Source organism: Populus alba, chromosome 5 (assembly GCF_005239225.2).
Source record: "Populus alba chromosome 5, ASM523922v2, whole genome shotgun sequence".
Classification (NCBI taxonomy): Eukaryota; Viridiplantae; Streptophyta; class Magnoliopsida; order Malpighiales; family Salicaceae; genus Populus; species Populus alba.
Genome location: NC_133288.1, coordinates 19,033,970 through 19,099,638, shown reverse-complemented (window position 1 = coordinate 19,099,638; position 65,669 = coordinate 19,033,970). Strand labels below are relative to the sequence as shown.

Sequence of the window (65,669 nt, the reverse complement as noted above, 5' to 3'; positions counted from 1 at the left end):
ACCATATCGAGTTGCTCCTTCGATTGAATTGGAAGAAAATTCAAATTTTCGAGTTCTCGATGATAGTCTTGTTGATATTGACGGAGAGGAGTTGAATGTTGTTCTCAGCTCTAGCGGACAAGCAAATGTCGATCAAGAAGATGATATCCATATTGAAGATTGCGATGAAGATGATGACAATTCAATTGACGAGGAAGAAGAAGAAAATTCCGACTAATTATGAAAATGAAGCCCTATGTAAAAACATTTGTCTCATGTAATTTAGATTATTGATGATGTATTTTGTAAAACAAAATATTTACTGTTTAAGCAATGTGGTTATTGTGTTTATGTGATGGACAGTTTATCAGTTAAGTTTCTGCAGGAAGGTAAACAGGCAATACAAAGACAACCTTTCTTGCATCATGCAATCTTACCGACGGATAGTGATCCGTCGGTATCTCACAGAGAGTTCGAAATTAATTACGCGAAATGCCACCACCACCGACGACATTACCGACGGCTTCATCGACACATACACCGACGGATTCTAGTCCGTCGGTATCTCACAGAGAGTTCGAAAATATTTACAACAAAATGCCACAATCACCGACGTTCATACCGACGGATAATTATCCGTCGGTATCTCACAGAGAGTTCGAAAATATTTACAACAAAATGCCACAATCACCGACGTCCATACCGACGGATAATCATCCGTCGGTATCTCACAGAGAGTTCGAAAATATTTACAACAAAATGCCACAATCACCGACGTCCATACCGACGGATAATCATCCGTCGGTATCTCACAGAGAGTTCGAAAATATTTACAACAAAATGCCACAATCACCGACGTCCATACCGACGGATGATGATTATCCGTCGGTATCTCACAGAGAGTTCGAAAATATTTACAACAAAATGCCACAATCACCGACGTCCATACCGACAGATAATCATCCGTCGGTACCTCACAGAGAGTTCGAAAATATTTACGCGAAATGCCACCAACACCTAATTACCGACGGAGTAGGTCCGTCGGTAATTTGTCGGTTACACATATTACCGACAGAATTATCGACGGACCGCACGTTTTCCAAAGTGCGTTAATTGCGCCTCTGAACTTGTCAGATTACCGACGGAATCACCGACGGACTACGAAAAATTTGGAGGGCTTTTAAAAATTCGGAGCGAAATTCGAAAAATACCGACGGAATGTTTATCTGTTACCGACGGAATTTTGCCCTGTTACCGACGGAGGTGAATTCCGTCGGTGATTCCATCGGTAAAATTGACCTATAAGTTCCAGCCCCGCCGCTTCGCCTCATTTTTTCTTCTTCTCTCCGCCGCTTCGCTTCTCCTCCGTTTTTCACCTTAGATTTTTCATTTTTTTCACCTCAATCCTTAAACACTTTCACCTTTAATCTCTAGCAAGATTTGGTGTTGTAAATCTTCATTATATTAAAAGGTATGTGTTTTTTTTTCTATTTTATTTTATTTTATTTTATTTTTAGTTGTTTTTATTTTTGTTGTGTTGGTGTTTTTTGTTGCAATGTAGATAAAGTTTTGAATTTGACACATTATTAAGGTATGTATATTTCGTTCCTTTTTTTTGAATTTTTTGAATATTTTTTGAATTTGTTGAATATTTATGAATTTAATTGTTGAATAATTGAATTTAATTGTTGAATTTATTGAATATTTTTTGTTGTTTGTGTTGTTAGAATTGTTATTAGTTAATTTAACTTAGAATTAGTTAAAGTTGAATATTTGAATATTTTTTTAATATTTTTTGAATTTGTTGAATATTTGTGAATTTAATTGTTGAATAATTGAATTTAATTGTTGAATTTATTGAAAATTTTTTGTTGTTGTGTTGTTAGAAAATTGTTATTAGTTAATTTAACTTAGAATTAGTTAAAGTTGAATATTTGAATATTTTTTGAATAATTTTTGAATTTGTTGAATATTTGTGAATTTAATTGTTGAATTTATTGAATATTTTTTGTTGTTGTGTTGTTAGAAATTGTTATTAGTTAATTTAACTTAGAATTAGTTAAAGTTGAATATTTGAATATTTTTTTGAATTTTTTTGAATTATAATTGTTAATGTTGAATTGTAATGATTAATTTGTTGAATTATAATTTGTTGAATTTATTGAATATATTTTTTGTCATATTTTTTATTGTTTTGAATTTATTGAATTGTAAGGATTAATAGTTGAATATGTTGAATAATTAGTATAGATTGGTTCGATTGGTTGTGGCTATTGTTAATATTTGCAGGTTTGGGAATTTGGGTAGTATCCAGTATAGGGGAGGTGCTGCCGATTTTTTTTAAACTTTTGAATTTTATTATACAATTATTAATATAAAATTGTTTAGATGCGCAAAATGAAAACCAGAGCTGGTCTTCTAGTCGAATCAAGTTCGTTTAGCAGCGATGATGATGTTTCCTTAGGTGCCTCTCAAGAAGAGGCACCTACACCACCTGCGCCGTCAATCGATGCTGCCTCTTCCAGCGATGTTTCACATCGCAGACGCGGCATGCCTTCAAAGCGGAATCAATTTACCCGCCAGTTCGAGGCACAGTGGAAGGACGATCTTTCAATGTAAGTTTGTTAATGTTTTAGTTTTTTTTTTATATAAAAAAAACAAATTTAAAACATAATTTATGAAGTAATCACAAATTAATTTCATTTCTTTTCAGGTTCACAAACATTGAGGCCGCCCGATTAATATCATCGGTGTTTAAAGCGTCGATGGAGATTCCATTGTTTCAATGGAGTCAGATATCCAGACATCCTGAATGGATGCCTAAAATCAATGCATGGTTTCGTAGATTTGAGGTTCGTGTTAATATATAATTTTCAGCTTATTTCTAATAAATTCAAGTTATAATTGTAAATAATTTATTAACATTTTAAAAGATTATTTTTTTATATACAACATCGATTCTGCTGGGACGATGAACATGATAGTGTTGTGAGGAGGGTGTGGGAAAATCACGCGGCAATTAGGTAACATCGAAAACAATACAACTTTTTTTTACATAATTATTTATGTTTTGAAATGTAATTTTTTCGTGTGTGAATTAGGTTGCGTGATTTTTGGAATGACGCCCAGAAAAAAGCAAAAAAAACAGCGAAGGATAAGGGGTTACAAGGCTGGAACGATATTGTGGTTTGGAGGGATTTCAAACCAATATACATCCCGGAAGATATATGGCCGCACTATCTTCAGCACGTGACGTCTGAGCGGTTCACTCGACGCTCACAGTCCGGTGCCGGCAACCGGAATCGGCAAATTCATGGCTCGGTTACAACGCACACCGGCGGCTCCGTTCCGTTTGCTGCACATGCGAAACGGATGGTAAGATTAATTTAAATGAAATATATCGTTCAATTAATTTGTTGTTAATACATTTGTTTCATTATATATAGGCTACGTCTCTTGGACGTGAGCCGAGCCCTATGGAGCTGTTTGTGGAGACGCACGTGCGGAGTCATGACCGCCAAAAGGGGACGCAACAGTTCGTTGACAACCGTGCTCAACAGTTTGTGGTGTGTTTGTTCAACCATTTTATTTTATAAGTTATTATCATGTTTATTGAATTGAATATGATTTTTTTTTTCAGGAGACCTATAATAATCGGTTGAGGGAGAGATACGGGGATGATCCTTCGACCCATCCGGAATTCGATCCGGATTTGTGGATGGAGGCTGGATCGTCAGGTGGACCCGATAAAAATCGGGTTTACAGGCTCTCCAACACTACCGCTGCCAAGTTGCGGTCGACCGATATTGCTTCAACCGGTGGGAGCTCCCAATCTGTATCGAGCTCCCAATCTAAGGAGTTTGTGGCCTTGCAGCAAAGGTGCGACCACCTATCAGAGGCGTACACACAACTCAAAGAAGAGCAAAGATTGGCGAACGAACAACACAGATTGGCGGACGAACAACGCAGAGCAGAGTCTGAACAACAAAGAGCGGCCTATGAAGAGCTTCGTCAAATGGTCATGAACATGACACAAGGTGGAACATGTGCGCCTAATCCTTTTTGGCCGCCTAACCCCCACCCTCCTCCTCCTCCTCCTCCTCCTCCTCCACCTTTATATTAATTGTTTTTTTTTAAACACATTCATTTTGTAATGAATATTATTTAACTTTGAGTTTTTGTTGCTTAATATAAATTTTATTTGCATAATTGGTTTGTATTACTATTAATTTATATTATTTTTTCTAAATAATTAAAAAAATAAAATTACACAGGGATTTACCGACGGAAAAAATCCGTCGGCATTGGACACCCATCACCGACATATTCACCGACGGAAATAATCCGTCGGCGTTGGACAGTGTCTGCGGTATTCCATCCCATCACCGACGGAAATAATCCGTCGGTATAAAAATACCGATAAATTTACAGACGGATTTATTTGGTCGGTATGAAATATCACCGACACTTTTGCCGACGGATGTAGTCCGTCGGTATTTACATAACACCGACGGAACATATTCCGTCGGTATATTCCAAGCGGGAAACTTTTTTTTTTTTGGCGCGCACGGTCCATCGGTAAAACCGTCGGTAAATGTTTTTTTTGTATTACCGACCGATATAGCGACGGAATGTGGAATCACCGACAAAAGGTATTCCGACGGGAGTATTCCGTCGGTAATATAGTCGGTAAATACTTTACCGACGAACGTTCTATCACACACCGACGGAATATTTCCGTCGGTAAAACTGTGAAAATCTTGTAGTGCGTTAAGTAATTATTATGACATTTACCTATTGATCACTTTAACTATATGTAATAACCAATTATATAATTAAAGTATTTAAAGTAAATAGATTAGTAAAAAATTTTGCACAGTTATTTTTAACATGTTTCGTCAAGCCTATATCCACACCTCAAGTATTAAATTATACTTGAGTAATGTATTTATTCACTAGTCCAAGTTCAAGAGTATAATAGTCAATTAATGAATCTATACCAAGCTTTTTACACCACTTATAGAAATCCATACTTTAATATTTTTCCACTTGAAGATATGTCATCTTTAAGATTTTGCTTTTGGTGAATTTTGTTAGTTGTATTGGATGACTTTTTTTGTGAGGGTTCTTCTCGTTATATAACAATGTTTTAACTAATTACATGGTTGAATTTCATCAATTACATCAATTATGTCTAACTAAATAGAAAACTAAAATATACAATTGATCACAAAATATTTACCGTTATAATACATAAATCATACCATAAATAAATAGGCTAATTATACCTTGATATAATCTTACTAACAACCCCCCTTAAATTGATATGGGTCGATAAAAAAACATCAATTTGCCTATAAAAATTGATGGTGCTAATGAGTCATAGTTTTCATAAAGATATTAGCAATCTGAAGATCAATGGATATATGAGGAAGAGAAATGACACGAGTGTCAAGTGCTTCCCGAATAAAGTGACAACCCTCCTCAATATGCTTTGTGCGCTCATAATAAACTGGATTAACAGTAATCTAAATAGCATTAGTGTTATCAGCATGGAGAAAAGTGGGATTAGACTCAAAGAAACCCAACTTAGCAAGAAGCCCACGTAGCCAACTAATTTTGGAACAAGCAGTAGACATTATATAGTATTCATATTCAATAGAAAATTTCAAAACACGAGCATGCTTTTTACTCTTTCAAGAAATCAAAGAATATCTCAGGGAGCAACACCAGCCCGTGACAGAACAACGAGTATCAGGACAAGTGGCCCAATCATCATCACTATAAGTAATGATATGAAGAGGATAGCTAGTAGGGAAGAACAACCCATGACTAGGAGACCTTTGTAGATGATACGATGAACGAGAACTAAGTGTAAATGATGTGGAGTTTGTATAAATTGGCTAACATGCTAGACAACAAAGGAAATATCAGGCCAAGTAATAGTCAAATAGTTCAGGCTACCCACTAGCTAGTGTTATATAGTAAGATCTGAAAAAAAAAAAAAGGATCACCCTCCTCACAACGATACTTCGTGTTAACTTCCAAAGAAGTATCCACTTAAGAAGTATCTTGAAAACATATCAAAGTAATTAAATCTTGCGTATACTTATACTGATTTAGAATGATGCCCAAATGAGTAATGTGAACTTTCAATCCCAAGAAGTATGTAAGAGAACCAGGATCATTCATATGAAAAGAAGCGTAAAGATGTTGTTGGAGATGATTCATTAAAGAATAATCTGTCCTGATGATAACAATATCATCAATATAAACCGTAAGAAGAACAATACCAGCAAATATCTTACAAAGGAACAAATAATAGTCATATTGGCTTTGTTGAAAGGAAAACTGAAGCAATGTAGTTCGAGACTTGTCAAACCATGCTTGAGGAGCCTGTTTTAAACCATAGAGCACTTTAACTTACATACATCTAAAAAAGAGAAAGAGGAAAAACCAAGTGGAAGAGCAACGTAAATTTTCTCTTTGAGATCACCATAAAAAAAATGCATTTTTTAACGTCCATTTGATGAAGTGGTCAGCCTTATAAAGTTGTAATAGAGAGAACTATATGCAATGGCGGAACCAAGGGGAGGCAAGCAGGGACCCGAGCCCCTGCAAAACTTTTTTTTTTTAAATATAATAAATTATAGATTTTTTAATATTAAATTATTATTTTATTAGTTATATTTGATTTTAGTGTTGTATCTCCGTATATATCTCCGTATCTGCCTTTATTTTATTCCTTTCCTGTCGTGTCTCTTTTTCTTCTCTTCTCTGCAAGCCTGCCCCTAACCTAATAATACAAAGCAGTGAAGCACAAAAGTTAAAGCAAAGCTGCTGTCTGCTGCCAATTAATTCTTCATCAAGGTAATTAATAATTTTTATTTTTTTATTTTTTTTTATGTTTGTTAAGAATTTGATATGTATATATATAATTCTGCTATTTTAGATCTACTAGTTTTACAATTTTTTATTTCTTGTTATAGTGAATATTGTTTTTTCTAATTACTTGGATATATTTTATGGGTTTACTTGTTTCGATTATGCTTGGATTTTTTTATGTTTTGTTTTTAGCAGAGCCACCAAAATTATTAATTTTTTCTCACATGTACCTTACTATTACCAAGTCCAACATACAATTAGACACGATCTTTAGCCAAATTGAGTTCTTTGAAAAGCATCTACCCAGCTTTGATTCAGTGTAAGTTTTCTTATTTAGGAACTAGTAATTCCATTTTTTAATGTTAGATATGCTTTTATATATCAATTTCTTTTTTTAATATGTTAATTTTACTTTTATATGTCAATGTTGTTTACATGTAAAAATTTATTTTTGGTTCTGATTATTGCTTCAACACATCGTTATTTGTATTTATTTTTTAAATAGGAAACAATAAAAATTTATGATGTTTTGATTGTAGGTTGAACCATGAACAAAATAAGAAGAATTGATTCTTTTTTTGAGAAAAAGAGGAAAAATATTGATAACTCACAGTTTAGTGAACCAACTCCAATGTGTAATGTTGAAGTTATGGGTGAACAACCCCAATGTGATTCAGTTTATGAAGAACCTGCATTGATTAATGAGTAGCCTCCAACTAGAATCGACACTGCTCATCTGATTAGAGATCCAAGCAAGCGTCCTCAAATCTGGGAATACCCGGTTAATCAACAAGATGAAATTAGAAGGCATACATTAATTTGGGGCCATATCAACCTTTGATGTCTGAATATCCGCTGACTGGTAAAAAACATCCTCGTCGATTTCAGTCTCATTGGTTCAAAAGTTATCCATGGCTTGAATATTCAGAGAAAAATACTGCATTTTGTTTCCCTTGCTATCTATTTTCAAGTAAGTCATCTGGAAAGCCAGGATCAGACACATTTACTGTTAAAGGATTCAATTTATTGGAAGAAAGTTAATGATGGGGAACGATGTGCTTTTTTGACTCATATGGGAAAAGGTCCAAATTCAGCTCATAGATTTGCTACCAGGTGCTTGGAAAATTTGAAAAATCAGTCATGTCATATTGAAAGGTAGTTAAGAGGCAAACTACTCAAGAAGTTCAGAATAATCGATTGCGTATTAAAGCTTCAATAGATATTGTTCGTTGGCTCACATTTCAAGCATGTGCTTTTAGAGGGCATGATGAACGTCCAGAATCAAAAAACCGAGGTAATTTTCTTGAAATGATAGAACTTTTAGCATCATACAATGAACAAGTAGGTGCTCTTGTTTTGGGTAATGCTCCACAAAATGCTAAATACACCTCACATCAAATTCAAAAAGAAATTTTGCATGTCTTTGCTAGAAATGTTCAGTCTTCAATTCGTCATGAGATTGGTGATGCAAGATTTTGTTTACTTGTTGATGAAGCTCAAGATGAATCTAGAAGAGAGCAAATGGCCCTTGTTATTAGGTTTGTTGATAGAAGTGGATTTATACGAGAACGATTTTTGGATATAGTTCATGTCAAAAATACAACTGCTGCAACTCTTAAGGAAGAGATTTCCTTTGTTTTATCTCATCATAATCTTGATGTTCAAAATATTAGGGGTCAAGGATATGATGGTGCCAGTAATATGCGTGGAGAGTGGAATGGTTTGCAAGCTTTATTCATTAATGATTGCCCTTATGCATATTATGTATATTGCTTAGCTCATTAGTTACAATTGGCTCTTATTGCTGCAGCTAGAGAAATATCTGATGTTCACACTTTCTTTCAGAATTTGATCTTTATTATTAACATTGTTAGTGCTTCTTGCAAACGTAATGATGAGTTACGAGCTTTTCAAGCAGCTACAATTGAGCATCTAGTTGATATTGGTGAGATTGAAACGGGTAAAGAAGTTAATCAAGTAGGTGGTTTGCAACGACCTGGAGATAGCAGATGGAGTTCGCATTTCAAATCAATTTGCAATTTGATAAAAATGTATGGGGCAACTTGCTTGGTTCTTGAAAACATTGCTTTAGATGGATCTACTTATTCTCAACGTGGTGATGCGACCTTTTCATTTAAGTTGCTAATGTCATTTGATTTTGCATTCTTCTTACATATAATGAAGAATGTTATGGGAATTACTGATGTGCTTTGTCAAGCATTGCAACAAAAATCTCAAGACATTTTAAATGCTATGCATTTGGTGACTAGCACAAAGACTTTAATTCAGAAGTTAAGAGATGATGGTTGGGAAACTATTTTAGAAGAAGTGACATCATTTTGTAAGCATCAAGACATTGAAGTTCCTGATATGGATACTTGTTTTTCTAGTGTAAGACGATCTCGTCGTAAAACAAAATCAGTAACAGTTGAGCATCACTACCGAGTTGATATATTTACAGCTATCATTGATCAGGAATTACAAGAGCTAAATAACAGATTCAATGAGCAGGCGATCGAGCTTCTTAAATTGAGCACAACTTTAGATCCTAGAAATAGCTATAAATTATTCAATGTTGAAGATATATGCTTACTTGTTGACAAGTTCTATCCTGAAGATTTTTCTGACCAAGAAAAAATTCATTTGAGATTTCAGTTGCAACATTATGAGCTTGATGTACCCAATCATCCAAAGTTAAAGAATATGTCATCGATTGCAGATTTATGTCAAGGATTGGTTGAAACAGAAAAATCAACAATTTATCCACTCATTGACAGGTTGATTCGGCTTATCTTGACTCTTCCTGTTTCGACAGCAACTACTGAACGAGCTTTCTCAGCGATGAAGATTGTTAAAACAAGACTTCGCAATCGGATGGAGGATGATTTTCTTGCAAATTATTTGATTATCTATATAGATAAAGAAATTGCTGAAAGATTCACAATTGATATGATAATCGATGATTTCTATTCGATGAAAGAACGACGAGCACAATTAAAATAAATATGTAAGAATTATTATTTATTATTTTATTTCAAAGTTTATTAAACATAAATAATGTTTCGTTTTAGTTAATGCTTCTTATATATTTTGTATGTTTGTATTTAATAGGTACAAAGATTATTATATATTTTGCAATACGTTCTTTAAATAAAACTAAGTCAAGTAGTTTTTATTTTTATTTTTACTTTTTATATATAATAAATTTAAAATATATATTATATTTTCCTTCCCTAACAAATAATCCTAGTTCCGCCCCTGACTATATGCATTATAGTCATCTTGGCTACTAGAGCAAAAATCTTCTCATAGTTAACCCTATATTCTTGTTTATTTTCAAGTACAACTAATCATGTCTTATACCTATATAGATTTCCGTTAGAGTGGTGCTTGATAGAGTAAACCCATTTATAACTGATGGGTTTAATAATATATGAGCAAGAAACTACATTCCATGTAAGATTGTCTTTGAGAGCTTTGAGAGCCTTAAGTTCCTCATCCATTACTTTCCACCAACATTTATGCTTATCAACTTAAAAAAATATAGGAATTGAAATAAAAGTTAAAGTATCATTAAAACCATACTGATAAAAAAGATGTGATACTCGTGTAGAATGTTGAGGACCAGGTGCAAGAGCCATGTCAAGCTCAGAAGACGTAGATGATGTTAGATTAAGTGCGAATGAAGGATCAAGCTCAAGAAAGGGTAAAGTTAGTTGACATTGAGTATACAAGATTCCAAATTTGAACAATTTAGGAGGCAATTCATCATAACAAGGAAGAACACTATTCTTACCCATTTTTGGGTTCCCATACAAAAAATAAGAAAATACAAAAAAATATTCGGAAGGAATAAAAAAATAATAATAATAACAGGAGTGAGAAAAGGATGCTGGAACACCCATAAAATTACTAGGAATTGGTTGAGGAGGTTCAGAAATACAAGAATTGAAATTTGACGTTATATTTTCTACTGATGAGAGCCCTATTGACAAAGAAAATTCAAGTTGAGAAAGAAAAGTCCAAAATAAGATGTTTATGGACTCAATTAAATTTTATTAAAGGTTTAATTGAATTTATGAAGGGTTTAATTGCAAGAAAATTGATTTTTTAAGTCAATTTAGGCTTTTATTGGAAGTAATTAAAGTTATAGGGTCTAATTACAATTTTGAAGAGTTGATTTGGTCAAATCAGGGGTTTAATTGTATAATTATTGAAGTTTGATGGCCAATTAAGGACTTAATTGAAACAATCCAAAACCAAGGACTAAATCGGAAAAGGTGATAAAAGCAAGGGGTCTAATTATAATATTTCTGGGGGGCTTGATTATAAAATTGTAAAAAACATCCAAGGACCAAATCAGAAATATTCATTTTGAAATTTTGAAACGGCGCCTTTTCCACCATTAATGGTCTTCGAATAGCTGTGAATCAGTGACGATAATGGAAGGAGACATTAGTAATGGAGCCATCAAGGGGCGTGTTTCACGGCTATCATCCCCCTGCAAACTGTTCTCAAGCCAGCCGTTACCAGCACAAAGCCTTCTCTGACCTATAAAAGCAGCAGAAGAAGACTGAACCGGGGGAGGGGGAGAGTAGAGTGACAGTGAGGAAAAAGGAGAAAAAAAGGTGGCAGAAATACTGTGGGGAGAGAGTGAAGATAAGGGGGAAAACCAGAGTGGGGGGAAACCAGAAGGGGAATGACAGAGGAAAGAAAAAAAAGACAGCGGGAGAAGAAAAAAAGAAAGAAAGAAAATAACGAGACAGTGAGGAGATCGAGAGAGGATAAAGAAGAAGAGTAAGGGAGAGCAGGGGTAAAAAGAACACGGGGAGAACAGAGGAGGAGAGAACGTAAAAAAAACAGAGAGTAGCCGGGAGAAAGAAGGAAAAAGAACAGTGGGGGAGGGAGAAGACAGAGACGAAAGGGAAGAGACCGCAAGAAGAACTGCAAACAGAAACAGAAAAAAGGAAGAATCAGAGGAACCAAAAGAAAAACAAACGAAAGGAGAGGAGAGAGGTCCAAAGCATGTCGTTGCTTTCATCTTGCTTCCAGTTAAACGTCTTCAACTTTGCAGATAATGCACAAACACTGTGCACTTGAAGATTAATTACATTCGCACTGTAGCAGGCGCGCGTGAATCGTTCACGCATGCTTGCGGGTCTAAACTAGCTGGGCCAGCCTAAAATATATATATATATATATATATTAAAAAAAAAATTATTTAAAAAAATCTGTGATTTTCCGCTAATATTTTACTGAATTTTGATCAATATTGGTTTGTATTTTTATACTGTAAAGATACAAATCCGATATTAAAATACCTGGTTTTTGTCAAAACATAAAAAAATCAAAATTAAAAAAAAATTAAAAAATAAAATAAAATGTTTTTGTTTTCATACATACAACCAAGTCTGTCTAAAAAATATATATAAATAAAAAAATCATATTGTATCTTCATATATATATATATATATATATATATATATATATATATATATATATAAAGAAGTTTTAGCATGCATTTTGGCTTTAATAACCAGTTTATTAAAGTCACGATAATTGACCAGTCCCCGTACCCGATCTCTTCGACCAGTTAGGGTTCCTAGTGACCAAAATACTAGGTGGCGACTCCATTCCAATTTTTCTACTAATAAAAGATAAGAATTCATTGTCTGTCTACATTTGCCGTATTAGATAGAATTCGAAGGTGGATGTTTTCACCGCGATGCCGCTCACGTGCGACAAACACTAAGCTCAAGCAAGGACTCAACATGATTAGAAAAATAACATTGATTTTCAAAGAAAACAACATTACGAGAAATATGAAATTTATTAGAACTAGGACCATAACATACATATCCTTTGTGAGAAATACTATAACCTATAAAAACACATTTAACAAACCGAGTAGAAAGTTTAGGATAGATACCTTAGATATAACCATGCACAATATCAAAACATTTTGCAGCATGACTGCCATGAAAAGGAAATGAAAGAGTTTTACTCTTACCATGTTTGCATATCTAATAATCAAATGATACAGTTTTAGAAACATGTTTTTTTATTGCATAACAAACCAAAACTTAACATATATGATAAAACAATAGAGTTTGGATGGCCCGAATATTTATGCCATGTTTCATAATGAGAATTAATTGTCATTCGAGCCATAAATGAATTAGGAATGGAAAAGTGAAATGGAAAAGGCCTTTCAACTTTGAGCTCCTTTCATGATTGTCTTGCTCGACATCCGATCCTATGCAAGATAACCATTACGAGAAAAATAAACATCACAATTATCGTCAACTAACTGGCCTACTATGATGAGATTAGTAGAAAGTTCAGGAGATACATAAACATCTTTAAAAGAAGAATTAATATCCCCAACTTCATCAATAGCTAAGTGACTTTCATTAGCTATCTGAATTTGAGATGAACCATGATAAATGTAAACATTGCAAATGTCGAATAATCTAGCCATATGATTGGATGCGACAAAATCAATAAGCCAAAATTGAGATGTATTTGTACATTTGCCTTGGAGCCCTAAGGTAAAAAAGGTTGATGTAATCATCAGTGAAATCATATATGGGGTAAGAACAAATTGATTATTAACTACAAAAGGACCAACAAAAAAAGAATTAGCCATAGTCTAATAGGTATGAGCTTGATGGAATTTGGATAAATAGGACATTCTTTGATAATATGGTTTGACTTCTTGTAATAATTTCAAAATTTATTTGGACTGTGGGCAACAATGTGCCTATACTCCTTGTAACTAAAGCATTGAACCTTTCATATATCCCTTCCATTGCCTTTCCTATGAGTTGTATATATTATGACATTAGATGTCATTTTATCTTGCTAAAATTTGGCTTATGTTGTAAGATGTTGCTCTTCAAAGTAATTCTTCAAAACACATATCGAATGAAAAAGAAGGATCATAGTTCATCAAATTAGAGTGAGTCAGCTCAAATTCAACCTGTAATTTTAAAAAAAAATTGGTCTTTTCATTTTGTTCATAAACTTCCTGAATAGTTGAGAGAGATGCATCTAGCACCTTAACATAAACCACGTCAGCAAATTCACCCTATAAGCTTTGAAATCCAAAAGGATAATCTTGAATTGAGAAATTACCCTTAATGTAATTGGCAATCTCATATTCCAACTGAAAACATCGGGTTGTGCTGTTCTAATTGTCATAATCTATTTTTGGGTTCTTCCTAATTACATCTTCTTTTCTTAAAAAAAAAAAAAACATTGAAATAATGCTGTTTTGAACGACACTATTCTCCTTCTTCCCTGTGCATGCAAAGGCAAAGAAGAATAAGATTTTAAATCATTTTCCCACTCTCTCTCTCTCTACCACATTTGACTAAGAAACCCGGTATAACCCGTACGCACACATGCCCCGCATGCCCTGCCACCATGACAAAAAAGAGGAGGGTCATGCCTTGCAACGGCTTCATAGAAGCCATCCCACGCCACTATGCGCTGCACTTAGACAGGCTATGGTGAACCTCTCCCCTAGTTGCCTATAAATACAAGGGAGAACTGGACAAACAAAAAAAAAGGAGGGGAGAAATGAACGAGAGAATTTTTTGGTTAAAAAATGAAAGAAAATGAAAAGAAACAGAGGGGGAACGAGGGGGAGATTGTTGTTGAAACCAAAGAGAAGGAAATAAGGGACAAAAAAGACAAGGGAAAAGAGAAGAGATAATAGAGAAGAACAATAACCTCACCCTCTTTCTAGTCTCTCTCTCTCCGCCGTTTGAAACAGCACCACCGTCAACCTCTCTCCATCTTTTTTCCCTTGCTGGTTTCGCTGCAACACCTGTGAAGAAAAAGAAGAAACATGTGCCTCTGACAGATGGAAAAAACAACAACAATAAATTTTTTTACCGGCACTCCACCACTGATATTCTTCTCAGTCACCACATCTACTAGAGCCTTTTATTCCAAATAACTCTCTCCCCTTATCTACCAGAGCCTTTTATTCCAAGCAACTCTCCCCCCCTCATCTCTATTTTTTGGTTTATTTTCTTGCATGTAGAACGTGCATTGTGTATGTTTCTGCAAGCAAGAACATAATTACTCGGTTACTGTGCAAGAACATAGTAAACAACTAACTATAATTCAAGGTGGACCAATTAAAGCGATGCCGCACACATGCGACAAGCCCGTCGAGTTCGAGGTTGAGATCTAAACTTTTTAGTTTTTCTTCTTCATGATTGGATAAGCTTAGAATGCCTCATAAATCTTGATATGTTATTACTTTGGTTTCCAAGCCATTGAGCTCTGAATCTCAAAATATAGTTTTAGTATAAATAACTTGTTTTTAATAGGATTTAAAAGATGAACTTAGATTGATGTGTGAAAGTTAATCCAATGATAGTTTTATTTAAAAACACGAGCAAAATATTATTTCCTTTAAAAAAAAAAAAATCATTTCTATATTGCTATGCACCCATTTATGAAGTTTATTGTCATTAAAAAAAAAAATATAGCTAGTAAGCTATCCCAAACTGACTTTTTTAATGGCACTTAAACTACTTTTTTGTTTAAATGTATTTTTAAATAAAAATAATAAAATAATATTTATTTATATTTTACTGTTAATTCATTTATATAATTCCATCAAATTAATTACTCTTTATTTTTTTTATACAATCGTTTAATGATTTTGTTTTTATTTCTTGACTGAAATTTTCTTTTCAAATCATGATATCTTTTTTATTTAAAAAACTAATTTTTATAGAAATTTTTTTTTGAAAAATAAAAAAATTATATGGATAAGGAAATGAAAGTTTAATTAAAGAGATATACATATTGTTTCTCTTTAATTCAAATTATTGGAAGTGTTTACAATATTTAGTTTGATTGTTCCTAGCTTTTATTAAAAAATCATGTTGCCAATAAAAAAAGACATATTTTTATTAAAAATTTTTAAAATGAATAAAAAATATTTTTAGCTAAAAAATACCTTTTTTTGTGAATATGTATTTTAATTGTTGCACTTTAAATTAAAATAAATTTCGAAAAATCCTCACGAGGGAATCCACTGACTAGTTATATCTACATACCAGTTATATGCCCCGCGCGATGCCCAAGAGTTTTAGGTTTGCTTGCAATGCCTGATCTAAGAGTAATATTTATAATATTAATAATAACATTAAACTTGGGTTAACCCTTAGCATAAAAGTGTCTGGACTGCAATACCAGACGTAATAGCATTGGACGTGGGTCTGACTGTAAAGTCAAGTCATAAAAGTATGATAATTAAATAGATTAGTTAAAAAAAAAAAACAAAGAAAAAAAACCAACAGGAAGAAAAAAACTAATGAAGAAAAAGAAAAAAAAATGAATTAATTGGGTTAACCCGTTATACCTTGAATTCGTATTGTGAAAGTTTGATAATTAAAAATGAAAAAACAAATTAATGGGTTAACCCAAAATTAATTGAGCTAACTCGTTAAACCAGGTTAACTTGTCAAACCCGGAATCCGTGTCATAAAAGTTTGATAACTAAATAGAAAAAAAGTTAACATCAACAATTTAAATTAAACGAAAAAAATTAATTTAAAAGAAAAAAAAAAGCAAAAAAAAAAATTCAGGTTAACTCGTCAAACCAAGTTAACCAGTTAAACCCCAGATCCGTGTCATGAATGTCCGGTAACTAAATAAAAAAAAAATGAACATTAACAAATTGAACTAAACGAAAAAAATTAATTAAAAAGAAAAAGAAAATCCGGGTTAACTCATTAAACCATGTTAACAAACACCAGGATTTGTGTCATGAAAGTCTGATAACTAAATAAAACAAATTTAACATTACAAACTAAATTAAACAAAAAAATTTATGAAAATAAAAATAAATAAATAAATTGATGGGTCAACCCAGAATTAACTGGGTTCTCCCGTGAAACCAGGTTAACCCGTGAAACTCGGGATATATGTCATGAAAATCTAATAACTAAATAGAAAAAAATTTAACATTAACAACTAAACTAAACTAGAAAAAATTAATTAAAAAGAATAAAAAGAAAAAAAAATATTCTAGGTTAACTTGTCAAAACCAGGTTAACCCGTTAAATCCGGAAAACGTGTCATGAAAGTCTGATAACTAAATAAAAAAAATTAACATTAATAAAACATTAATAAACTAAATTAAAGAAAAAAATTTTGTTAAAAAAAAAAAAAAAGAAGCAAAAAATAATTTTCCAAAAGGCATAAAAAGCCAAAAGAAACAACTTAAAAAAAAAAAAAAAAACTGTAAAGCAGCAGGGATAAGAGATCAGTGTTTTACTGTGAACTGCACTGTGCAGTCCATAATAAAACACTGATCTCTTTTAGCTATTTACTAGTTACATGACCCGCGCGATGCCGCGGGTTAATTTATTTTTACTTAAAAAATATATATAAAAAAAACTAAGGTCTAAAAGTGTTACGTCTTTCTGTAAAGTTATACCCAAGAGTCTTGGGTTTGACTGCAACATCTGACCTAAGAGTAATATTTATAATATTAATAATAATATCAAGCTTGCATGACCCAAGTTTAAGTCGGTCTGACTGCAATACCGAACCCAATAGCCTTGGAATATGGGTCTGGCTGCAAGGTCGTGTCATAAAAGTATAATAATCAAATAGATTAATTAAAAAGAAAAAATAAAGAAAAAAAACCAACAGGAAGGAAAAAACTAACAAAGAAAAAAAAATATTTTTTTTGAATTAACTTAGTTAACCCTTCAAACTATGTTAACCCGTCAAATCTTGGATTCATGTCGTGAAAGTTTGATAACTAAATAGAAAAAAAAACAATCTTGGGCTAACCTGTGAAACCAGGTTAATCCATCAAACCCGGGATCCGTGTCATGAAAGTTTGATAACTAAATATAAAAAAATTTAACATTAACAAACTAAATTAAACGAAAAAAAATTAACTAAAAAGAAAAAAACAAAAAAACAAACAAAAAGCATCAACTTTTTCATTGTGGACTGCACTATGCAGTCCACAGTCAAAGGCATAAAAACAAAAAAAAGCAAAAAAAAAAAAAAAACTAAAGGCATCAAACGATAACAAAATAGAAAAAAATTTAATATTAATGAACTAAATTAAATAAAAAAATATTAATTAAAAATAAAAAAATAAAGAAAAAAACTAATGAAGAAAGAGAAAAAAAAAATTTAATTAATTATGAATCAATTGGGTTAATCCATCAAATCTGGGATCCGTGTCATAAAATTCTGATAATTAAATAGAAAAAAAAAATTAATATTAAAAAAGTAAATAAAAAATAATTAAAAAATAAAAAAAAAAAAAAAAAAAGAAAAAAGAAAAAAAAAAACTAAAGGCGTCAGCTTTTTCACTGTAAATTGCACTGTCCAGTCCACAATAAAATGTTGTGCAATCAAAGTATGATAATTAAATAGATTAACTAAAAAGAAAAAAAGCCAGCAGGAAGAAAAAAACTAATGAAGAAAAAGAAAAAAAATCTGAATTAACTGGGTTAACCTCAAACCATGTTAACCTGTCAAACCTGAGATTCGTGTTATGAAAGTTTGATAACTGTATAGAAAAAAAAATTGACGAGTTAACCCATAATTAATTTAACAAAATAAATTAAACGAAAAAATTAATTAAAAAGAAAAACCAGAAAAAAAAAATCTGAGTTAACCTGTTAAACCCATAATGCGTGTTATAAAAGTTTGAGATATAAAATAATTTAACATTAACAAAAAAAAAATTTAAAAATATCCACTAAAAAAAACAAAGAAAAAATGAAGAAAAAAACAACTTTAAAAAAAAAAATACAGCTCAACTTTTACTGTGGACTTCACTGTGCAGTCCACAGTAAAGAACTGAGTCTTTTTAGTTATAGTTTAATAATTTAATGGTGAAATAGGACCAAAAACGTGTGCCGACAGTGGTCTACGATTGATTGGGCAAGGCATTATAATGATGATGAACATAGGACTGCCAGGCTATATAACATTCATTATCTTTCATACTTCTTTTTTTTAAAGCAAAAAAGTAAAAGAAAAAAAAAAAAAAAAAAAAAAACAACTCAGCTTTTACTGTGGACTGCACTGTGCAGTCCACAGTAAAAAACTGATGCCTTTTAACTATATATTATTAATTTAATTTAATAATATTTGATGGGTCACATCACCCTTTTTGGGGAGTAAATGAGGCCAACAGCGATGGATGTCGGTTCTTTTGTGGGGGTAAATGGGCTTGCATTTAAAAGTGGGTAGTAATTATTTTTTAAAAAAAAATTAATTTTTTTATTTAAAATATATTAAAATAATATTTATTTTAAAAAATTAATTTTTTAACATAGTACATCAAAATAATATGAAAAATATAAAAAAAAATTTATTAATTTAAAAAAATATAAAAAAAATTTAATTTTTTAAAAATATTTTTAAAAATACAAAAAAAACAAATATTCTATTAATTTACACATGCCACAAAATAATTTCTTACACTAGTTTTTTGTTGGACTCCAAAAAATAATATTGTTTGGTAAAAGGTCACTTTCTTTTCTTGCTGGTTTTGGCCTCATGAATGAGATCGAAAGAGAGTATTCGGAGTGGGCAGATAGAAAAATATTCACTGAAAACTTTCCATTAATTTCCCCTTCTGGAATTAATTGGTAAAAGGTCACTTTCTTTTCTTGCCGGTTTGGTAAAACATTTTTTTGGAATTAATTGGAATTATTTCATAAACTAAAGTTTCACGTAAGAGCATATAAAGATGTTGCTTCTCCTGGTTAGTTCCTCTACATAATAAAATTATTTTTAAATATAATTTATTTTTTTCAATCAATTATTTTTAAATATTTCGTGATATCGGTGCGACAGCCGTGATGCATTTAATCTTCGTAATATATAGCAAGTCTGCTCTAACAGTAATCTATGAGAAGTCTGCTCTAACAGTAATCTATGAGATCATTACGTGCGGCATGGCTTAGAATTGAATGAGTCAAAAAAATTAAGTGCTAACATTGGAGGAGCTAGCTGGCTACAGCCTACGATGAGTTGCATGGCTTAGAATTGGTAAAACATTTTTTTAGGAATTAATTCATAAACTAAAGTTTCACGTAAGTGCATATAAAGATGTTGCTCCTCCTGGTTAGTTCCTCTACATAATAAAATTATCATTGGTATTTATGGCAATATTTTTTAATCGATGAAAATTTAATTCAAACTATGTTTTAAAAAAAATAATTATTTTTTTAAAAATATTTTTTATCATTTTAAAATATAGATATCAAAAATAATTTTTAAAACCAAAAAATCATCTTTGCTTTAGTAGATTTAATTAGAAGAAAAATTAATCATAGCGAAATACAGTCAACTTTATTTCGTGGAAGTAAGCTTGCATCATTCTTCAAGAAATCGTGCTGTTCCTTGACCAACATTGCCCAAAGAGAGATTCTTTGGTGTTAATCCACATACAAAGTAGCATCGCTTTCAAGATTTTGATAAGTATCCTTTTATCACACGATTGTTAGCTATATTCAAAACTTCTTCAGCTAAGGAAAAGTCAACAAAATTTTCGTTTTTTCACTAGCTTTTCAGGTGTATTTAAATCTTTTTTTAGTATTTTTGTACAGTATAAATATTCATTTATCCCGAAGTCAACATAATTTGTCCCTATTGACCGAAAACTTTTGACTTCTTATAAACTTTTAAACAATAAAAATATTTTTTTACTTATAATATCAAAAAAAATATTAGTTTGTTGAACAAGAGTTTTTTTTTTTTTTTTTTTTTTTTTTTTTTTTTTTATCTTTACTTCATGTAAAATTAAAACATGTATCTGACCTTAAAAAATACAAAAGATAAGGTTAGCATATAAGGGTACTTTTATACTTTCACACGAGTTTTTTGGATAATTACTAGGGTCATGGAGTATTTTGGTAGTTTTATGTTGAACTTTTTAATTTTTTAATCAAGAAAACTAGCGAATGAGTGACATCTATGCCATTTAAAAAGCGGATTTGACACCACTCGATAACCAAACCTAATCTTTTGTTGTCTCTTTGGATGCTCTATCATGCCTTTATTTATATTGTGTGGCATATGATGACATTATTTGATATTATTTTCTTTTTTTTCTCTCTAGCCAAAATAAAGTTCACAATTGTTTTTTTTGTTTTTGGTTATTTTCTAATGGCGCCTTAGACCATTTAATTGTGCCGATTAATGTGTAATTTTTAAATATGTTGTTCTTACTCTTTGTATCTCAATTTATTCCTCTTTGTTGAAAATCATTGCAAATTATTCTTGAGCAAGAATATTGTGAAATAAAGAATAGGATGGATGAGTCATGATTAAGATTGAATTTGGTGAAATGAATGAAGTTATTGAGAGCTTGGTGTGGTTCAAATACAAAAAAAACCTTTATATATATATATATATATATGATACTAGACCGAGATGAGATAAAGATACCCTGAAAAACTAGGGGTGTTATGTAAATATATTCTTAATTATTTTAATACATTTAATAAATTGATATATTTATAATATTTTAAATTAATTATTTTTTTTAAAAAATAAAATTTAAATTATAGAAAGATAAAAAGAATAAATGTTAGGCTCATGCACCTAGCTTTAATAAAAAAGCACAAGCATGCTTGATTTTTTTTTTTTTTTTTTTGTCTTTAGAAGTAAACAATATCATTATCTGTTTCTCTTTGTTTATCTTTTAATTATTAAATAGGTGATAGGTTTTGAACAAGGTAACTACCTAAAATCTGGTCACTATTATGGTAACTGAAATCAGGGGGGGAATGAATTGATTTAAAAATCTAATTTTCTAACAATTTTCATCCAAAAACACCTTAAAAAAACAATACAAACTTATATAAATCACCCAACAACCTCAAAACACCCTAAAAATCATATATATATATATATATATATATATATATGAAAATCAACTTAATAAAGAAAATCAAAACCAAGTCCTTTTTTTGCCATGTTTGAAGTGAAAAACCATCCCAAATAAACTTCTCTTGATAAGAAGAGCAACACATTAATATAAAAATCCACTTTTTTGACGGCTAAATTATGGCCAACCGATATTTTTACTATTTTTTTTTCACAAGTTTCTATCTTGTCTTTTTAATTTAAGGAATAAAAAATAAATAAAATAATTTTTTTAGCCAAAATAAAAATTCTAAAAACTTTAAAATTGATTATGCATTTTCTCTGTCTTTTACTTGTCCTTTCACTTTAGATTTTATCTTTCTAATTCAACTAAAATTTTTATCCTATGAAATTAATTAGGGCACAAAAAAAAAAAAAAAAGAAAAACATCCGATGATGAATTTTTTTTTAAATAGCTAGGATGAGAAAAAAGGAAAAGAAAAAAGGGAGGTGCTTCAGTCTTAGTAGTTTTTGTTGATGTTAATTTGCATTATATCAATCTTAGTAGAGAAATGCAAAAAGTCAGAGTCTTGGTTTCCAGATTATATATTGGATCCCTTTTCATTACGTACTTGTGCATAGGCCCACTGACCTAGATTCAAGGCTACTAATACCACTTTTGTGGAGAACTTATTAAATTCTTTCAACTAAATTAATTAACTAATTGTTTAATTCTTCACTGATCTCTATAATTAAGTTTATAAATCATTTGGAGTGCAAGCAAGTACTACAGGGGATGGTAGAAGATTTGTTTTTAATTAGGAGAGTAAAAAAAATGTTATTCTGCAAGAAAACTTTAGTCTTCAAGATTTTATGGGTTCTACTTTTTGCCAGCGTCCATTGCTTGGCTGCAACTCATTATCATTTCAAGGTAAGCATGCACATATCCAACATGAAAAATTATTTTAAGTTCTATTCAAATAACTTTGATGCATTTAATCTGCATAATATTAATCCTTGCGCCATGTTTTAATTCACTCGTCTTCATCCTTAGTTTTAACCATTATATATATATATATATATATATATATATATATATATATATAAGTCGAGAATTTTATTAATATCTGTCATAGCGAGTAAGATAATGGCTATACAGAGAAGAAGAAAAACAAAAAATAGTTGTAACCACTTATACTGGGAGCTAAATTTTCTGCATATAAAGGTTATGGAAGCTCCATATACAAGACTATGCAGCAAAAAGAAGATCTTGACTGTGAATGGACAATTTCCAGGACCAGCTTTACACGTTCATCATGGAGACACAATCTATGTTACGGTCCATAACAAGGGCAGATATAACATCACCATCCACTGGTATATATAAATTTCTTCAGAAAGAAGGTGATCGACATTTAAATGGCGATCCATATAAAAACAGAATATTCTTTATGTTTTCTGTCATTTCCATTGCAGGCACGGCGTAAAACTGACTCGATATCCTTGGTCAGATGGTCCGGAATATATCACACAGTGTCCAATCCAACCTGGAGGGAAGTTCAAGCAAAAGGTCATATTTTCCTCGGAGGAAGGCACCCTTTGGTGGCATGCTCACAGTGACTGGTCGCGAGCGACGGTCCACGGGCCTATCATTGTGTATCCAAAGATCAATGGAACTGGCTATCCTTTTCCCAAACCTCATGTGGAGGTCCCTATCATTTTAGGTATGACAAGGTCTTGCCCGAAAAATTAACCATTAAACATACAACTAGCTTTTTGTTTGCTCATTGATGTTTGATTTGTGGTTTTTCATTTTGATACCTTCAAAGCGAAAATATTATTAGTTTTGCAATTAATTATACATATATTAATTACTTTTGTTCTTGGCAATGTAGGAGAATGGTGGAAGAGAGATGTGATGGATGTTCTTCAGGAAGCGGTAATAACAGGAGGAGACCCCGCCGACTCTGATGCTTTCACCATTAATGGCCAGCCTGGTGACCTGTACCCTTGTTCAAAGTCAGGTGCATGTCTCGTTTTTACAGTTGAAATTGTTCTTCATATATGACCCTAGGAGAAGCAGATGATTAACAGTTTAATTCTACCACTGTAATTGCAGAAACAATCAAGATAAATGTGGATCAAGGCAACAGTTACCTACTCCGGCTAGTAAACGCTGCTGTAAACACCATTCTATTCTTCTCAGTCGCGAAGCATAATCTTACAGTTGTCGGAATAGATGGCAGCTACGCCAAGCCATTGACAAGCGGCTACATAACTATAGCTACTGGGCAAACCATTGATGCTCTATTACATGCCAACCAAGATCCCAATCACTACTACATGGCTGCTAGGGCCTTCACTAGCAGCCCTTCTGTTCCTTTTGGTAACACCACCACCACCGCTATAGTTCAATACAATGGAAACTACACCCTTTCTTCATCTCCTTCCTTACCCCAACTCCCTTATTATGATGACACAAACGCAGCCTATAGCTTTCTTAGTAGCCTTAGGAGCTTAGCTGACGAAGACCATCCTATTCGTGTTCCTTTAAATATTACCACTCGTGTAGTTTCCACTCTCTCTGTCAACGCCTTACCTTGCCACAGAAACCGTTCATGTGAGGGTCCAAATGGAACCATTCTTGCTGCTAGCATGAACAATATAACCTTTGTGAACCCTTCAATTGATATACTAGAAGCTTATTACAAGCACATCCATGGGGTGTATGGAGCTGATTTTCCTAGCTTTCCACCTTTGGTGTTTAATTTTACAGCTGAATATCTGCCATTGATACTAGAAGTATCGAAAACAGGGACAGAAGTGAAGATATTGCCTTTTAATTCCTCGGTGGAAATTATTTTCCAGGGAACCAATGTGGTAGCTGGTATCGATCATCCTATGCATCTCCATGGCTATAGCTTCTACATCGTTGGGTGGGGATATGGGAATTTTGACAAAGACAAGGACCCTCAAAACTACAATCTCATTGATCCTCCTTTTCGAAACACAGTAACTGTGCCTAGAAATGGCTGGACCACCATCAGATTTGAGGCTACCAATCCTGGTAATTAATTCTTACTGCTGCTACATGCTACATTTATTTATTTTTCTGTTTCATGATTTTCAATTTTATGCTACAGGAGTTTGGTTCATGCACTGTCATTTTGACCGTCATCTAGTTTGGGGCATGGAGACTGTTTTCATCGTTCAGGATGGGACTGAAGCACGTTTATTACCTCCCCCGCCGGACATGCCTCCTTGCTAATTTAAAGCTCATGGTCAGCTAAATTTATCCTAGAATATATATATATATATATATCGCTTGGCTATCTAACGCCAAATAATAAATAATATCATATACCGTTCATCCTTATAGAATTCCTCTCTATATTTTTTTTTTATGCGGTTCAGATTCTTCATTTTGTTTAGGATGGGAAGAAACTATAATTTTTGAAATGGTCAGACTCAATAAAATTTGATCAAATTTTTTGATGGTTAAAGTGAAGAATTGACTCTAAACCATCTCCATCATCACAAACTCATTTTATATATTATTAATAGCATTTATTATAACAAGTCAAGTCACACACTTATATTTAAAAAATTAAGAGAAAAAATAATTCTATGATCAAACTACCAAAATAAAATAACATAAATTGAATGAAAAAAAAAAGTACCAAAATGCTTCACTTCATAATGAAAAGCTAGACTTTAATGATTATTGAACATCTAATTCATTGAAATTTCATCTAGCAAGAATTATAAATCTCTAAAATAATAGATAAAAATACTGTAAATAGAGCCATTACTACACCCATTAAAGCAGTCAATATCAAAAGAAATGAATAAATTGATGCTTTCATAAACTAAATAATAGTTTACAATTACAGCTCCCATGACTGTTTAATTAGAGCATTCCTGGATTAAAAAAGAAAAGAAAAGAAAATATAAGAAATCAAAGCAAAGAGAAGTCAACTATTCAAATCATTATGCCTCGAGTACTGTATGTCAAATTAAAAAATTAGAGATAAAAAATCATAAATTAATGTTGTAAAAACTACTTGTTTCTTGGATCTTCAAGTTTTTGAAATTCTCCAAATTCCACGAAGCACCTAAATATGAATCAATACCACAAAAACATCTATGAAGAATATTTGAACATTATATATACCATATGTGTCCAAATAACAGAATTAAGACCATTGGGAGTTGGTTCAAGTGGTAAGTAGCTTGTTTTGCTTAAGCGAGGTCTCGGTTTCGAGTCCCCATATACGTAGCAATACCTATTGGTAGCCTTACCTATCACTACCAGGCATGCGACCCGAGGCGACCACCAGATTAGTTGGGGCAACCCGGATAATAGGAGCTGGCAACCTAAAGAAATAACAGAAGTAAGGAAAATGAAGAATGTCTAAAAGTAAACCAACCACTTGGAATGCTAAAAACACATCATTGAATTTCAAACTAATTTAAAATTTTCATCCAATTATGTATGTCTAATATATTTATTTCATAGTATTATGATTACTTTAATTGAATCCATTTAGTTCACAACAATAGAACTCTACAATTATATTACTTCAACATTATACTTTGATTTTGTTATTTGAAAAACAACATTGTCTTTAACAATTCTATCAACACTACCACGACAATCAAAAAAGGTTTTTTTTTAAATAACCATACAATTTACTAAAAACTCACTCTCTTCTTTATCTCTAAATATAGTATTTCTTAACCACCTAATAGTGATTTCATACTTAATATCCATCTAACATGTTATGAACAATCCATATTTTATTAGATTATTTTCAATGTAATCATATAAAAAGTTAATTTTCAAGAATTTTATATCAAGTTTCAGATAAGTTTTGATATTCAGTCAGCCTATTAATAACTTTTTGATATATTTTTTTATTAAAAGTATCATTGATCTTATTGATAATGAGTTGGACCAAATAACTCGATTGGAATAGTTATTGAGTAATACCACATAGTTCTAACAACAACAAAAATTGAAAAAAAAAAAGCAATATTACAGGAAAACACGATTTCAATATTTCAAATATGTAATCATCCTTTGTATAAACATTAAGCCTGACAAACACTAAAATGGAATAGGCACACAAATATGCCTAATATCCTTGCTATAACATGATGAGAAGTTATTTGTTCTGGAATAAAAAGATCAAAACCTTTCACACCCTATTCTTGAATTTACATGTTGTACTTTTTTTGTTAGTCCATAAGATCAAAAACCAATGTTCCATGACCATGCAATCCCATTACATGAAAAGTCTCCTAAAAGAAATAAATTAATTCTGAAGATCTTAAACCAATCTAAAAAAGGTTTTTCTATATGTTTTTCACAAAATAGTTTTAGATTCCAATACATCCAATACCAAATAGCAGCAAAGAAGTATAATCTGAAAAACATAATATGAGCCCAGACCACATGATCTATGCCAAATACGTGGATTTATTATAACTTTTCTTGTGTTACTCCAACCACCTCGTAAATTGGTTATTTCTAAACGAGCATAAAGAGTATAAAAAATATACCTCGTCTCCACATTGAATTGATCACGGAGTTAGAAGGATCAAGAACCGCTTGTAGAGCCAACAACCCAGCCTAACCATCTACCAAAGTTGTATGTGTTATATGGAAAACCAGCAAACAGCAAACAACATGGATCATTTGATACGACAGTATAAATGGGAGATTCCAAGACAAACCGATGGAGTGCCCCTTTTCAGTGGATTAATTCGGAGAAAGAATTCTAGTTTTTTAGTATTTTAGTTGTAATATGACAACTCTGTTTATAGAAACAAGTATGTATCATATTCGTAAAAATTTTACATGTCTTTTTTTTATATTATGAACTTATTGAAAGAGTGGCTGATTTTTCTAAAAGAGAGTAACAAGTTAATTTTTAGCCCATTCGTCTTCCATACCGATTTTGGGTTCAGTACAAGAAATGCAAGCCGAGCAGAATAAAAACTTCCTAAGCCCAATAATACCAACCGATTTCGTTGAATTAAAGCATTGAAGATTCAAGCCTCCTTGTGAAATTTATACAAACACTTTCTTTTGTTATGAAAACAGGTATTACAATTTATGTACCTCCGAAATATAGCTGAAAACAACGTGATTGATTTCTTCTTTTTCTTTGATTTTGGTTTCTTTCTGTTTAATTAGCTTACATTTAAAAGGAAAAAAAAAACTAGACTGCTTTTACTGTATATGCCGAAGTCATTCTCCGTCAAGTGCCATGATGGAGCTTGCTTTGGGAATAAAAGTTATGGTGGGACTGTCAGCAAAGTTGTAATTAATTAAAAAAAAAAAAAAAAAACAGAATTTTGCACTGTAATAAACGTAAACCAACCACTAGTCTGCCTTCTTTGATTTGATTTGATTTTTCTTTCCTTTCCTGTGTTTTCTTTTTACCTCAAGCTACTAATTTACCATGGCTTCTAATATTTTAATCTTTCTTGGCTCTAAAAAATATGTGCATTTTTTTTGTTCTTAAAGGCAAGATGATCTTGAATGATGACAAATGAAGACTTGAAACCTTATTTCCTGTGGAAGAAAATGAAATTGAAAAAAAAAAGTTAAAAAAAATGGGAATTTATTAGAGGTTTCAACTAGCAATGAAAATGATTAATCTTTTGAAGAAGAAGAAGAAGAAGAGAGCTCTTGTTATTATATTGCATTTAAATTACTTAATTATTTATTTTTTATGTTGTTTTGTTATTTTATTACGCTTAGATTTTGTAACTTATCAAATCTTTAGGCTTAATTTGTTTTTCATTGATTCTTTACCTTATGTTTGCGTTCCTTCTTCCTGAGGTTCATTTTTCCTTTGCCGTGCCGCATTTTTTCAGCTTATTCTCGTAGTTCTTCAATTTGTTTTGCTGCAGTTGTTTTTGAATCTTTTACTTTTCTGTTATGGCTTTTCTTATATTTCTTTTCAATATATACTTATTGTTTGACATGCCATTCTTGGTGAGAACCAAATTGTGTGCGCTTTTCTATGGTGTTTTTGACTTTTTTTTTTTTTTTTTTTTTTACATTGTGCGTATGCTCTTTGTTTTGAGATTGTCCAAGGTAAAAGTCAATGTTTTAGAATTGGAAGAACGGTCTTGCCTAAGTTCTTTCTGGATGATGTTGCCTAAGATTTGATGTGATTTAACCATCTAATTTATACCTACTAAAATTATTTCAGCTTTTGGATTGAATTTGAGGTCAATTTGATGAAATAAGACTTAGATTTATGGTATAAAAAAAAATTAAAATTAGAAGAAGAAGGATGAAGATAAAAACAAAAAAAAAATCATGACGGTTTTCAAATTCATGCAAAAAGTCAATTCCATCCAAAATTTCTCCATTTAATCATTTTTAAAATTTTAGGATTGAATTTGAGGCCAATTTGGTGAAATAGAATTTAATTTTATAGTATAAAACACAATTAAAAGAAAAGGTATTAAAAAAACAATGGATGATTTTTAAAAATTCATGCAAAAAAATTTATTTTTTTCCCCAAAACTTATCCATTTTCAGAGTTTAATCAAAACATAAAGACATGAAATAAAAACTTATGTCACCTTAAGGTGGAGTTTGATACGAGTTTTAAAAATTAAAAATAAATTATTATAAAGAAATTTTTATATGATTAGTCTTTGTCTATATAACCAACTTTAATTTATATAATTAGTCTTTGTCAATGCAATCCACTTTCTTTTAAAACAATTTCTCATAATATTGTAAATGTATAAATAAATTTTAATAGGAATATTTTTTTTAAATAAAATAACTTAGGTTGTATTTTTTTTCCTTTGCTATTTTGGTTATTTGTCTTTTAATTCTACTATATTTTAACAAATTAAAAGTAATCTGTCATCAATCTGGCTACACGAAGATTTAATTAAGAAAAAAAAAGTTTTCAAGATAACAAAAATATATCTATAATATAATGTGTAGTATCACTTTATATGGTAATTTCACCATGCCTTTGGAGTGTTTTACTTGAGCATGTTTAGGAGTGTAATTGTGGTTATTTTTTAAAGTATTTTTTACTTAAAAATATATCAAAATAATAATTTTTTATTTTTTAAAAATAAATTAAACCTAATAGCTATAATCTTTTGGATCAGCAGGCAGAACATAACGCGGGTTTGGTGGGATGGGAACCTTTCAACCTGCTGTCAAACATTTACTTTTAGTTTATTACTTTGTTACGTGTCTTGGACTGGTTTGGTAAATAAATGTTGATGATTTCCACAGCGATTTCAAAAGTACGAGGTTTTTCTCAATGTTCCGTGTAAAGCGATCCTCTCTTTCTATATACCAAATCGAAATTGGACACATGTAATGCATTATTACACGCAACTATAGGTTGACACAGAAAAATAAATAAATTGTGCATAATAAAATAAAAACAGATGACAGAAAATTGTGCATAATAAGCGAATGAATTAATGTGAAATTCCCGATATGTATTAATTTTTTTATGTAGAAAATCAACCGTCAATAAGCTTCAATCCCCAGAGGTTTTTTTATAAAAAAGCAAACATTCTTAATCTTAAATACTTACCATTAAATAATATTTTTTATATATATTTGCATACTTTAACAGTGGACTTATATGATTCACTCTTAACATGTGTGCAAGTTTTGTTGTAATTTTCTTTAACAAACTCGTAGAAATTTTATTGTAAACTTATTTTTAGTATGACATTTTAAATGATATAAGAATATTACATACTTTTCTCAAATAAAGAAAGAAAGATTATTATGTAATTATTAGATAGAAATTGTATCTAACTGTTTAACTAATACAAAAATAATTAAATGAACATCATCAAAATCAAGAAAAATCTTTCAGATGTAATAAAAGAAAAATACCCGAAACATATTTTGAACGTCTTTGTCGAGGAAGTTTTTGAAAGTCCAACTTCGAAACCAGAATGAGAAATATATGAAGTTAACTTTGAATATGAAATATAGCATTAATACCCGAAAATGAAGCGTATGGAGACTAAACATTAAAAAAGTTGTCTCCCACCAAAACATTGAATATTTGTTTGCTACTCGGATGGTTTGTTATGAGAAAATTAAATGATTAGGTTCTTGTCTTGACCGTGAAAAAATGAGAATATTATGTAGCTTAGTGGGTTACTATCTTTATTATTTTTAGTATAATTATTTTTATTGTATTATTTAAGATTTTTTTTAGGTTTTAAGAAGTTTTGGACAAACTCAATATATATAGTTCGATGAATACGAGTATAGTTTTAAGAGGTTTTGGACAAACTCAAAATAACCTCATCTTCGAATAAGTAATCTTCAACTTGTCCCTCCTTCAGAGACACAAGATTAAAAAAATAACTTCCCATAAGGGAGTCTTTGTGGATGATTCCAGTCGCCAGGCATTTTTGAAGTTGGAAGCCATTTTTGAATAAGAGATTTCTTCATTAGGGTTATTTTTCTTTGTCCCGACTTTAATTTTCTTGTTTGATCTCGATAATAAATTCATTTTCTCGTACCGGAATTAATGTTGTCGGCAGCACTAAAGCCAAAAACAAGTGCTAACAAGTCACACTCAGCTTTGACAATGTTAAAGCAGAGTCAAACAATCGAGTTACAGTGAAATTGAGAGCAGAAAGAAACTCGGTTACTCAAGCCCCATAATTTTCAAAGTAGTTATCGCGTCAGTCGTGAGGTATCCGTTTTGTGATTTTTTATTTTTTTTGTTATTTGATTAGGAGTTTCCATCTAAAGAATTACTAGAAAACTTGAATATACTAATTTTTTAGATATTTATAAATAAGAAACTGATTATAATTAAAAAAATATATTATTACTCATAAAACACCCTATATGAGATAAGTTGTTTCACAATTTGATTTAATTTAAAAGGGTCTGAAAATTGTCTTGCCATTGATTTTTTTTTTAAATAAGACAAAATTCTTTTTAATAAAAAGATCCATATGTTATTAGATAAAAAAATATAATTGCTTTAGCATCAATAAAAACAAAACAAATCTTTCAAAAATACATCTTATGTGTAAGATTATAACCTTGAATACCAAATGAAAAATATTTTTTGATATATATTTTTTTAAAATATAAACCAAATTCAATGCAAATTAAAACATTTAATTTGTTTTTAATTCTTTTTGTCTTTTTTTTATATAATTATAAAACATACATAAGAAAAATTACAAACACACACATCCCTTCTTATTATGTTTTTTTTTTTCCATACCCTTACAAATCACCAAAATTTAAAATAAATCAATACAACATATTAAATAATTTAAAAATTACAAAATAAATCTCAAAAAATAAATCAATAACAGTATAGTCACAAAAACAGTGCCAGAAAGCTTGTGGGCCATGGAAACAGTGGCGCTGGTTTGGTAGTGATGCTATTAAGGTTAAGGTCTTTTTTGTGTTGCTTCCCCAAAATGATTTAGTAGTTAATTAAGCACTTTGCATCCACGTGGGTGTTGAGAAGTACAAAATCATCATGAACTTCTCCAGCTAAATTGTCGTTTAGCTCCTTATTACTCATATAAATACCAGTAGAAGGCAGCTCGGTTGGTCATTAAGAGTGAAACGAGAATATATTCGTTGCTAATTAAGAAAATGATGCCAATCATGAGAGTTCTAGCCCTTCAAATTTTAAGGTTTATATTATTTGGTGGTTTCCTATGTTGCCAAGCTATAGTTCATCATACTTTTGTGGTATGTACTACGTGCTGATTTTTTTATTGGAATAGCTTGTAGATACACTTCAAATTCAACGTTTTAGGATATTGATTTAACTGCTCCAGATTCTAGAATGATCATCGGTGCACGGGTCACATTCTTTGTTTTGTTTTATTTTTGGATATCTTCTGTTAGCCCTTTTATTATATATATCAACTTCTTCCCCCCGCCCTACCCAAAAAAAAAAAAGGAGAAAAACTGGTACGCGTAATAACTAGGAGAGATTAGATGTTTTACTTTATAAGCTCATTCATAATTTGTAGTTTTGCGTATGTGCACATTCATTATAGGTAAAAGATGTTCCATACACAAGACTCTGCAGCACCAAGAACATAATGACTGTCAATGGACAGTTTCCAGGCCCGACACTATACGTTACTAAAGGAGAAACCATCATCGTGGATGTTATTAACAAGAGCCCTCATAACATCACCATTCACTGGTAAGTCCCTCCCTCTCTCTCTCTCTCTCTCTCTATATATATATATATATATATATATATATATCTGATCTTCTGTCTGGAAATTTGGGTTAACACTGTTAATCCTAGGCATGGAGTGAAACAGCCAAAATATCCATGGTCAGATGGTCCTGAATATATCACACAGTGTCCAATTCAACCAGGAGGAAAATTCAGTCAGAGGGTCATATTCTCTGAAGAAGAAGGAACTTTATGGTGGCATGCTCACAGTGACTGGACACGAGCAACTGTTTATGGTGCGATTGTCATATATCCCAAGAAAGGAACCGAATATCCTTTCCCTGCGCCTCATGCAGACGTGCCGATTATTTTAGGTATTCCAGCATCAATTTTAAAAGAAAACTTCGGTTCTTAAAGCCGTGGAAGATTTGAATGCAGTGACCACTAATTTCATGAAATGCAGGAGAGTGGTGGAAGCAGGACATATTTGAAATCTTTGATCAATTCCGTGCCTCGGGAGCAGACCCGAATGTCTCCGATGCTTACACGATCAATGGTCAACCCGGTGATCTTTATCCTTGCTCAAAATCGGGTACAATGACACTATACAGTTGCTTAAATTTTCTCTTTTACTTTTGCCTTATATTCCTTTAATATCAAGAGCAATCCTACCCCTTTGATTCAACTCTCTTTTTTTCTTCGAAGAAAAAAATTGCGTTTAGATGCATTACAAAAATGTATTTGGTTTAAAAACATGTTTTTTTTAGTGGTTTTTAATGGTTTTAATATGCTGATATGAAATATTAAAAAAATTAAAAAATATATTTTCAAGTAAAAATTATTTTCAAAAAATAGTATGCGGTTGTATTTGTTGCAGTCCAATAATGTTTTTGAAAAAAATTGAATTTTTTTTATATTTTTGAATTGTTTTAATATGTTTATGTCAAAAATAATTTTTTTTAAAAAAAGATTATTTTGATTTATTTTTAAGAGAAAAACACTTTGAAAAAATAATTTTTACCACAATTCCAAACTTGTTATGCACCACAATATCAAACACACACAAGTTCTATTCAAACTTGATTTTTATTTTTGTTTTTGATAAAATTTTTTCTTTACTTTTAGATGATATTGAGATATTTTATAAACACACACCTAGTGAAAATGAATGAATAGGGGAAGTTGGAACAAAAGTACAAGATGGGAGGCTGGTTGTAATAAAATAAAAGATGGGGGGATTGATTGGAAGAAGAAGAAATAGATGGGATTTAATTGGAATAAATCAAAGGTTTTAGATGAAAATGAGACAATATATAAAACTGTGGGGGAAAATGAAAGTTACCCATGATTTCTTAGAAGCCTATTCTTTCCTCCTGCCCCGGACAATCAAATGGTTATAACATTGCACCTTAATATATTACATGTTAGTGTTTTATTATTATCATGATTATTATTATTTCAAACGTGAGATTCGACTTGAAATTTGTCGAGAGAGGAAGGAATCTACAGCTTAGTGGAACGTTTGTATTATTTAAAGCTATTAAATCGAAACCTTGTCTTTCTAACTGCAGATACATTCAAGCTATCGGTGGACTATGGCAAGACTTATCTTCTTCGCCTAATTAACGCTGCCCTTCAAGACATTCTCTTTTTCTCCATCACCAATCATCAAGTCACAGTGGTCGGCACAGATGCCAGCTACACTAAACCACTGAAAGTTGATTATATAGCAATATCACCTGGCCAAACCATTGATGTTTTATTAGAAGCAAACCAACCACTGGACCACTATTACATGGCTGCCAAAGTTTACTCTAGTGCCAATGGTGTGCAATATGACAACACAACAACCACAGCTATTGTGCAGTACAATGGCAACTACACTCCATCCTTCACTCTCTCATTGCCATACCTTCCTTCTTTTAATGACACAATTGCATCGGTTAATTTCACTGGCCGTCTTAGAAGCTTAGCTGATAATAACCATCCAATTCATGTCCCCTTGAGCATAAGCACTCCATTATTTTTCACTGTTTCTGTTAACAGATTTACGTGTGCAAACACTTCTTGTGGGGCGACCCAGTCTAGACTAGCTGCTAGTGTGAACAACATAAGCTTTCAGACACCTACTCGTATGGATATACTAAGAGCTTATTATAATCAAATCAATGGTGTTTACGGTGATCACTTTCCTGATAAACCACCCCTGTTCTTCAATTTCACTGCGGATTCTATCCCATTGATTTATGAGACACCATCAAAAGGTACAGAAGTGAAAGTGCTCGAGTATAACTCGACAGTGGAGATTGTTTTTCAAGGGACAAATGTGGCTGCTGGCACTGATCATCCCATGCACATACATGGAACAAGCTTCTATGTTGTTGGTTGGGGATTTGGCAATTTCGACAAGGATAAAGACCCTTTGAGATACAATCTTGTTGACCCTCCTCTTCAAAATACCATTATTGTTCCCAAAAATGGCTGGTCTGTCATAAGATTCAAGGCTACCAATCCTGGTAAATATAAGTAGCATAATCAATTAAATATAAAATAACCAGCAGAGTATAATATTAAGAGTATTATTTCTGTTAATTACCTTGATTACGAGGCAGATCTAACATCATGTGTCCATTTTATTTGTAACAGGAGTATGGTTCGTGCACTGCCATCTAGAGCGTCATATGTCATGGGGTATGGAGATGGCATTCATAATCAAGAACGGTCGAGGCAAGAAAGCCCAAATGCTACCACCACCTCCCTATATGCCACCGTGTTAAACGCTTCTTGTTTGTTTAGCATATGTTATGCCAATTATTTGGTTGCATTATTAATTTATTATTGTATGACTTGCAAGAATAATGTAACCCTAGTTCTGCTATTTTGTTGTAAAGTTGGGAAATATCCTAGGTGCATGTAGGTTTTGGTTATTTCTATTCGGAGCCAAAGTACTAACCTCTGCAATAAAACTCATACTTGCATGAATAAATATTTTCATGGGTGATCACCCATCTTAAGCCTTTATATAATTTGTATCTATAATCTAGATGATTAGCGTTTGTGTGTGGGATCATTAAGTTTTTTCAAAAACAATTTTTTTAATACTTTTGGGAGCACTCGAAATAAAAGCAACAAATCGTGTGGCATGATAGAAAAATATTTTTTTTCTCCGTAATTCAAATTATTGGAAGTGTTTACAATATTTAGTTTGATTGCTCATAGCTTTTATTCAAAAACCATGTTGCTAATAAAAAAAGACATTTTTATTAAATTTTAAAAAATGAATAAAAAAGATATTTTTAGCTAAAAAATACCTTTTTTTGTGTGAATATGTATTTTAATTGCTACACTGGCTAGTTATATCGAAAAAGCCTCACGAGGGAATCCACTGACTAGTTATATCTAAGTATGTCGGACAAACCCTCAATTCTTTGGTTAGGTGAACGAAGTGGCTGACTGCTGGGCTACGAGGGAATATTCAGAATTGTTACAGTACTTAATAAAATATGTTTTATTTAAAAAATATTAAAAAAAAATATTTTTTTTAAAAAAATATTTTTGATTTGTATATAATAAAATGATTTAAAAATATAAAAAAAATTATTAATTTAAAATAAGACAAAATATAAAAATTTTATATTAGCACTAGTTTACGTGCTTTTCAAGCATCTACCTAATTACATGCGAAGAATTAATTTCTTACACTAGTTTTTGTTGGACTCCAGAAAATAATATTGTTTGGTAAAAGGTCACTTTCTTTTCTTGCTGTTTTTGGCCTCATCAGTGAGATCGAAAGAGAGTATTCGGAGTGGGCAGATAGAGGAAAAACTATCAAACACTGCAAGGACAGTACAGAAGAAAAATATTCACCGAAAACTTCCCATTAATTTTCCCTTTTCATACGCCAGCATAAAACAATTAGCGAGGACGTGTTTTTTGTGATAAATTTGCAATGTGATCTTAGGAGTTAGATACATAAATATAACAACTAAAAAAAATACCATGTGCTATCATTTATTTGTTTTTTTTTTTTTTTTGCATTTTAAAATGTTTTTTTAAAAATTAAAATTTTTTTTTTTGTTGCTTCAAATTAATTTTTTGATATTTTTAGATTATTTCGATGTTTTAATGTCAATAATAATTTTTTAAAAATAAAAAATTATTATTTTAATATATTTTCAAACAAAAAATATATTAAAAAACAATTGCTAATATACATATTCTTATATCGATAAGAAAAGGATATTAGGAAAACCAGAAAATAGAAGAATACTCCTTTAACTTCGTTAAATCTTCAATTGCTCAAGGCGTCGGATTAATGTCATTGTCATAACCTAAATTTCACTACTAGAAATTCACTTAAAACCAACGGATTTACCGACGGAATATTTTTGTCGGTAATTTGAGGTAGAACTTACCGATATAATTTTTTTCCATGTTTGTAATACATTGGTATATACCGACGAAAACATGCGGTCGGTAGTTACCGACAGAATTATGGACTGAAAGTTCAGAATTAAAAAAAAAAAAAAAAAAAAAAAAGACGGTTCACTGACGTGGAGGTTTTTGCGGGTGATTTTTACCGATGAAATTATCGAGGGATTCAAAACGGCAGCTCCGTACAGTGATGTGACTGGTTCACCGTTTAAAATGCTGACGAAATTACCGAGGGATTCAAGATGGAAAATCCGTACGGTGACATGTCAATTTTTTCGTCAGAATAGTCGATGGACTCACTGACGGAATACATCCGTTGGTGAAACCGTCGGAAAAAGTTAATATATGCCCACTCTGCTGACCCTCTCTTCCCCTATTTCTCCTTCTTTCTCATCCCAACTCTCCTCCTCTGCAAACAACCAACCCCCCCCCCCAAAAAAAAAAAAATCTCCCTCTTCTCAGCACAACAGGTTATATTTCTTGAAGTTTTGTGGTCACAGCATCCGTGTCCTGATTTATCGATGGATTTTATCAATTTTTGTAAGTAATTCTATCTTTTTAAATTTTAACATTTAAATGTCAATTTTATTGTTTTTTTAATATATGTATTTTGTTAATAGATGTACATGTTTTATTGTTATTTCTCAAACAAACTTGTAGTATATGAATGTATAAATTTATACTTGTTATGGTTTGTTTTAGATTTTGTTAGATTGTATTTATTTGTAAATTGTTAAAACTTTATGGAATTACCGAATTACATGTGCTGTTTTGAAATAATTAATAGCTTGCTTAATGGGTCCGTTTTAAGTTTTATCAATGGTATTGCGGAGTTGTAATTTCCTTAAATTTATATGTATTAATTTGTATGGATGTTGATAATTGATCATGAATATTTAATATTTATGAGAAGTTGTGATTGGTTTGTTGGATAATCTCGAGATAAACCAATATTTTAGCAAGTTTATTTACCTAACATAGTTAATTAATACATATTGTCATCATAATTTTATAGAGGTTCGATATAAGTCATGGATGTATCAAGATTCACCCCAAGAATTGTGGAGGATGGATTATTGTAACAGGGTTCAGGGTTTTATTAATTTCACAACATCTATTTCCAGAAATTTTACTGGAGGTGGTATTAGGTGTCTATGCAGGAAGTGTTAAAATAAAAAGTATTTACATCCAGATGTTATAATGATGCATCTTCTACACAAAGGGTTTATGGAGAATTACCAGTATTGGTATGCACATGGAGAAGCATTTGTTAATAAGAAGATAATGGGAGAAAGGGTGGTTAGGTCAACTTCTAGTGCTAGCAACGTGCATGAAGTGGTAAATGACAACACAAATCCTTACAGAAATATGGTTATGGATGCAATGAGAATGAATCAAGATAATGTCAATCAATGTCCAATCATAGAAGAAACACCTAATGCAGATGCAACTAGGTTTTTTTATTTGTTGAAAGATTTTGATGAACCATTATGAGATGGTTGCACAAAACACAGTAAATTATCGGTCATAGCATAGGTGTTCACCATCAAGTCAGATCACGGGTTGAGTGAGGCTGGGTATGACAAAATTATTGAATGGGCGAGAAGTATTTTACCTAAAAGGAATAGGCTGAAAGAGAACTTCTATGTTGCAAAGTCCATGATGAAACCCCTCGGTTTAGGATACTAGAAAATTGACATGTGCCCTAACTTCTGCATGTTATACTACCTTGAAAATGTTGAGATAACCGAGTGCATGACGTGCAAGCATTCTCATTACAAACCTAGAACTGGCAAGGGAAAGACTCTAGTGGCATATAAAAAACTTCGATACTTCCCAATCACACCTAGACTACAGAGGTTATTCATGTCACCAAGGACTGCTAAGCACATGACATGGCACCAATCATATGATGCAGTTGATAAAGTGATGGTGCATCCTTCTGACGATAAAGCGTGGAACTCTTTAATAGTGTGCATCCTCACTTTTCAGCTGAATCAAGGAATGTGCGTCTTGGGTTATGTATAGACATATTCAACCCATTTCGGTCATTTGCTGCTTCTTATTCTTGTTGGCTGGTCAAACTCACAGTTTATAACTTGCCACTGGGAATGTGTATGAGGCCAGAGTTCATGTTTTTATCTATTGTCATACTCGGTCCAAGCAGCCTGGGCTAGAATATAGAAGTTTGTCTTCAACCGTTGATTGATGAGTTTGTTAGTAATATACTATTAATTATATATTGTAATATCATACACTCATTATCACTTGTAGGCAATATCGATAATATTTGCTCTCCTATAACTCAAAATTAACTGAATCCCAGATCTTTCAATTACAAGATAAACAATTTGTCATGTGGTTCAGAACACATGTAAGCATTATCATAAACTCATTCTAACTTGCAAAATTATTGTATGCATGTCATTACGATATTCTCGTTCATTTATTTTTTATTGATGTACATTACATACAATGTTTATCAAATGAGAAGGAGTACGATTAAGACATTATCTTCACTAAACTTGAGGCCTGAAAGAAAAGTTAAGTGCTACAATTGGTATTTTGTCAATGAATATGTTTTCCATACTGAAGAATACAAACATGGAAGAAAGACATACAACAGCGGTGTTTGTGTTAAGGGATCGACTAGTAGTGAGTTAGAAGTTGACTACTGTGGTAGATTAGAAGAGGTCATCAAACTGCAATATCATAGCGAGCAGAATAAAGTGTTTTTATTCAAATGCTATTGGTATGACACAACTGACAGAGGAATCAGAGTTGATCCGTACTATGGTCTGAAATCAACTCAAAAATCTAGACTCCACAACATTAAACGATGTCTTTGTTTTCGCAAAGCAATGTCAACAAGTTTTTTACGCATACACCTCTTCATTTAAAAAGGATCGATCAATAGTGGATTGGTTATCCATTTTAAAAACAAAACTCAGGGGTCATGTCGAGCTTGTTCAGGATGAGAACGAAGACACAAGTGTGCGAGATGAAGTCTTTCAAGTTAGTGAGTTGGTTGAACCATATCGAGTTGCTCCTTTGATTGACTTGGAAGAAAATTCAAATTTTCATGTTTTTGATGATAGTCTTATTGACACTGACTCAGAGGAGTTGAATGTTGTTTTAAGCTCTAGCGAACAAGCAAATATCGATGAAGATGATGATATCCATATTGAAGATTGCAATGAAGGTGATGACTGTTCAATTGATGACGAAGAGAAAGAAAATTATGACTAACTATCAGAATGAAGCCCTGTGTTAAACATTTTTTTCATGTAATATATATTATGGATGATATATTTTGTAACACGAAATATTTATTGTTCAAGCATTGTTGTTTTTGTTTTGTATGATGAACAGTTTATCATTTAGGTGTTTGCAAGAAGGTAAATAAGCACTACAAATATAATCTTTCTTGTATAATGCCATAATTACCGATGTCCATACCGACAAAATACATCCGTTGGCATTTCACATAGAGTTCAAAAATAATTACTTGAAATGCGACAATTACCGACGTCCATATCGACGGGATAACGTACATCGGCATTTCACAAAGAGTTCGAAAATAATTACTTGAAATGCCACAATCACCAACGACGTTGCCGACAGCTTGCAGTTCGTCGAAAGTGTCGCCAGGTCAATATTACCAATAAAATTACCAACGAACTGTGTGAATTCCAAAGGGCGTTGCATTAAATTCATCTCTGACCGTGTTAGGTTGTCGACGGACTGCGAAAATATGGAGGGTAATTAAAAATGTTGATGCGAAATTCAAAAATTACCAATGGATTTTCGACACTTCACTAACAGAATAAATTAAAATAATAATTATTTTTTATTTCTGTCGGTGAATCCATCAGTAAAATTGCTCTATAAATCCCAACGACCATCCCTTCAGTTTATTTTTTCATCTCCTCTGTTTTTCACCTTCACTTTCAATTTTTTTCCACTCAATTCTTCAAAGCTTTCACCTACAATCTCTAACAAGTTTTCTTGTGAATCTTCATCAGATTAAAATGTATGTGTTTCATCTATTTCATTTTACTTTAAGGGTTTTTTTGTTTTAGCTATTTTTATTTTTGTTATGTTTTTTATTTTGGTGTATTTTTATAATGTAGATAAAGTCTTGTATTGAATATATTTTATTGTTGGTGTATCAACACATTATTAAGATAAGCATATTTCATTCCTAAAGTACATAGTTTTTTTTAAAAAAAAATTATTGAATATATTTTATTCTTGTATTGGCATAATTATTGAATAATTTGTTGAATTGTAATTGGTAATGTTGAATTTACCTTAGAATTAGTAATTGAATATGTTGGAATAATTAGTAATTTTACTCTATTATTGCATGATTTGTGTTTAATTATTTCCATTGATTTTAATTGTAAGTCTAGAATTGTTTTTTGAATTTATTGTATTGTTGTATTGGCATAATTATTGAATAATTTGTTGAATTGTAATTGTTAATGTTGAATTTACCTTAGAATTAGTAATTGAATATGTTGGAATAATTAATATAGATTGGGTCAATTGGTTGTGGTTATTGTCAATATTTGCAGGTTTGTGGATTTGAGTAGCATCCAGTATAGGGGAGATGCTATCGAAATTTTTTTTTAACATTTGAATTTAATTATTTAATTATTTGTATAAATTGTGTAGATATGTAGAATGAAAACCACAGTTCGCCACTCACATATGGTCGCAGCTAATTCTTCTAGCTACAAGGAAGATATTTCTTTAGATGCCTCTCAAGAAGAGGCACCTACACCACCTGTCATAACTTAATTCTGGGTTATTCCCCAAAAATAACTTCTTTTTAAAATAAAAATAAAATAAAATAAAATAAAGGCTGACAATATGGAGAAAGTAGGCTGGGGAATTAAGCTGCAATTTTGTGTACCCCATTGTGCCCAAAAAAGGAGAAAACAATGCAAATTCAAGGTCAAATTAAATGATTATTGGACGAATTTGCATAAAAATTAAGTCCAAGGACATAATTAAATTTGATTTAATCTTGGGCCTATTTGAATTTTTAATTATGTTTAAGAATTAATTTGGGTCCAATTAAAGGATGTAACTAAGTGCAAGGACTTAATTATACTTTAAATGGGTCAAATTAATTTTATTTGGGGCTTAATTGGTAAAACAATTAAGTTTGGGAGCCTAAATTAGGCTTAATTGAGAAGATTGGAATTTTAAGAGATCAAATTTAATTTTTACCAAGTCAATTGGTTGAAATTAGGGGCCAAATTGGAAGCAATTGAAAGTTTATGGTCAATTAGGGGGCTCCATTGAACAAAATTGACAAATGGAGGACTGAAATGAAATTTGGCCAAAAACTGTTCGTTATCTTCTTCACTTTTTTCTAGAAAAAGCTGGTCCGGTTGCCTACTTTGCAGCTGCATTTTAGTGTACCTACCAGCCACCAAAGTTGACAAATCTTGCACGCAAATGATCCCCTGCAGTTTCTCTACATCTTCAATTAAACAGTTCAGTCTGAATGGCAGCGAGACGGCGCTGGCGCCGACCTAAACATGACCACTCAGGCTGCTTTTTCTGCAGAATTGACAACTCAGGATGCCTACTTTGAGCCAACGGTTGGGATCCTTCCCAACTGAATCAATGGCTGAAATTTTACCCCGGGGTAGACGAGATTACCCTCTTCCACCGCCTATAAATAGAGGCTCCATTGATGGCCTGAAGGAGAAGATCGAGTCCAAAGTAAGCAAAAAAAAACCAGCCTTTTCGGTTCCTGCACTGTCCTCTCTCTTCGTTTTCTCTCCATCGTGGCTTTCAGCCACCACCACCACCATCACTGGTTTTCCCACCATCAGCTCCACCACAGAAACCTTTCTCCTGCACCAAAAGACGTTTAGTAGCTGTAAAACAGACATCGCGTCTCTCTCCTCTCCTTCCTCTCCTCCTTCTCCCCGCTGGAGACCTTCTTTTTCTTTCTTCCTCTTCCAGTTGCAGATGCTCCAGCCAACTCCACCGCTGCAACCACTGGTCGAACCACCTCATCACAGCAGCCACGACCCCTTCAGCCAATTGAGCCTCCCCTCCTTTCCTTTTTCTTCTTCTTCTTCTTCCTTTCCTGTTGTTCATGCAGGTGAATTATATATATATATATATATAATTATATATATATATTATATATATATATATATATATATATATCTGTGTGTGTGTGTGTGTTATATATAACATTTTTTAAAAAAAAAAACATAAAAAAAAATTCCAAAATCATTTCAAAAAAAAATATGATTTTCTCGCATATTTTTTTTTGCATGATATCTGGTTGTATATTTACACTGTAAAATACAAATCTGGTATTAAAATATTGGTTTTCTCCAAAATATTTCTCAAAAAAAAAAATTCAAAACGTTTTTTAAAAACAAAAAAAATATTTTGCTGCATATGGCCAAATCCTAAAATTTTTCTAAGCATATTTTTTTAATAAAAAATTGTATCTTTTTCATATTTAAAAAAAAATCAAAAAATGGATATCATAACCAATTTATGATTATCCATTAGGATTTGGCCAACATGTCAAAAATCTTTTTCAATTTTTTTGGATCCAGATGTAGACTTTAATATTTATGGGGTGTAAAATTAAACGATAAAGTACACCCCCAAGTATTAAAGATACAAGGTATAATAAATGCGATGCTAAAATTCAGACTTTAGAACAGTTAGGATTTAACCCGATAAGGTAGAGACTCTCTCATGAAGAGAGATCTGCCTTGAACCTTAAAAAAGACCAACAAAAAAAAAACAATCAAACAACAATGCAGTTTACCTTAGGTAGGGTGCACTAGGGGTGATGCGTCTTCCCCTTGCACAACCAGTCCCTTACTCAGACTCTCGCAGACCATAGGTTCCTAGTGACCATAATACTAGGTGGTGACTCCTAAATATTATCATAATTTTATGATTAAATCCAAAAACCTTTCCAGCACACAACACACCTCACCGCAGGAGGCATGACGGCAAGTAGCCTTCATCATCGCCAGACGACGTCGCGACCCCCCCTCGCAACAGGATGGCGACTCCACAGGGGACCACCTTGTTTGGTTGGACTAATCTTTGATTGTTTGATTGTTTTTCTATTGTCGGTCTTTAATTTTAGCTTGCATTTTTATTGCTTTAGCATGCATTTTGCAAATAAAACCTAATTCTAGGTTAGGAGGGGAGTAGCGGTTTGCATCATGACTTCCCGTCGGGGTTCAGATATGTGAAACATCCAACTATGAGTTGAGTGTTTACTTGCTAATGGCGGTCACACTGTGCCCCAACCATTCCTTATAAACCCCTACACTGCCTTCATGTGAGGTGGTCATTAGGCAGTTCATAGACCTTTTTAAGACCAGGTAGAAAACCTACCCATCATGTAATGACCTAGAACCTTCCTTTAGAGCATGAACTCCCTGGCTATTCATTCTGCATGGGTTTTTTCCATTCATACCAAATGTGCATGTACATGCATCCACACATATACATCCATCCATTGTAAATAACATACATACATGCAACAGGTTGAATATAGGTCCCCAAAGAGTTTACAACACTCGACTCTGAGCAAGAAACATGGAAAATGAAGAGCGTGTTTACCGTGACGCTCATTTCCAATAAGAGTTAGAGTCTCTGAAAGCAAGCGCGGCTCGCCTCACTAGCTTACTTGAGTAAACACTTAGAAATGCCTCTGGTGAAGGTCCTTCCAATCGGCCAACTATTTTTTTTTTACCCTTCGGCAATAGCTCAACCTGAAGAAACAATGAGTGAACATGGTCAAGAACCTCTACACAATCCAGCATTTGTGCACTCAACTCCATCGGCACCAACCCCTGCAATCATAAATCCATTTGCCAATGAGTCCCACAAGACCAAGTCATCTAATGGCATTGGTCAAGATAAAATGGCGGCATTGGAAGCTCAAATTAGAGCCATTAAAGGGGTAGACTTGTACAATTCAGTATGAGCATAAAAAATGTGTCTGGTCTCAAATGTGGTTATCCCAAAAAAGTTCGTGTTCTTGAATTCATCAAATATACTAGAACACAATACCCCATGACTCATCTCAAATCCTATTACAATAAAATGGCAGAAGTAATACACGATGAAAAACTACTGATGCACTTTTTCCAAGATAGCTTAAGTGGGGCAGTGTTAAGCTGGTATATGAGATTAGACAACAATAAAAATCCGTAAATGGAAAGACTTGGTGGATGCATTTGTGAAACAATACAAGTACAACATGGACATTGCTCCTGATAGAACCAATCTGTCCAATCTAGAGAAAAGGGACAAGGAAAGCATAAGAGAATATGCTCAAAGGTGTAGAGACCTAACTGTTCAAATACATCCCCCACTCTTGGACAAAGAGATGGTGACTTTATTTGCCAACACATCAAGGACCCATACTACGAGCTTGTGATGGGTAATTCGGCCCAGCAATTTACTGATGTTGTGGCAGTAGCTAAGCGCATAGAACAAGGAATAAAGAGTGATAGAATCTCTGCATCTGTGAAGAAAAGGGGATTCAAAGGTAAAACGAAAGAGGCTGACCATGTTGAGGGTAGGAAGAACCCATTCCAAAACTATCACACTCCATCCTCTTCGCTCCTAAACATTAATCATAATTTTATTATTAAATCCAAAAAACCTTCCCAACACACAACCCCTCACACAGGAGGCACAGCAAATAGCCTCCGCCATTGCCAAACGACGTTGCGCCCCCCGATACATTTACCAACACCAGAGTTAGTAGTATCTGTAATTAAATATTCATTAATACCAGAATCAGGAATATTGCTAGTGAACTGCCATAACTAAAATAAACAAAAAATTTAGCAATTTAAGACAAAACTAGCAATACAACTTACTTCAGACAGGGTGTGTCAGGGGTGCTAATACCTTCTCTAGCCACAACCAGTCTCGTACCATAGAATCTTTATTGAGCAGTTAGAGTTCCTTGAGACTATAACACTTGGTGGCGACTTCTTAAACAAGACATTTTCTCATTAAAAAACAAAATACCAGAAATCTATTATTTCCAATCAATTATTTTTAAATATATTGCAATCTCGAGTGCGACAGCCGTGATGCATTTAATATTCGTAATATATAGTAAGTCCGCTCTAACAGTAATCTATGAGATCATTACGTGCGAGCACGGCTTTAGAATTGAATGAGTCAAAAAAAATTAAGTGCTAACATTGGAGGAGCTAGCTGGCTACAGCCTACGATGATTGCATGGCTTAGAATTGGTAAAACATTTTTTTTGGAATTAATTGGAATTATTTCATAAACTAAAGTTTCACGTAAGTGCATATAAAGATGTTGCTCCTCCTGGTTAGTTCCTCTACGTAATAAAATTATCATTGGTATTTATGGCAATATTTTTTGATCGTGCAAATTTTAATAATAGCAAAATCTAGTCAATTTTATTTCGTGGAAGTAATCGATCGTGCATCATTCTTCAAGAAATCGTGCTGTTCCGTGACCAACAATGCCCAAAGAGAGATTCTTTCGTGTTAATCCAGCGGAATCAGCAGATTATTAAACTCCACGTTCAAAGTAGCATCGCTTTCAAGACTTTGACAAGTATCCTTTTATAATACAACTGTCAGCTACATTCAAAACTTCTTCAACTAAGGAAAAGTCAACAAAATTTTCGTCTTTTTTGCTAGCTCTTCATGGATATCCAAGTCTTTTCTAGTTTTTTCATAGTGAAAATACTCTTTATATGATTTTATTGTTTTATATTAGTTTTTTTTTTTTTTGTTAAATATTAGTTTTGTGATTACATTTAAAAAAATTTCTATGCTTACATTTTGCTCTCATGATTTAGATTACAAGTTTTGCATATTTTTTTGTGAATATAAGGCTTTTTTTCTGTGTTTGATTTTTAAGTTATTATTTTAACTCATTTATAATTTTTTTATACAAAATAAAACTTTACTTTTCAAAATAAAAAATATTTATTTTTAAATAATATTTTCTGATGTGTTGGGCTTTGCATAATATTTTTTAAGGGTGTGAGTTTATTCAATCAATTTCATTTATATTTCTATTATTTTTTATAAATTTAAGTAAAACAAGTTTAGTAAATATAATTAGTTAAATGTCTTAATTTTTGTGATTGAATATCTTGATCTAGATTCATCTTTTAATTTTTTTCTATTTTTTTTTTGTTATTATTAATATTTTTTAAAATATAATTAGATGATTGCATTGATTTTTTGAATTTTTTTTATTAAATAAACATATTAAAATAACCTGTATATTGAATTTTTTAAAAAAATATCAACACCTTTTAGATAGCCAAATCAGTTAGATAGCAACGAATAACTTTTAAATCAATGAGACTGAAATCGATAAGGATGTTTTTTATTAGTGAGCGGATATTCAAACATCAAAAGTTAATATAGTCCCAGATTAATGTATATCTTTTGAATTTCATCTTGTTGATTAATGTATTTCTAAATTTAAGGATGATTGTTTGGATCTCTAATTAAATAAACAATGTTAATTTTAGTAAGATTGCTAACTAATCAACTAATCAACACAATCTTTTTGTAAACTGAAGCACGTTGAAGATGTGACAAAACCCACCTTTGTTGAAAAATCATTCATGGCTGTATTTGAAAAATCACATAAGAAACGCATGGTTTCATTGATTATTTTAAACAATTAGTTAATACTAAAATAGTAAGACTAAGAATTATGACTGTGACTGACAATGACAGCAGCGTATCAAAGTTTGCCCTTCGCGTGACAAGATAAATTACATTATTAAATGAGTATGTTAACCTGTAATTACTCTTTGACAAAACTTGAAATTAACAAATCAAATGCAAACAATTTACTCAAAGTATATAGTACACCTTAGACCATTTCATTGCGCCGGTTAATGTATATCTTTTGAATTTCATTTTGTTGATTAACCAGGTATTCCTAAATTTAAGGATGATTGCTTGGATCTCTAATTAGATAAACAATGTTAATTTTAGTAAGATTGCTAACTAATGAACTAATCAACACAATCTTTTTGTAAACTGAAGTACGTTGAAGATGTTTTTTTTTTATAGTAATTGAGAATATTATAAATAATATGCCCCCATTAAGGAGATGAGGGCTGATAAGGAAGATTACATGGAAAATTCAAAATACATTAAGAAAACAAGGAATCTAAAGACCTGACTAGTTAGTCCAGTTCATAATACATTCAGGATTCCTATAAAGATCAGAGCCCGTATAGCTGAAATTTTTAACAAAGGACTTCAACCAAAAGGCCAACCGATGAAAGGTGAGGTCAAAAATCACATCCCAGTCTGGAGTTTTGTTGTCAAAGATCATGTGGTTGCGCGCTATCCAAATTGACCAGTATAATCCTTTACAGAGAAGGGTAATTGCCTGACACTGGAATTTTCCTTTTACCATGTTGGACCATTCCTGAAGGTTATGATATGGTTCTTTTGGCAGAAAACCTACACACCCAAACCAACTAAATAGTCTGCCCCAAAGAGACCATGATTTTGGACAAAGATGGAAAAGATGATGTGTAGTCTCAAATCTCCTTGCAGCAGAAAGGAACAAAGAGCTTCCTCGTAATTGATGATTCTCCTCTCAGCTAAGAAACCCCTTTGTGCAAACACTGCCATTGAAAAGAAGCCATATGAAAACACATCTATTTTTGGAGGCGCAAACCCTTTCCAAAAGCAAGCAGGGGAGTGCAGATGTCCTGAAACATGTAAAACGTCAAAGAGATGGCACCCAGAGGAGACTGTGTAATTGTTGGAGCTATGGTGTTTCCAAATCTTGTTGTCTTCACCATCAGAGAAGACTAGGCCACGTTCCACTTCTGCTATCAAGCTTTCACACATGCAGAGTTCTCGGGATCGAAGTGGTCTTCTCCAAGAGAGATTGATTGAGTTATCTGTTGGGTTATGAAACTTCTGCAAACGCTTAAAGATTGCTGGCAGGGAGAGGTTGTAGAGCCTAGGGAACATGAACCGGAGAGGGGCTGCATAGCCTAGCCAAGAATCAGACCAAAACCTGATGTTTCTCCCATCACCCACCTTAAACCCAACATTGGATTGGATGGGAGCGGCTGTGCTGTGATTTAAGGAAATTGCAGATACCATGCCACGCCAAGTTGGAGATAAAGAACCTGCAAACACAGGAAGGCCATTTGAAAAATATGGCCGGTACTTTTGTAAGATGAGCTCTTGCCAACCTCCTACCACTCCTTTGTCAAGGTTCCAAAGCCATGTAAACATCAGAGCCAGATTTTTACTGTGAATTGAACCAAGCCCGAGACCTTCCAGTGGCTTACTCTTAATTACCTTATGCCAAGCAACCTTACAAATACCATGTGAATTTGAGGAGCCCTTCCAGAGAAAAACAACGGTTTGATTGAGGATATTGCTTTTTGCAATGCCCTTTGGCATAATAAAGACCAACATATAGTATAGAGGTAGAGAGTTTAAGACAGAATTTAATAAGACATATCCTTCCGGCCATGCTCAAAAACTTCCTTTCCATTTGCTTAAACTTTGCTCTGATTGTGGACAATACCGGTTTCCAAGTAGAGAGCCTATTTGGGGTTAGCTCCAAGAGGCAACCCAAGGTATCTGACTGGAAAGGAGTCACTTGCGAAACAGAAAAATTGTGTTAGCCAGACCTGAAGTTGTATTCGTTATATCCAAATTTAATTCTATAAGTGAGCTTTTATAGAAATTAACTTTCAGTCCTGAAATGATCTCAAACCAGCAGAGGATCCTCTTGACATGCAATAGAGAGGTATAAATCATTCGGCAGGAAAATCAGAGTGTCATCTGCATATTGTAAAAATGGTTATGTAATGTCCTGCGAAGTCTGTAAACCTTTAAAGTAAGCCTGAATCTGATGCCCTATTTGAATAGAACTGTTAACCCCTGAACTGCTATGTCAAAAAGGAAAGGAGAGAGGGGGTCCCCTTGCCCGTTGTCGTAACCCCATCTTTGTTGAAAAATCATTCATGGCTGTATTTGAAAAATCACATAAGAAACGCATGGTTTCATTGATTATTTTAAACAATTAGTTAATACTAAAATAGTAAGACTAAGAATTATGACTATGACTGACAATGATAGCAGGCGTATCAAAGTTTGCCCTTCACGTGACAAGATAAATTACATTACTAAATGAGTATGTTAACCTGTAATTACTCTTTGACAAAACTTGAAATTAACAAATCAAATGCAAACAATTTACTCAAAGTATATAGTACACCTTAGACCATTTCATTGCGCCAGTTAATGTGTAATTTTTAAATATGCTGTTCTTACTCTTTGTATCGCAATTTATTCCTCTTTGTTGAAAATCATTGCAAACTATTCTTGTGTGGGAATATTATGAAATAAAGAATAGGATGGATGACTCATGATTAAGATTGAATTTGGTGAAATGAATGAAGTTATCATGACTTGGTACGTTCCAAGTACAAAGAAAGCTAGCCCAGTCAAAATTTTGATAGTGGATATATATATATTATATATAAAAAAATAAAAATAAAAACCTACCTGGATCCTTATCCTCATGAGATTTTACTAATTATTAAAATGATTCGTGAACGAGATGACATAAAAATACTTTAGAAAACTGAGGGGTTACATAAATATATTCTTAATTATTTTAAGAATTTAATAAATTAAATATATTTATAATATTTTAAATTAATTATTAAAAAAAAAAAGGTTAGGCTCATGCACTAGCGTTAATATAAAAGCACAAGCATGCCTTTGAGTTTTAGCAAACTCCCGGTCATCCTGGTTAGTGAATTTAGCGAGAAAAATTTGTTCCCCAAATCAACTAACACTGAATCTCCTTATCTTCTAAAGCATCTAGAGCCTTTTTAGAAGAAAAGTATACCCTACTTTTCTTTCCATAACCTTGATGAATGAACATGATCTCCAAGGTTATCCAGATCCTACATTTCTCCTTTGTAGATAATCAGATTAACGAACAGTCTAGTTTATTTTCCTCTTCATCCTTCTCCTTGTCGGATATGTAATCTTCAACTTGTCCCAGCTCCTCCATAGACACAAGATTAAAAACTTAACTTCCCGTAAGGGAGTCTCTGTAGATGATTCCAGTCCGAGCATTTTTTGTGTTGGAAGCCATTTTTAAATAAGAGATTTCTTCATTAGGGTTATTTTGTGTCCCGACTTTGATTTTCTTGTTTTGATCTCGATTATAAACCAGCTTCCTCGGTGTTTTTTGTTTTCCATATACTCCCATGTAGAATTTTTTTCCACACTCCATTTTCTCGTACGGGAATTAATGGTTGTTAGCTTTCACTGAAAGCCAAAAAAATGCGAACGAGTCACACTCAGCTTTGGCAATGTTAAAGCAGAGTCAAACAATCGAGTAACAGTGATATCGAGAGTGGAGTGAGAGAGAGAGAGAGAGACACGGTTACTCAAACCCCATGGTTTTCGAAGTAGTTAATGAAGCACTTTGCATCTAAGTGGGCGTTGAGAAATACAAAATCATCATGAACTTCTCCAGCTAAATTGTCGTCTTGCTCCTTGTATTAACCCATATAAATACCGGTAGAGAAACAGCTCGGTTCGTCATCAAGAGTGAAACAAGAATATATTTGTTGCTAAGAAAATGATGCCAATCATGAGAGTTCTAGCCCTTCAAATTTTAAGGTTTCTATTATTTGGTGGTTTTCAATATGTTGCCAAAGCTATAGTTCATCATACTTTTGTGGTATGTACTACGTACTGATTTTTTTTTAGTTTTTTTTTCATGCGATGGAAAAATGTTGACATTAAAATACTATATTTAGTACTATATATTTCATTTGGAATAGCTTGTAGATACACTTCAAATTGAACGTTTTAGGATATTAATTTAACTGCTCTAGATTCTAGAATAATCATCGGTGCACGGGTCACATTCTTTATTTTATTTTATTTTTGGCTATCTTCTGTTAGCCCTTTTATTATATATATCAACTTCTTCCCCCTGCCCCACCCAAAAAAAAAGGAGAAAAACTGGTACGCGTAATAACTATGAGAGATTCGATGTTTTACTTTATAAGCTCATTCATAATTTGTAGTTTTGCGTATGTGCACATTCATTGTAGGTAAAAGATGTTCCATACACAAGACTCTGCAGCACCAAGAACATAATGACCGTCAATGGACAGTTTCCAGGCCCGACACTATACGTTACTAAAGGAGAAACCATCATCGTGGATGTTATTAACAAGAGCCCTCATAACATCACCATTCACTGGTAAGTCCCTATATATCTGATCTTCTGTCTGGAAATTTGGGTTGTTTATGCTGCAAATCCACGATATGGCGGCAGAGATATATAGCAAATATTAACACTGTTAATCCTAGGCATGGAGTGAAACAACCAGAATATCCATGGTCAGATGGTCCTGAATATATCACACAGTGTCCAATTCAACCAGGAGGAAAATTCAGTCAGAAGGTCATATTCTCTGACGAAGAAGGAACTTTATGGTGGCATGCTCACAGTGACTGGACACGAGCAACTGTTTATGGTGCGATTGTCATATATCCCAACAAAGGAACCAGATATCCTTTCCCTGCGCCTCATGCAGACGTACCGATTATATTAGGTATTATAGCATCAATTTTAAGAGAAAACTTTGGTTCTTAAAGCCGTGGAAGATTTGAATGCACTGACCACTGATTTCATGAAATGCAGGAGAGTGGTGGAAGGAGGACATATTTGAAATATATGATCAATTCCGTGCCTCAGGAGCAGACCCCAATGTCTCTGATGCTTACACGATCAATGGTCAACCTGGTGATCTTTATCCTTGCTCAAAATCGGGTACAATGCCACTATACAATTGCTTAGATTTTCTCTTTTACTTTTCCGTTATATTTCTTTAATATCCATAGCAATCCTACCCCTTTGATTCAGCTCTGTTTTTTTCTTTTAAGAAAAAACTGTGTTTAGATACATTACAAAAATATTGTGTGGGGTTTAAAAACACATTAAATAATTTTTTTTTTTAGTGATTTTTAATAGTTTTAATGTGCTAATATGAAAAATTAAAAAAAAAAACTCAATTTCAAGCAAAAATCACTTTTGAAAAGTACCATGCAGATGTGTTTGTTTTAGCAGTTCAACTGCGCTTTTGAAAAATTTTGATTTTTTTCTCTTCAAATTAATTTTTTAATTGTTTTTGGATGGTTTTATTGTGTTTAAGTCAAAAATAAATTTTAAAAACTTCAAAAAAATATTTTTTTTTGTATTTCTAAGAGAAAAATATTTTTTTATCACAATCTCAAGGCATGTTCTACACCACAATATCAAACACACAAAAAGAGTTCTAGTCAAACTTGATTTTTATTTTTGCTTTTGTTAGTAATTTTTGTTAGATGATATTAAGATATTTCATAAACACACACCTAGTGAAAATGAATGAAGGTGGGAAATTAGAACAAAAGTACAAGATGGGGGCTGGTCGGAATAAAATAAAAGATGTGGGGACTGATTAGAAGAAGATGAAAGAGATAGGACTTAATTGGAATAAATCAAAGGTTTTAGATGAAAAAGAGACAATATATAAACCCGTGGGCAAAATGAAAGTTACCCATGATCTCTTAGAAGCATATTTTTTCCTCTCGGCCTAGAGACAATCAAATGGTTATTGCGTTCATCCTTAATATATTACAAGTTTGTGTGTTTATTATTAACATTATTATTATTATTTCAAACATGAGATTCGACTTGAAATTTGTCGAGAAAAGGAACGATCTACAACTTAGTGGAACGTTTGTATTATTTAAAGCTATTAAATCGAAACCTTGTCTTTCTAACTGCAGATACATTCAAGCTATCGGTGGACTATGGCAAGACTTACCTTCTTCGCCTAATTAACGCTGCCCTTCAAGACATTCTCTTTTTCTCCATCACCGATCATCAAGTCACGGTGGTCGGCACAGATGCCAGCTACACTAAACCACTGAAAGTTGATTATGTAGCAATATCACCTGGCCAAACCATTGATGTTTTATTAGAAGCAAACCAACCATTAGACCACTATTACATGGCTGCCAAAGTTTACTCTAGTGCCAATGGTGTGCAATATGACAACACAACAACCACATCCATTGTCCAGTATAATGGCAACTACACTCCATCCTCCACTCCCTCATTGCCATACCTTCCTTATTTTAATGACACAACTGCATCGGTTAATTTCACTGGCCGTCTTAGAAGCTTAGTTGATAATAACCATCCAATTCATGTCCCCTTGAGCATAAGCACTCCATTATTTTTCACTGTTTCTGTTAACAGATTTACGTGTGCAAACACTTCTTGTGGGGCGACCCAGTCCAGACTAGCTGCTAGTGTGAACAACATAAGCTTTCAGACACCTACTCGTATGGATATACTAAAAGCTTATTATAATCAAATCAATGGTATTTACGATGATCACTTTCCTGATAAACCACCCCTATTCTTCAATTTCACTGCGGATTCTATCCCATTGATTTATGAGACGCCATCAAAAGGTACAGAAGTAAAAGTGCCCGAGTATAACTCGACGGTGGAGATTGTTTTTCAAGGGACAAATGTGGCTGCTGGCACTGAACATCCCATGCACATACATGGAACAAGCTTCTATGTTGTTGGTTGGGGATTTGGAAACTTCGACAAGGATAAAGACCCTTTGAGATACAATCTTGTTGACCCTCCTTTTCAAAATACCATTACTATTTCCAAAAATGGTTGGTCTGTCATAAGATTCAAGGCTACTAATCCAGGTAAATATAAGTAGCATAACCAATTAAATATACAATAACCAGAAAAGTATAATATTAACAGTATTATTTCTCTTAATTACCTTGATTACGAGGCAGATCTAACATCACGTGTCCATTTTATTTTGTAACAGGAGTATGGTTTGTGCACTGCCATCTAGAACGTCATCTGTCATGGGGTATGGAGATGGCATTCATAATCAAGAACGGTCGAGGCAAGAATGCCCAAATGCTACCACCACCTCCCTATATGCCACCGTGTTAAACGCTTCTTATTTGTTTAGCGTATGTTATGTCAATTATATGGTCGCATTATTAATTTATCATTGTATGATTTGCAAGAATAATGTAACCCTAGTTCTGCTATTCTGTTGTAAAGCTGGGAAATATCCTAGGTGCATGTAGGTTTTGGTTATTTCTATTCGGAGCCGCAGTAGTAGCCTTTGCAATGAAACTCATACTTGCATGAATAAATATTTTCATGGGTGATCACCCCTCTTAAAGCTTTATATAATTTGTACCTATAATCTAGATGATTAGCTTGTGTGTGTGGGATCGTTAAGTTTTTTCAAAAATGATTTTTTTTACTACTTTTTGGAGCACTCGAAAAAAAGGCAACAGATCATGTGGCATGATAGGAAAGTTTTCGTCCTTGTTTTTATAACATTTGCATACAGTGCTGAAAAAACAATGGCTACTTGATCCATTACAAATAAAACTAAAATTTGTTTTTATTAATCAATTTCTCCTTGTAGATTCCAATTTTTAAAAAAATTCAGGAGTGAATCAAATATCTTTTATTTTAATTATCATTATTTATCCAAGCTATAATACTTATAGTGTTTTTATTTGACATGATTTTCTTACGAGCTTATGTCACTGTCGAATCAAAACCTTATCTTCCCAAATTTAACTAGCTAGGAAATCATCTTCCGTTGATGTTTTTAAACATGATCAAATCTCTGTCTTGGTAAATAATAATAATAATAATCAAAGTAATGTCAAAATTCACTTAAAAATATTGGTTATATGGCTGAAAATCCAGTATTTTATTTGAATCTTCCAGATTTTGGCCTTGCATTGATCTCCACTTTGGAAGCTGCCATTCCCTTTTCTTGAAATTGTCTCTTCCACTTGAATCGGATAGTGTTTAAAAATATAGTATGATTGTTTTTTATTATATTTTTTAGTTGGAAATGCATTAAAATAATATATTTTTTTATTTTTAAAAATACATTTTTGACACCAAACAACTCAAAATCATAAGAAAATAATTTCAAAAAAAAACATTTACTTTTGAGAGACCACACTTTATTTTTCTTTTCTATGTTTTTTTCTTTTTTTTCCTTGCAGGCCTGGCATTCTTCCAAATATTAACTATTAATTGGGCCTCATTCCAGTCAAGTTCACAATGCAGACCATGCTCGGATATCAGCCTGTGCTAGAGGTTTTTTTTTAAAAAAAAAAAAAAAATTCATAATTAATCTAATAATAAAACCTGTTTAATAAGGAAGAACGAGGCCCATATAGTAGAGAAGCTGAAAACCAATCTACAGGTAGTTGGGTCCATGTATTTTCGTTAGCATCACAAGCCGTTGTTTGTTTTAACTGAATCACCAACCACTACAATTCAGTTCCTTTCGTTTTTTTTTTTTTTCTAACTCTTGCATACTATTTAATTCTGTGAAAAAATAAATCAAATTAAATTAAATATATTTTATTCAAGTATTTTTATTTTAAAATTTATTATATATTAACATGAAAAGCACTAAAATTAAAAAAACAATCATGGCTAAATTGAAAAATACCCCCTTGAACTTTGGTGAAAAAACAAATACCGCTTGAAATAAAAATTCTCTGGTTTTTATCCTAAAAAATATGATTTTTTTACGTGGCCCTTATCTTTTGGGTTTTGGAAAATTGTGAGAGAGATAGAGAGAGATCATTTGTTGTTGTTTTATATTATTTTTTTATTCCTTTAGATGAAAAAATTAATAAAAATCTTAGCTGCTAACACAGAGTCAATTTGAAGGCAACTCACCAAAAAATATAAGAACACCAGTCGATAACAACCAGGCCACTGCCAGAGGATGGTTCTTGTGATCTTTCACCACCTACTCTAACTTCTAATTGCTCAATTGGGTTATCTTTTTAATTTTAATCTAATTTTAAGGTAATGTTTTCTAATTTTAATCTAATTAACTGACCATTGAAGGATGGACCGACAATTAAATACATTGAAGGCTGTATTGTTTTTAGTTGTTCATTGCAAAATAAGGTTGCGTTCATTCTACTTTAATTTTTTTATTATTTGTACATCGAATGATTCATTCGTGGGAAATAATTTTTTATTGTTTATGACCTTCAACAGAATCATGATTCAAAGTTTGATTATTTTTTGTTATTCTATTACACCTATTGAATATACAAATTAAATTAAATATAATGGACATATTTATTAATAACATTTATTTTATGAAAGTCTTTCATTGAAACATGTGAGGAGAAACATTGTTTAGCGTTCTTTTCTTCTTATATTTTTTGACCCTAAGATTTTTTATTCTTTGGTCTCTAGGTTTACAAGAAAAGGTTTTATTAATTTAAAATAATTAGAGTTTCAAGGATTAAATTTAAAGCTTAAAAAATATTTAATCATGTTTATTTGCGAATATAAGGAACTGATTTTCATGTTCGTGGGGGAGTTCATGTTCTTCTTTTTTTTTATTTTGATTCTCAATTTTTTTTTTTAATTTAACCCCTTCACATTAGCTTTATTTGAGATTTAACTTTGCTGTTTGTTTTGGTTGCATTAATACATGGATCTCACAATATTAAAGGAAAATTCTAGTGCTTGAATTTGCAAAATAAAGCATTTTTTAGCTAATTTAGAACAATTAAGTGTTAAAGAATTAAAATTAAAATTAAAACAAATATAGGGACTGAAGTAAATAGATAGGGAAATTTAGCTAGCACCTGCAATGCACATACTAGTAGGTGGGGAAGCCCACCGTGTTCTGAATGCGTGTGAGGCTCCCCCTAAAAGCTAAATATAGTTTTTTGCAATAGCTTGACTAATACAAATCACAAGGAATGGAGAGAGGAAAAAAAAAGAGAGAGAACAAAAAAATTTCATCAAACCATTGTTCATAATGCCATATGTGGCACCTCATTGGATGTATAACACTCAACTTTTTGGATGACATGACAGGTGGATATTGTTGACCTCCGAAGGAGGTCTTTTGCGCTACTCAAAGGGCACTAGCAATATCCGTGCAGTGGAGCGTACTTTTACACGAGCCAACATGTTTTTTAAAATAATATTTTATATTTATTAAAATTTAAAATTGCCCTCAAACAATTTGATGATAACAAAAAAAAAAAAACCCTTAAACAAAAGATGAAAAAATCCCTTGATGTTAGTTTAATAATTTTGTAATTCAAATGGTAGTTAAGTCGCGTGAAATAATAAAAAGATTAAAAAGTTCTTCAATGATAATTTTATATATTTTTTTGGTTTTTAAATGTATAAATAAGTTATTTTATTGTGTAAAAAAATTATAAATATCAGTTTAATCTAGATTAATTTGATAGTAACTAAAAACCTTAATGAAATAAACTTGTTAATCTTAAAACAAGTTTGTGGATTTTGTTTGAAATAGACAAAATGATCATTTTACTTGTAAATTTATAGTTACAAATCATAATGAAATGTGAGTATAGGACTAAATAAAAAGATACACTTTTTCTTTTTAATATTGATCAACTAGCAACCACCTATCAAATATGGGATATCTAATCAATATGGCCTCATATTGGATGCCGAATAATAAAACTATAATATAAAATAAGATCAAATAAATTTTGGATACATGTTCTTGGTATGAGAGCATAGAATACTAAAAATTCTATAATACATTTGAGATTAAGTTTGGAATTTAATATTTTTTTAAAAGATCCAACTGTAAATTTAAAAACCGAGCATGTACTTAAGGGTAAGATATTAAATACTCAATTACGAAAATCAATCAACAAAAATAACTTATTCTTACACATTAAACACTGAAGTTATTCAGAGGAGGAATCTATTAAAATAAAATGAAAAATGTGAGTTATTCAAACTAATATGATCACAATTGTTAAAATAAAATAAAAATTAAAGAATCCCTCTTAAAAAATGAGTTTATAAATCATCGTAATTTCTTTCTTTTTTTTTTTTTTAAATTTTAAACGGCTAAGAATAGTGTAATGAACAAAAAAAATTATTGGTTGTGTTAGTTTAATAATATAATCAATAAAATTATACTATACCTTAAAATTTTTCATCAATGTAAAATATTTTTTCGATGACTGATATTAAGAAGAAAAAAACTAAATAGTAATAATTTTTTATAGAGTTTTGTACCTTGCGAATCTCAAGAAAAGGTCCACGAATGCAGGATCCTCGGCTCCAAACCCTAAAATACGCGTCAGTTTGAGCTGCAATTTCTCAGATTCCAAAGATTTGCATTCACGACGCTCTATACTCTTACACGCACGTGTACTCCCCACGGCCCCATGTTTGTTTTGCCGTGCTTCTCAAGTTTCCTGCTCTAGATTTCTTGACACTCTTTCTTGCTGCTTTTTCTTTTCCCCCCCTTGACAGTCAACTTACTTTTAGGCTACTTAACAAATTTATCTAATATATATATATATACTATTAAATTAAAAACCTAAAAACCACCATGCCATTTGAATGTGCACACTCAATTTCCAATTTAAATTAACTATTCTAACCTTTGCAACACAAAACCATTTAGCTTGGTGAGAGGGTAATTCGGTTTATTTATATAAGAATACAAATATCATTATTAAATTCATTAGAGACATAATAGTCAACACATAATAGAAGCATGTGGAGCACCTTGTGCTTTTCTAGTTACGTGTGAGATGTTTTCAGTAGAGAAACATCAATTTTTATAACCGTGTTGAAAGCATGTATTTCGTTGACCACCTTTTTTTTTTATTCTTTCCCCTTGAATTTTTTGTTGGTAATTAAAAAAATTAGGTTTATCCTCTTATTTTATGATATTTCAAGTTTAACTCTCAATGTTTTGATTTTTAGCTATTTTATCAAATTTTAATTTAGTTTTAGTTTTATCTTTGGATCCATGATCTCATTTTAATTGTTTCAAATTTGGTTCCCATTCTCTTGATTTTTATTTTTGCTTTGGATTCTTTTATGAATTTAATTTTTTTTTAATTTTTCCATTCAATTTAAAAATTGATAATATTTTAGATTTGACCCTCAATGTTTCAAATTTTAATTTTGATTCATAACTCTTTTATCAAATTTTATTTTGTTTTCAATTTAATCTTTGAATCCATAATCTTGATCTTTTTTTTTTTTGTCCTCATTCTCTTGATTTTATTTTTTTTTAGACTTTTTTATCAATTTGATTTTTTCCTTCAATTCAAATTTTAGGTTATTCTTTTATTTTTCTTTTCAAATAAGGTTATTATTCTATTAATTTATATTTTTTAAAATTATTTTGTATACTTGAATTTTTTTTATTTATTATTCTACATTTAATTTATTGCGAGCTAGTCTCCATAGTTTTTTTTGTAGTTTTTAGACTTGATCCAAGAGTTGATATGAGACAAGTATTGAAGAAAAATCATTAGCAGAGATATTCTTATTATTTTTTATTAATCATGAATTTTATTATATATATATATATGAGAAAAAATAAAGATATGAAAAGAGAGTAAATTAAAATGACATGGATATCTTGCTTTTGAGATGATTCTTGAAAATTTATTTTAATTAAATAAATTATAGGTGAATGAGAAATTAATATTAAATAATCAATGGTTTTCCTACTCAAATAACTCTTCATTTTTCTAGATTTAATTGTTAATTTATGATGGCTAATTATTAATTGATAATTATGGGAATTAATTCTTTATTATTTTAACTTTTAAAATTTAGTATAAAAAAGAGGTGAAAGAAGAAGTTTAAAACTTGAATTTTTCAGATTTTATATGTTCTTCCTCATCTTATTTTTAGTGCATTTCTTTTTCATTTTATGCTTTTATCTTTCTCTCAAATCTAAAGCTTATATTTATATTGTTGAGAGATATTTGAGTTATATGATGGCAGATTCAAAGACCTTGTTTAGAAGTGTATCTAAATCAAGGTGGTGTTGTTGGAATATTAAGAAACATATTATAATTAAATATTATAACTCCACAAGTGAAAAGCAATACAATCTTAAAAATAAAAAAATTCATTCTTGATAACAACAAAAAGTTTCATTCATTCAAAACGCTTCAATAAATAAGTACTTTTATTTTTTTAACCTAAGCAATGTTATTTTTATTTCTAATATACATGCTATGACTTTGATCTTTTATATATATGCTTAGTATGCATGGTAGAGTTTTATTATTATTATTGTGCTGAAAACTTGTTTGTTTTTAATTATATGGTTACATACTTATAGTTTTAAACATATATAAACAATAAATTTTTGTTGGATATTTTTTGTTTAACATGTTTTTATGATGATAAATTAAATTTCTTTGGTCACTAGTCTAATACTTTTTAATGGGGGCAACTTTATTATGAACTATCTAAGAAACATATACACGTGTATGTTTATTTATATATAATTCAAGGATTTAATCCAATTCATGTAGAAAAGCAAAATAATACGCACTCACCTTTTACTTTTTCTCGAGAATAAGTATTTTTGGGAGATCAATACTATTTGTGAGAGCACTTTTGCATTTAACGAAACTAATATGGAGGCAAATGAACCAAAAGAACATGTTGTGGGAAAAGAGGTAAATAAAAAAACAATTTGGGGGTCAAACTTTAACTTTCTATGGATTTTGATAACAGCAGTGTGGGCAAATGCCTGTAAAAATTAAAAATAAAAGAAAATGTTATTATTTGATAATTTAATTAAATATGTATTATATTTAATCCATGTAGATTTTATATAGCTATTTAACAAAACACATAAGAAAATAAAATAAAACAAATTATATAAAATATTTAACTATCTAATTTGACTAGATAATTGAAATAATTTATTTATTGTTTTGAGTTGCTCAGTCCTTGATTTCTTTATTATATTCAACAATTTTTATCTTAATTATTTCTTTAATATATACTGCCCACTCTCTAAATCTGTCCATGATACTCCCATATCATAAACAAATGAATAAAATAAAACAAAAAAATAAGGAATAACTGAGAAAAAAAAATATAATAATCATCCGGATTTGACGTTTGTGTAGTTTCTTAATTTATATAGACTGATATTAGTCTTCCAAACCTTACATTCTTCTGACCGGACTTTGTTCCTAAATTAACAACTCGATAAAATCGGAGAACTGAACTATATGTCAAAGCGCCTTCATATTTTTTAATCTTCCAAGGCTAAGTACAGTGAATTCTTACTGAAATGAAGCAACTTATATTTTAAGTCATTTGATGATGGAAAGCTATCCATCAAACTTTTCTTGAATCTGTTGTGGAATTGGTATAGAATAATGTGCATCTCCGGCGATCTTTCAAGCAAAGAAGAAAGAAATAATCTCCTTCCGAGAAGAAAGTTATTTCAAAATCCCAGCTCCCGAACCCCAACCCCTCCTTTCGAGGGACAGAATATCAGATTACGGCTAATTAAAGTTAGATACTTTTCAAAGTTCGGAGGCAATAGAAAACGACCCCCTGCAGGTTTCCATTAATCCATGGTTAATGAACTTGTCTAACTAGAAATCTTTGATGAAAAATGAATCGTGTTAGATTAGATTAATAAGATAGTTAGATGTGGTAATCTCCTCTTAAAAAAAGGGCTGATGTGTTTAAAATTTAAAAGTGTTGAATCAATCAATAAAAACTTGGAAGCTTAAATATTTATGTGTTTTGGTTTTTAACCATTGGTGTTAAGGTTTAAATTGATTACGAGAAAAAAAAAATACATCATCTTTTCTCCCCTTTCTTCCTTTTTGGCAATAACAGACACAACAATATTTTCAACAGCAACCATTCATACAATAGAAACACAAATGGAACAACTAAAACAAGCAGCTACAAAATGCAACAACTATAACTTAAAATGCATCAGAAAAATACAAACAACAGCTCCAAAACACATCAACTTTAGTTTATTTTAATGGAAGAAAAGAGTCAAAATTTAAAAAATAAATTCTAGAGGTGATAGGAACCTTCCATAGCAGAAAAACAACCTCTAAAACACATTAAAAATCAGTGTTCACACAGGGATAAAAAAGAGTATACAATCTTAGTTTTTGATAACTTTGTTCAACCAATCATTCCATGCTTTGATGATCATTATGATCATTTTAATGAAGAATTTTTTAAAAATAAAATGAGTATTGATAAATCATTTCTCAAGGAATAATTGAATTACCATTCGGATCAATAATAACATAGTAGCCAACAAGTTTTTTCAATAGTGACAATAACAAAAAAAAAAACCTTTAAATATAACAGAAACACAGCTAGAACAACAAAAACAAGCATCTACAAAACACAATTGTAACAACTTCAAAACACAACATCAAAACACAGCAGCAACTCTAATATATATATATAAAAAAAAAAAAACCTTATCTTACTTTAATGACAGCAGAAATCAACCTTTGATAGCAATAGAAAGAATCTCCAAGAAAACCATTTTCTAAGAAAACCTCCAAGGATATATGGGGTTCAATGTAAAAAAAAGCACTAAGGCTAGATAAAGCAAAGAGACATCAACTTCAAGCACTTCGAATGAAATTTAAATTGCTTAAGATGAATATGAAAGATTAACTCACATATTATTTTTTATGAACAATGGTAATTGTTAACAATATGTGAATCCATGGTGATAAAACAAAGGATATCGCCATTATTGAGAAAATTATTCGATCGTTGACGCTAAAATTCAATTTTTTTGTGTTCTATATAGAAATCCAAGGATATTTATGAACTTTTCATTGATAAATTGCAAAGCTCCTCATTAATTCATGAGCAAAAATGGAATTGAAATGACAAGTAGGAGCAAGCTTTGTGAGTTTTATCTAATAATTATTTTTCTACCTCGAAAAGAGGTGGTCAAGGATGAGGAAGGAACACAAGCAATAATAATGGTAGATTTTCATATAAAAAAATCAGAGATGATCAATCTTTTAATTTTAAAAAAAGAGAAAAAAGATATGGCAGCAATCATTGAACTATTTACAAGTCAAATTCAATGGACAAATCAAAAGTTGAATGCTTAAAGTGTTACATATATAGACATTACAAATCTAAATGTCAAACTAATTTGAATATGAATTGTGATACAAAATCTAATTTTGTAAATAATAAAGATGAAACATCTTTATTGATGACTTGTCATATGATGATATAGGAATTCATGGTATTTAGTCACTAGTTGTAGGAATCACATGAGTGGAAATAAGTCATCTTCTTTGATTTAGATAAATTTTATCAAGATTTTATAAAGTTTGGTGACGAGTCTAAATCATTGTATTTAGTCACTAGCTGTAGGAATCACAGGTATTAAACCAGTTAACTAGAATCCCTGTTTAACTAGTTAAATTAAATATTTATTATATTATGATAGTTAAATATTGTAATCTTCCTATAAATATAAAGGTCAATAAATTTAAATTTTAAACATATTGAATCAATCAAGGCTTGGAATGTGAAATATTTATGTTTTTTTTAGTTTTAACATAACTCTAGACGAGTTTTATAATTATGTATAGCCTTCTTCGAGAAAACTTGTATATGTTGTTAGTGAATATGCCATGTAGATAATTGATTGGTTACATGTAACACTGATTTTATTTATGTAAAATATATTTATTATTAATTAATGTTTTTTTATTTTTAATATTTATTTAAATTTTATTAATGAATCAAATGTTTAATTAATAAATCTAAAGTAAAGATAAAGTTCATAATGCAAAAATGATTTGCAAAGGAAATTATAAAGATGTTATAATTATAAGATTCTTATTGCGTCAAAGTATTATTCCTAAATGTTCTTAATCGGTGTTCTATTACTATTAGAAATTAATTAGAATTGTTTAGATCGACGCATATTATGCTCATTCCTTTGTGAAAGCAAACAATTGCTCTCATAAATTGAGGTATGAGGGATACTTGGAACTAATATGCAGGTGCTTATCATATGATATGTACACTGAACTAACCCGTAATAGAATTCCATATAGAAAGATCATATATGTCTATAGAAAAGCTCTCATGATAGTTGTGTAAGTGATTTTTAGAATTGATGTCACTAAGTTATCTTATAAAAAGAGTGTTATGCTTTAATCATAACCACATGTTATCCTTATCAAGAGTCAGAAATAGATAAATATTGAGTATATCATAAACTATATAAAAGTATTTGAGTAATCAAGAAAAGATTCATCACCTTAGGTGAATTAAAAAAAA

General features: G+C 31.6%; 4 protein-coding genes across 5 annotated transcripts; all 4 read left to right on the top strand.

Moving 5' to 3' along the window:
- The first annotated feature begins 7,936 nt into the window (after positions 1-7,936).
- LOC118062296 (uncharacterized) lies at positions 7,937-9,709 on the top strand. The gene is made up of 5 exons (XM_035076017.1): positions 7,937-8,019; positions 8,124-8,402; positions 8,538-8,584; positions 8,675-9,540; positions 9,680-9,709. Exons 1-5 carry the CDS (start codon positions 7,937-7,939, stop codon positions 9,707-9,709), a joined length of 1,305 nt encoding a protein of 434 aa, XP_034931908.1.
- Positions 9,710-22,530: 12,821 nt separating this feature from the next.
- Positions 22,531-25,212, top strand: LOC118062234 (laccase-15-like). Of its 2 annotated transcripts, none has more exons than XM_035075970.2 (6): positions 22,531-22,675; positions 23,040-23,121; positions 23,221-23,468; positions 23,640-23,768; positions 23,864-24,811; positions 24,888-25,212. In XM_035075970.2, the coding sequence occupies exons 1-6, from the start codon at positions 22,618-22,620 to the stop codon at positions 25,010-25,012; spliced, it is 1,590 nt and encodes a 529-aa protein (XP_034931861.1). In that variant the 5' UTR covers positions 22,531-22,617; the 3' UTR covers positions 25,013-25,212. The 2 variants fall into 2 exon arrangements, with proteins under 2 accessions (XP_034931861.1, XP_034931860.2); XM_035075969.2 differs by having other exon boundaries at positions 22,552-22,675; positions 22,970-23,121.
- Positions 25,213-32,372: 7,160 nt separating this feature from the next.
- Positions 32,373-35,968, top strand: LOC118062235 (laccase-15-like). The gene is made up of 6 exons (XM_035075971.2): positions 32,373-32,497; positions 32,812-32,963; positions 33,072-33,316; positions 33,406-33,534; positions 34,514-35,458; positions 35,589-35,968. Exons 1-6 carry the CDS (start codon positions 32,399-32,401, stop codon positions 35,717-35,719), a joined length of 1,701 nt encoding a protein of 566 aa, XP_034931862.1. The 5' UTR covers positions 32,373-32,398; the 3' UTR covers positions 35,720-35,968.
- Positions 35,969-51,987: 16,019 nt separating this feature from the next.
- LOC118061765 (laccase-15) lies at positions 51,988-55,631 on the top strand. Its single transcript, XM_035075326.2, has 6 exons — positions 51,988-52,157; positions 52,537-52,688; positions 52,799-53,043; positions 53,133-53,261; positions 54,263-55,207; positions 55,339-55,631. The coding sequence occupies exons 1-6, from the start codon at positions 52,056-52,058 to the stop codon at positions 55,467-55,469; spliced, it is 1,704 nt and encodes a 567-aa protein (XP_034931217.1). The 5' UTR covers positions 51,988-52,055; the 3' UTR covers positions 55,470-55,631.
- Positions 55,632-65,669: the final 10,038 nt, after the last annotated feature.

What these genes read in the sequence shown, in the direction of transcription:
- LOC118062296 (XM_035076017.1), top strand. Translation starts at nt 7,937, where the DNA reads ATGGGAAAAGGTCCAAATTCAGCTCATAGATTTGCTACCAGGTGCTTG. An exon ending in CAGTCATGTCATATTGAAAG is followed by an intron (nt 8,020 to 8,123) that starts GTAGTTAAGAGG and finishes ATGTGCTTTTAG; the next exon opens with AGGGCATGATGAACGTCCAG. An exon ending in TATGCGTGGAGAGTGGAATG is followed by an intron (nt 8,585 to 8,674) that starts GTTTGCAAGCTT and finishes TTATTGCTGCAG; the next exon opens with CTAGAGAAATATCTGATGTT.
- LOC118062234 (XM_035075969.2), top strand. Translation starts at nt 22,580, where the DNA reads ATGTTATTCTGCAAGAAAACTTTAGTCTTCAAGATTTTATGGGTTCTA. An exon ending in TATAACATCACCATCCACTG is followed by an intron (nt 23,122 to 23,220) that starts GTATATATAAAT and finishes TTTCCATTGCAG; the next exon opens with GCACGGCGTAAAACTGACTC. An exon ending in GTACCCTTGTTCAAAGTCAG is followed by an intron (nt 23,769 to 23,863) that starts GTGCATGTCTCG and finishes CTGTAATTGCAG; the next exon opens with AAACAATCAAGATAAATGTG.
- LOC118062235 (XM_035075971.2), top strand. Translation starts at nt 32,399, where the DNA reads ATGATGCCAATCATGAGAGTTCTAGCCCTTCAAATTTTAAGGTTTATA. An exon ending in CATAACATCACCATTCACTG is followed by an intron (nt 32,964 to 33,071) that starts GTAAGTCCCTCC and finishes TGTTAATCCTAG; the next exon opens with GCATGGAGTGAAACAGCCAA. An exon ending in AGACGTGCCGATTATTTTAG is followed by an intron (nt 33,317 to 33,405) that starts GTATTCCAGCAT and finishes CATGAAATGCAG; the next exon opens with GAGAGTGGTGGAAGCAGGAC.
- LOC118061765 (XM_035075326.2), top strand. Translation starts at nt 52,056, where the DNA reads ATGATGCCAATCATGAGAGTTCTAGCCCTTCAAATTTTAAGGTTTCTA. An exon ending in AGACGTACCGATTATATTAG is followed by an intron (nt 53,044 to 53,132) that starts GTATTATAGCAT and finishes CATGAAATGCAG; the next exon opens with GAGAGTGGTGGAAGGAGGAC. An exon ending in ATTCAAGGCTACTAATCCAG is followed by an intron (nt 55,208 to 55,338) that starts GTAAATATAAGT and finishes ATTTTGTAACAG; the next exon opens with GAGTATGGTTTGTGCACTGC.